The following is a 72,089-nucleotide window of genomic DNA, read 5'->3' as shown; positions in this document are numbered from 1 at the left end:
TGGCTAATGCAGGAAAAGAGTAGAAGACAACTTGCATGTTTAGCATGCATGTGAAACTCAGCATGACCTCTTGTATTTCAAAAATAACAAGTAAAAATGGGACCTCATTTTGGTTCTAGAGGTCCTCTGTGGTCCTCCGTGTGAGCCAGTTGAGTCGGTCAACATGAGGTTCCTGTCTTATAAGACAGCCCTGCTCTTAGCCCTGGGATGGGCTTAGTCAGGTCTAGGGTTACTCTGTGTCCAAAAACTGCATATATGCCCAAGGTCATCACGCTGACCTACGATTCTGTGACCATAGAGCTTTGGCTTTTCAATCATCCTCCTTTTGCCTCCCAAGAGCAGTGGAGGTTGCATCGTCTGTGCCTGGTTCGTGCTCTACAGGTTTTTGTGGACTCAGATTTTTCAACTGTCAGACCAGCGGTTTGTGTGTTTCGCCAAACCCTCCAGCTTTGTTTCCTTGTGTTACAGGTTAATGTCTCTCAGCAGGCTCAAAATGTCAGAGCGCACTCTACTAGAGGCTTTACTTCAAGGGTGCTGTTTTTAGGGTGCTTCATTTAATGACATTTGCTCAGTTGCTAGCTGGGCTGCACCCCACACTTTTGTGGGATTATACCATCTGGACTTCATGGCCCCTTCGGTGGCTCATGAAGTTTTTTCTCCTAGGTCTGAGTTGCCATCTTAGACAGCGTTGTCGGCCCAGGTTTGATAGCTGCTTATGGGGCGTTTTTATATGTCCCATAGTATCTTCGTTGCACCGAGTGAATCGACTAAATGGGGTTATGCATATAACTACTGTTCCATGAAGGAGAGGAAGGAGGTACAACGCAGGGCTGCCCCCTTTGATGCCTAGCTCGGTGAAGAACGGCTATCAAACTGAAAAATGCCAGTGACGCTGGGGGCTTGTAGGTGGAGGGCAGGGCCACCACCCAACATCATGCTCATTTGCCTTTACAGGCGTGATTAAATGTGTCTTCAGCCAGGCCACATGAGGGCGTGATGTCCCATAGTACCTTCGTCGAACCTCGTTCCTCTTCTTCAGGGAACAGTGGTTATATGCATAACCTAACGTTCCCATGTATGCTGATGATGTTAGAGTTTAATGCTTTGTCAGTGCCGTTTACAATGACTGGTGTGTTTCAGAGGTTGATAGTGAGAAGTTTCTATTTATACACTTTGTGTTGTGTTACCAAAGGCACCGCTTAAAGTCAGAGGGCTGTTAAAGCCTGGAAAATACGTTTTATAATCAGATCTCAGCTCAAATGACATTCTTAGACAAAGTTACAAACACTTATATGCGACGTAGTTTTACTGCTGACATTACCGTCCTGCTTCTGGTCTGAAATGCTAAAACCCACAATAAATTCATAACTGTCCTTCGTCCTTTATCTTTTAAAACTTCGATAAAAATAAAATTATTTCATAGAACAAAGTAACAACATGAAAACCTCACACTAATACTGACTTGTGTGATTCAGAGTTAAAGGTTGAATATAGCACACAGACACTCTGGTGACATATAGTGTTTAGAAGTGGTAGCAGCAACAACAGAAAACATTTAGGATGTTGGTTCACTGCTGACACATTAAGTGAACAGCCAGCACCATGTCCTGTGACAAATCGTACAGGATAAGGACTAATTTCTACTAATATGTTTATTTTACAACATTATTTACTGTTAGAACATCTTCTGGGCTCAGAATCAGCTGCTTGTCAAATCCGCCATTTTACACAGTCCAAGCCTTGCCTTGCCGAGCGGACTTTTTTTTTTAAGCAAAACTGTGCCCTCTAGTGGCTATTAGATGTAATCATAAAGCCAGTGTCGCGCCCAACGAATAACAGAATGTTATTTAAAATTTTTTTTTAAATATAGCTCTTAACCCTCTTGAGGCAGACATTGCAGAGTTGCAACGTTAAAACCTACCTACCTGGTTACTCCACATACGTATTTCAGGAGCATTTTTTTACTCAGAAGTACCCCTGAAGGACTTAGTTGTTCGTCCTTTCATCAAAACTTATTTTGAACCTGAGGGAGTTAAAGGAAAAACTGTACATTCACTCTATACACCTCTAAACGCCCCGCGGAGATATTATTTTTTAAATATAGCTTTTTATTAACTCTGAACGAGCCCCTGCATCATGAGAACAAACATCACAGCTCCAAAGCCGATCTTCATCCACATACGTCACAGGTCACATGATCAGGAAGCAGAAAGACCATGTGGTAGGAGATCATATTGGGCGGCAGCTGGAAAAAAAGTGAGGCACGAACCACAAAATCTTCTGCCGATGACAATTGAACAACGGATTATGAAAGAAAGGATAATGTTCGAAACGCTCAAATTCTTCCTGATGTAAGAGGCGAGTCTACTCTTTGTTTTGTTAGTTTTGTCATTGACATCATCATAGAGCGCAACGTTCTGTGACTCTTAAAATAACTGTGAAAACGGTGAAACACGCTGGCAGCAAAGGGATTTTCTGATCAGGAAACGGCTGGCAGTGAATGAGTTAAAATGTTCCATATTCCACCTTTAAATACCAAAATCAGTGATACTTTTGATGTAAAAGCAGGAAACATTACAGCTGAAAAAGTTAGCAAAACATCTTTAGGAAAAGCACAAACATAAGAGAGGTTTGTTGGTGTGCAGACATAAAAAAAATACTAAAAGATGAGTTAAGAGGAAATAAAAAAAATAATTCTTAAGGTGTGATGGTGTTTACCTCCTCCTGTAGAGATTTGTGAACAAAGCAGCTCCTAGCCCCAGTAGCAGGAGCACCATGATGATGAGGCCGACCTGTAACCCCAGAGCAGAGGCTGCAGGGGGAAAAAAAACACCACCATTAACATCCTCAAGGTTAGAAAAACAACAACAACAGAGGTCTCTATGTTATTTATAAAATGTAAGAGCAAAGATTGTTTGACAGGGAAAAAAATGCTTTTTGAGGACCACTTTTTAGCAATCGTGATTTCATGCCATGTTCCCTTATCTTTATCATAACTTATCAAAGTGAGTCATTGCATCAGCAACAAAGAACCTGCAGATACACTTTAGGCCCAGCAATCCCAAAATGGGTGGCAACAACTGTCCGTGAGATAAATGTCGAGTCACGTGATCAGGACTCAAGAAGACCAGTGTCGAGACGCATGGTTAAAGTGAACTGTATATGAAATGGTTAGATAAAAGACGATCATACTCATAAAAACATGGGAGAAAACTGTAGAGACAAAAAATCCACAATATTATTTGCTCTTTATTCTTTATATAATTGTTTTCCTTACTTGGTTTTCAAAAAGAATAAAAAGAAAGTGTTAATTATTAAGTTAAATAAGCCCAAACTGGGACAGCAAACTAATTTCCCGCAAAACTTCAATGTGAAAGTCAGAAATGTCAAATTTTGAATATTTTTAAATCCAACCTGCAGAAAAAAAAGAATTTATTGCAGCTTTGATTATGATTTAGTAGCTAGACAAAGCCAAAAGCAACAATGACGATAAGCATAAAAACTGTTCGTTTAAGTTAGATTCTGCTGTCATTTTATGTCTGAACTTCTGCGACTTCAGATACTTTAAAACAACACTTTTACTCAAAGTGCTGCATTCTGAACTTCACTCATAATCATTAGTTACCCTACTTGCTATGAATAGAAAGGAGAACTTTTTCCTGCATAATAATCACAGATCAAGTAGTACTTCAGCAAACACGGGTGGAAAATGTGTTTCCATTTCCAAAGCAACACCTAAAACTGTTAAAACTGTGAATCTAAAAACGCTTTATTTATTTAAAGGCTGAGCATTCCTAACAAGCATTTACATGTATAAACACCACCTTTCATGCAAGACACTTCAACTCAATGACAACTGAGACAAAAATCCAGGCTCTGGGGTAGACACGGATAAAATGTTTTACTGACGTTGACCAGCAATGCGCTGCTACAGTGGTAAGCAGTAAGCAATCACAGCATAGCAAATGGGAAAAAAATAAAATAAAACATAAAAAGGAACATTAATGGTATATTTTTTTACAGTAAGATGCCCACATTTTTATTTGAGACTCGCTGAACGGCATTTAATTCACAGATAAAAAAAAGATGTGGGTTCAACTTTCATTTTGGGACAATTTTTCAAGAGCATGCAGGAGGACTGACCCATCTTAAACCTTTGTCGGCTGTGCTGAAGAGAAAGGTACAGAACCAAATTATTTAATTATCTGCGCGTTCTCCTGTCCTCTGTCCTCCGGGCCACACACACACACACACACACACACACACAGGACTGTCTCAGCTGTTATTTTCCTTAAGGAGTGTGCACGTACAGCATGCGCATCTCGTGCACGAGCCTACTATTGAAGCTGCCGTTACGCTTTTGGACTGAGGGGGCAATCGCAAGCATAAAAATTCAAAACTCCGTAAAGTCCCTTTAAACGTTGCAAACTAAGATACTTTAAAACCAGTAAATATTCAAACTTTCACTGAATCCAATATAAACATGTATGTTATTTTTAAACCCAAACACTAAGAAAAATTCATAGCAAATCCATTTTTTCTTCAAATGTCCCACTGTTATCCACTTAAAGCTGAACAACCATGAACAAAGGCTTCCTAGAGCCTGCTGTGGGCTTTCAAGTGATTTAAAGGAAGAAAAGTCACTAACGTCTTTCACACAATGGAACACACTGATCTGATTAGTGTCAGTTTCATTTTAGGAAGGATAATAAACAAGCAGTGATGCTGCATCTTAATCAGAAACCTGGTCCACGGGGCTCAGCGGCTACTGAATATTACCTGTGCCTGAGTAACGTCCAGTGGTTGGAAAAGAGCAGGCCTCTGTCTCTGATGGACGCATGTTGGACATCTGGATGATGAGGGCCTTCTGACGGTCCGACAACGCCTGGATGTTCCCCCGAACCCGCAGCCATCCGGAGTAACAAGAGAAGTTTGCTCCTTGGACAGAAGCAGACAGACAGAAGATTGGAGACAGGTTTGGAGCTGCTTTGGCTCGTAGGTGAGAAATAAAATATGTGATAGTGAAAGGAAGAAGTCCACATGGCATGTGGTCTTTTGGCAGCTAGAGTATTATTGTCCTGGCTGAAACAGAGCTTTCATCATATTTTTATACACATAATTAGGTCTGTAGTTGTTTAAGAAGCTAGAGTCATTGAAGTGCCTCACCTTGTAGATACAACGCAGAGAGGCCACATTTACATGTCTGCTCCAAGTAGCCCGCCACCTCCGCTACCTTCTTTCCATGCAGTGGTCGAGTTAGACTACTGCACTCTGGGCAAAATAGAGAAAATATTCTTACTGCGTTAAAAAAATACAAAAAGCAAAGGCCTGATTAAAGGACAACTGAACTAAATGAAACACATTACAGTTAGTATTCAGCCTCTTTGTGTTGAAGACACAAATGTTAGAGAATGAAAAAGAAGAAATGGCAACAAAAAAATCCATAGATTTGTAAGGCTTTACTGAAACACATTTACAGAATTTAAATGTTTCCTGGATTAATAAAAAAAGAAAAAAATGTCTAAATCATCTATTTTTGTTACTTTTCTAAATTTAAATATGATTTAAAAAATTGGTAGTCTTCTTTATTTTACTAGATATCTAACAGCAGGTAAAATGTGTGTCCATAAAAAGTGTCCAAAAAAGGCTTTAAAAATGAAAAACTACTGGAGTTTTTTGGCACTTGCAGCACCACTCAGATAAGTTCTTGGAAAAAATTTCTAAAAAAAAAAACGTTAAATTTTTGAGAAAAATGTTCAAGAAATGAAAGTAAAATGTTCTCAGAGGCCAGAAACTAACATGTGCTGTAGAGTTTTCTGCTTTTTAAGCATTTTGGAGTTCAAAGATGCAAGGACTTGCTAAGTTAATTATTTAAAAAAATATTCTGGGACAAAAAAATGAGATGTTGTTAAAAAGTTGTTCAAAAATGAATAGTTTCAAATTTCTGCTCTACTTGTCCACTTTATTTAACTTGTAGATCATTATAAACGGGGGTACGGAAAGTATTCAGACCCCCGTCGATTTTTCACTTTTTGTTATAATGCAGCCACTTGCTAAAATCAATTAAATTATTTTTTTACTCAGCACTTACACACACATATACACAACAGTTATTGACAGAAAAAAACACAGAATTTTAGAAATGTATGCAGATTTATTAAAAATGACAAACTGACATATCACATGGACCCAAGTATTCAGACCCTTTGCTGTGACACTTATATTTAACTCAGGTGCTTTCCATTTATTCTGATCATCCTTGAGATGGTCCTATGCCTTCATTGGAGTCCAGCTGTGTTTGATTCTACTGATTGGGCTTGATTAGGAAAGCCACACACCTGTCTATATGACCTTACAGCTCACCATGCATGTCAGAGCAAATGAGAATCATGAGGTCAAAGGAACTGTCTGAAGAGCTCAGACAGATTCGAGGCACAGATCTGGCCACGGTCACAAAACAATCTCTGCTACACTTAAGGTTCCTAAGAGCGCAGTGGCCTCCATAATCCTTAAATGGAAGACGTTTGGGGTGACCAGAACCCTTCCTAGAGCAGGCTGTCCTACTTAGGCTGTCCTAAGGATGAATGTGAACCAAGTACAGAGATATCCTGGACAAGAACCTTCTCCATAGTGCTCAGGACATCAGACTGGGCTGAAGGTTTACCTTCCAACATGACAATGACACTAAGCACACAGCTAAAATAACAAAGAGTAGCTTTGCAACTCTGTGACTGTTCCTGAATGGCCCAGCCAGAGCCCTGACTCAAATCCAATTGAGCATCTCTGGAGAGACCTAAACATGGCTATCCACCAACATTCACCATCCAACCTGAATGAACTGGAGAGGATCTGCAAGGAGGAATGACACAAGATCCTCTAACCCAGGTGTAAGAAACTTATTGCATCTTTACCAAGAAGACTCACGGCTGTATTAGCTCAAAAGAGTGCTTCTACTAAATACTGACCAAAGGGTCTGAATACTTAAGACCATGTGATATTTAAGTTTTTCTTTTTTAATAAATTTGCATATTTCTATGATGTTGATGATACCTTTATGGCCTTAGACCAGGGTGCAGCCGTGGCGTTGTTGTTATTGTATTTAACAGCTGCATTTGACACGACTGATCATGAAATCCTCCTCGATTGTTTGGAGTACTGGGTGGGATCATTGGGCTGGCTCTGTAATGGCAAAGACCTTATCTTCAGGGAAGGAAGTTTTATGTGATGGTAGGTGAGGCCTTGTCTCACTGTGAGGACCAGTGTTAGGGGTACTGCAGGGTTCAGTCCTGGGGCCACTTCTTTTTGCCCTTTATTTACTCCCTTTGGGGGCTGTCTTCCACAGCCATGGTGTTATGTTTTATATATGCGGATGACTACCAAATTTACTTTCCATTATGTCAGAGAATGGGAGGTTCTATTGCAGCTTTCTTGACATGTTTAGATGAGGTCAAGTCCTGGCTTGCCACAAATTATCTCCACGTAAATGATGAGAAGCCTGAGCTCATCACCTTCTACCCGACCATCAAGAGAGGTGGGGGTCCTGCTATGAATTTGGATGTTGTCACAATATCACAACTCGGTGGTCACCAGTTTGGGGGTGAGACCAGATTCAGATCTTAAATTCGAGACCCATATGGTGGTGAGTTTCTGTTTCTTTCACTTATGATGGCAAGCCAAAATCAAGCCCATGTTGTCAAGACCTCATTTTGAGTCAGTGCTACATGCATTTATATTGTCAAGGCTGGACTATTGTAACGCACTGTACGCTGGTTTGAGTGAGGCAGCATTGCAGAGGAGATCGGGCCTTTTCAATAATTTCCCCTACTCTGGAATGACTTGCCGCATGCTGTGAAACAATCGCCATCACTGGAGGTTTTTAAAAGTCTCCTGAAGACGCACTTGTCATTCGGCTTTTATGTAGTTTTATTCTGTTTTAACCATTTTTAACCTATTTTTATTGTCCTGTTATTTGTCTATTCTTTTATTTTTATGGTATGTTATGTCGAGTGCCTTGGGCTCCCGCAAAGGCAGTAGAAGGTGCTACATGAGTAAAATTTGATTGACTGATTCTAAAATAATGTTTTTCTGTCAATATGGGGTACTGTGTGTACATTAATGAGGAGAAAGGAAGAAATTGATTTTAGCAAATGGCTGCAATATAACAAAGAGTGAAAAATTTACGGGGGTCTGAATACTTTCCGTACCCACTATAACTTGTTCTTGATGTAGTACCTTCTAGCTCCCCCTGCTGGTCTTCAGATGGCAGCCTGACACACAGATCGATCTGGCTGGAGAAGGCGGAGCTTGGACACAGGTTGGTGCTGTGAGGAGTTGGAGATGAGCTCGTCCATGCGGACAGACTCCTGACCTCACAGCACAAACACCGGCTGAGTGAGAGCGCTCCATCCTGCACCAACCTGCACATAGAGGACCTTACGTGACTGTAGAATTCTAAAAATAGTACAAGCTACTAGGGATGTCCCGATACAACTTCTTCACTTCCGATATGATACCGATAATGCAGCCTTCAGTACTGGCCGATACCGATATCATCAGTTGTGACTACTTCTTGGGAAATTCAATAAGATCCATGTAGCGGTTTATGGGATGATATGCTGACAGACAACCAGAAACACACACAGATAATTAAATGAGTCCCACACACACACAGCTCAGTCTGACATCATTACAACAGCTCTCGACTTGTCGTCTGGATTAAACTGGTTTTATCCCACAGATGTTCAATCACATGTAGATGAGGGGAAATAAGAAGACAAGTAAACAACTTGGATCTTTAACATCTTTCAGCAGTGCGACACGCTGAGTCATCAACCTGCCTTCTGGGAACATCAGAAGGGTGTGTTTGTGGTTTGAAACAATATCAGTGATTAACCTCCTGAGACCCGAAGTTGTATTTGGTGTGATGTAAAATAAAATTAAAAAATATCGACAGATTTCCTAGAAACAAAAGAAATAAAATATACTTTAACTTTAATTCAATATCAAATCAATCAATCAATCAATCAATCAAATTTTATTTCTAAAGCGCTTTTCAAACAAAGTGTTATTCAAAGTGCTTTACAAAATGACCCCAGATTCCCATAACAGGTTAAAAACATTAACAAACATATGCAATCACACGCACACGCACACGCACACACACAGACTCACACACACACACACACACACAAGTAAAAATTATATTAGGCTGAGTCCAGATGAGCCAAGTATGGTAACGCAAGGAAACGCCATCAGAGGAGCCGTCTGTCCCGGCAGCATCAGGTCTTCCACACTAAGTCAGGGCGCTCAGTGGAGGGGGAGCATAGACCCCCACCTATAGAGCGCCCAGGAAGCTACAGTCGACCACCGCTCCTGGGGCAGAGGGCCCCACAGAGGAAACACTGGATTAAAATGAGTAAAAATGTAATAAAAATGCTTCAAAAGATTAATAAAAAAGATTTAAGTTGAAGAGAATAAAATATTCTAGTGCAAGAAGCCAATGTTCGTATGTGGACGCCGGATCTCAGGAGGTTAATGTTGAAGTAGCATCCACATCTCCAAGAAAAGGTGACTCAGAGCCTCATAGAAAAACCTAAATTATAGTTCCTGATAGTTTAACATCTGGAGTAAAACAGCGCCTCGGTACTCTGGGCTCCTCTGTCCCACTGAGCCTCAGATCTCTGGAGCTTCACACTCATCTGGATGCAGATGTTCCAGATCGGTGGTCTCCAGGTTGTGGGATGCCTCGCCTCCATCTTTGTTTCCTTGACGTTGTTTATTCTTTTAAAAACTGCTAAAGATGCATTCATTTAGTCTGGCTTTTAACTACATTTGGGCTGTCTGACTTTATGTTTTCATCCATTTAGTTTACCATTTATGTTGACTTTATCTCTCGTGTTTTTATTTAAATTTGTTTTATGTTTTTTGTGAAGCATTTTGTGTTCCTGTGACGATTGCTGTACAAATAAAGTTTACTTTACAATCTGTAAAGTTTTATTTAAACATACAGACATTCACACATGACTAACTCAGCAACAACGTGTTGAGCCACAGCTCGTCCATTAGATCAAAGCCCACTCACGTGCAACATTTCAACCTCAGTGCATTTCCTGTATGATGAACACAGCTTAGATTCTAATTTGACTCATCTCTGAAGGGCTCCAATAAAAATCGAAAAATATGCCAGTGTCTCTTACCTGAGAGATGGCATCACTTGTCTCCCCCTGGTGGTGGACAGAGAGGAAAGCAGCCGCTGGTTTTCACTGAACACCAGCACATCTCTGAGGCTGGAGTTGGTCAGAGCAGTACCGGCTCTGCAGACGCTGAACAGGTCGTAGCACAGGACCACTGCTCCTCTAGCCGGCACCGTGGAGCCTTCAGGGAAGGCCTGGTCTAAGCAGGAGAGAGATGAGGAGAGAGGGAGTTAATGCCGGACAGAAGGAGAAGAGAGAAGTAAGCCGGCGTATGTTCCACTCCCCTCACCTGCTCCTGTGACATTTCCAACCATGTAAAACCCATCCTGATTGACATAACCCTTTAGTGGGAGAGCTACGACAGTCCCACCACGCTCCTGGTCAAACACAGAAAGTACCAGGCCCCGGAGGTCAGTCATGGGCGGGCCCTGTAACTCCACAAACGCTCTCTGCTGGCTGTGGTTGGTCCAGTAGCCACTAGCCACCTCACTGATGACAACCCCTTCAGGTGCTGGAGGAGGACGGGGACAGCTGTTTTCCCGCAGAGGGGTAGGTGGAGCTACCTACAATGATTGATGCAAGTTTTATGTATATAATGGATATCATTTAATCTGAAATGTAATTTAGGTATGTCTGCTTTCTCTACATACTCACAGAAAAAGCAGACAGGTCGTAGGGGTACAGGCCCCTACAGCGGCTCAGGGTCTCATCTCCAGGCAGAACATCCGGATCTTCCAGCAGTGGCAGCTGTCCTGGAGTCAGAGCTTTACTCAGCTCCTGCGCCTCGCGGTCCGACCCCCTCTGTCGGTACACCACAGCATCTAGCAGGCCTTTAGTGGGAATTCCCCGCTGCGTAGCCGACGGCTGTCCGAAGGGGCTGCGGTAGAGCGCCACAGCATCCGGTCCATTCTGGATGGTGTTGGGAGGCAGGCGGAGTGACGGGGCCGGTACCAACCTGTCACTCCCCAGTAGGAAATAACCTTTAGCGGTGGTGAAGTGCCCGCTCAGGCTGATCTCTCGATAAGGCTTGTTGTTGTGTGCACTGAAAAGGAGGATCCAGATGCCCTGCAAGGAGACTCTGCGCCCCGATGGGTGCCAAAGCTCAATGTACTCCCCGTCCTCAGCTGCTCCGGGCGTGTCCGTGTTCAGCTCATTGATCAGGAAGTCACTGTTACCCCAGGGAGGGAGGTGAAGTGGAGAATCGGTACCTCCTGGAATCACTGGGAGAGAAAGGTGGGAAGTGACTAAGCCAGGAAGAGCCTGATTCTCCAGCTGAAGAAAAACTCATTATTATTATTATTATAAAGGAAATCAGCCAGTAAAAAGGAAGTGAGAAAAAGGCTGTCACATGATCAAAACATCCGTATCAACTTCTCCATACCGTCTATAGAAAAACCCTCACATGCACACACACGGCAGTGTAGGAACAGAACAGATTGCCAGAGGCCCGTATCAGTCAGATCCTGGCCCGTTTTCCGTGTTTCCATCGTTCCTGCAGCCTGAGGATCGACATGGAGCGAGGCTCAGGACGAGCTCCATCCCACAGGCTGTCCGGGTGCTCAATGAGAACACTGCTCGGGGCGGCCCTCTGCTCTATCCACCAGATCCGCCAAAGGCAAATTGTTAAATCAACTCACTGTTTCTTTCTCTAACGATGAAAACTAAATGGCCTAAACATGACTTCTGTCGATCCAAATCTCAACCATAAACCAAGTTTTAATCCTTAAAAACACAAATATGTGACAAATAAAAGCCAGAGGAATCCTTGTCAGAGGTTAACCTAATTATCAACAACTTCTCATAAGTCACAAAGGTTTACGTTACCAGTTTCTTATGAAAACCTCCCTCTTCACTTAGGTCTCAGTTCATGGATCAGTTCCTAATTTGCAAGGCCTTCAGTCAGATCTTTTCAAAGACTTCATGTTTTCAAGAAGAATCTTATTTTGCTCCAATAAATAGTTTGTAAACAGTCTGAAACCTTCTGTATGACTTTAAACATTTAATTAAGTGAAAATCAAGCATGAAGCTGCGGTTTTGTTAATGAAACAGACTACATTATTAAATGAACAAAAGAAACCAATACTCTGCGGCGTTCCTAACAAAACTCGGTTCGCTGAGTTCAGTGACAATATTACCTATTTTACTTTCCTCATAAAAGAAGAAATCTAGACCAACCAAAGCAGAAGCAAAAGGATTTTACTCTGCAGGTCGGTCTAGCCACGCTCCATCGTAGCCTCAGCAGGTCTACTATTGGCTTGAGCAGTTTTAAGTCGAGCCAATCCTAGCGCTCTATGCTTGCTAAGAGATGCTGTGCGTGCTCAATGCTGCAGCTGCAATAGAGAAAAACTACAAAGATGGCATCAGTTCAGAAACAGCGCACATTTGAAACAGCTTTGGCATCAACTTAGGACGAATTAGACTTGGGCTTTTCTTTGAGACATAAACAGATAAAGGTAAATCATTTATTTAGAAATAGAATGTATTTGCTTCTTTGACGATGTAAGGCAGACTGCCCTGTTGACTGGTTTCCATAGCCATGAATGAGTCATGTTGGCTATTGCTCTGATTAATCCGAGCCCAGTAGATTCTGCCCCATGACTAAGCTCTGTCTATGGGTCATGGCCAGACTACATATTTACACATGTAGGATGGCTTACCAGACTAGTAATCTGTACCTTTTGGAGTCAAATTGTATCAATTTTATATTTAGCTTTTTGTGAATGTTTGTTTGACACACACACACACACACACACACACACACACACACACACACACACACACACACACACACACACACACACACACACACGCGCACACACACACACACACAAGAATGAAATCAGCTGCTTTTGTACAGATCTGGTTCCTTATTTCCTTTGATGGTTTTGGGTTCAATTATACATCACATTTACAACAACTTGAAATTTTTTACTTTAATATCCTCACCGATGATAGCAATAAGTAGAGACCAACCAATATATCGGCCAACCAATATATACAATTTTTTCTATATCAGCCATTGGCCAAAATTAATTTTTATGTTTTGAGTTTAGCTTATATTTGAAGTTCAATAAATATTAACCCTTACATGACCTTAGTGCATTTTTTGAGCTCAAAGGACATTAACGTTAGAAAATTAAAGGGTTATATAAGGGTTAAGAGATTTATTGACTTATTTCATTTATATTGCACACAGTGAGTGTTAAGTTGTCTTCCACAATCAATGTGCTGCTAAAACGTATATATCAGCCTTAATAATCTGCAATCGGCAACTAAATTAGTTAAAAATCAGTATCGGCCTTAAAAAAACAACAACATATCGGTCGGCCTCCAGCGATAAGATTGTGAAATGGCATTGGACAACCAAAAATGTATTAAATTTCACCTGAATGAACAGTCAATAGGTCAGCACATAATAACAGAGTCATGTGGGAGGAAAGATGATGTGAAACCTTTTATATGAGAAGTCAGGTGTTTTTTTCCACGTTTTTTCACTATATAGTTGTTGTTGTTAAGCAATAGCTGAGATCCTTTTTAATAAAGTTATGTCAAAATGTTGTGAACAATACATATCTTACCTGATGTAGATAGCTCTTTGAAAACTGTTTGAAATATCTCTAAATGTTTCATGCGCTCTATGCTTCAGCCATTAGGGGCCGTCAAAGTAAAGTTAAACCTCTTTAATGTACTTGTATTACACTAAAATGCACAGATTTTCAACGGGCTTGTATTCAGTTAAACTAGGTAGTCAGTTGTAACCCACATTTTCCGCATTACCATTTTAATTTAAGATTGTAGTCACTAAGGCCTTTTGGGGAGGTGTAGTAGTGCTGTGGTGCTTTTGACCTAAATGGCATTTGTTTTTCTTTTTAAAAGTGCAATAAGTACGAATAAAATAAGAACGACATCCTGTGGTCAGATTTGGTAACAGCAGTCCATGTTTCTAAGCAAAAAATAAATGATCTTTTTCTCACTGCTGTTCTGTGAGTTACATGGATGTTGCCAGTTGTGAATCTGCACCAGAAGATTCTAAATGACAAGATGAGTCACACGCAGTAAGTTGATACATAGATAAACACGTAGTCATTTCTGGTGTTAGCAGTCTTGGGTGTTTTACGGTAGGGACACTTACTATGGTAATATTTCTCCGGCATAAGTGTGGTGTTTTTTTTGCCTCGCTGTTCTAGTTCTGAATGAATAGTTACACAACGTAAAACACCATGACTGACTCATTTACTTCACACACACATTTCACTGTGATACGGAGTTGTTGGTCATTGAAAAAGTAGTTATTTTTAGAGCCGATTATTTGCTTTTAAAAATTCAATCAAATCACCTTTATTTGTATATCACATTTAAATGCAACAATGTTGCCCAAAGTGCTGAACAGAGACATATAAAAACATAAAAAAAATACAAGGAGTCAAGTAAAAACACAATAAAACATAAAAAAAAATCAGACAAAGAAATGAAAAAATAAAAACCAGGACTACTAAAGCCTGATTCATGCTTCTCCGTCAGCGTCGGTGCGGAGACACGCAACGTCCTTGCGGACCTGCCGGAGAGCTCCGCAAGGACGGACGGAGTTGAGCTCTCTTTTCTAAACATCTGTCAGTTGAGACGGACAACGCAAGCTCGTGATTGGTCAGGACGCCGCTGTCGTCCACACCGCCGCCATTGCGTCCTCAAAAACATAAAGAGAGCCGAGGATAACTAGCGGCAGACACGGAGCTGCTTAAAGAATACCTCGCGAAAATACTCTAAAAACATGAACGTTTAGTTCCCCCGTGACTGGAGGAGTGAAAAGATACACAGCAAACGATTTATTTGTGGACGGAAATGACAGGAAACGTGGGTTTAGAGGTGGTGAGCGCATGAAGAGGTGGAGGAGAATGAGAGACAAATTTGTCTGTGTTAAAAAGTCTCTTATATACAAAAACACAATATAAACACACTATCTTGGACCGGATACATGACAGGATACCACAGAACAGCGCTACGCCCTCTGTTGTCCTGTCGGGCAATTGCTTTGCAACACTCCCCAGGAGACGGAGAAGTAAAAGAGCAAAACGCTTCCGTCAATCCGTGCGTGTCTGTCCCTTGCGGAGCTGACAGAGAAGCATGAATCAGGGTTCAAGGAATAACTTCTAGGTCACTCCTGTTTACTGGCTTCGTTTCATTATACAACTCTGGAACTTTAGCCTACCGGTGTCGAATTACAAATGCTAGCACTGCTGCGTTAGCTTGCTAAAGATATGGCAACCTCACAAATCCACAGATTTTAAACCGTAACCAAGTTTCTCTTTGGTTTTGTTTAGTTTTTAAATAGGAGAAAAACTGACAACCCTCCAGCCGACTGACAAGCAAATCTGTTTCAATGTAACCGTCCTTCCAACGGGATTTTGACATTAAACTGTTTGTGATTATTTTCCTGTAAAATCCTTACATGTTGCATCTTTAAGTAGTTTTTAAACCAGTACTTTATTAATTTTACTTGAGTAAAAAGCTTGAATTGATTCTTCAACAGAAATATTGTTAAGCCCTGCCATCTATACTTCTATCCGAGTGATGCAGGTGAATACTTCTGACACCTCAGCCCAGGATACACCAACACAGCCACAGCTAGCTGCTGCTTTATAAATAACCATGAAACCAATCGTGGTCAGAAGCTCTATAAAATAGCGTGGGCTGATGTTAAAACTATGGAGTTTAGAGATGTTTGAAGAAGGTTGTATTCAGTCAATCCTGCTAGAATGAGGTTATTTGAAGGCGGGTTGGATATACATGATGTCACAACGTTCATGACCTTGTTTTAGAGTTTCAGCCAGATGAATCCTGGCTTTGAATTTTACAAAAATGTGAGTTCTTTCCTCTCAAAGATGACGGTTCATCTCCATCCTTTCTTGTTTTCGTGATTAAAGTTTTAGTTTTTTTGAATGTCGGTCTAATTTTTGGCACTTCTGATACAATGAAACTGCAACTTGTTATTATTTTATTGGTATTTATAATGTGAATTTTTAACATGTTTGCTTGAGCAACAAGAAGCCAATCTCTGCATCAGTTATTGTATTCCACACAAGGTGAACATCTAAAATGGTTACAACTTCATGTGAAAATCTGCATATTTTATTCTGAGGGACATTTCCTTTAACCCCTATCCATCATGCTAAAAGTAGATGGAAACGCTTACCAGCGCTGTGTGGACAGATCTTTGGCCAGGGGCACTGATTGGGCAGCCCAGGAGTTTGTGGGGCCTCCCAGAAGATCCCAGGATCTCTGGTCCAGGTGGCCACACCACAGCGACTGAGATAGAAGCCGCCCTCTCGCAAACTGAAATGAACAACAAATAAATGACCATGACATGACACTAACAGTGAAAGGGCTTTATTAACCCTTGTTTGAGTGGAAATTACCCTCTCCAAAGACTCAAACGCTGCAGAAAAACAAAACAGCAAGTATGGAGACGTGTTTAACATTAATAAAACCACTCAATACTAAAAACACTTTTGTGTTCAAATATTGTTTTATTTATTAATTATGACTAATTGAGGAAAAATAAGGAATAATGTCTCATCATGGGTATTTCTGGTTCCATTTACAGCACTGGAAAGTTTTACACACACACACACACACACACACACACACACACACACACACACACACACCTTCAGGGTGATATGCCACCTCACAGAGGAGTGTGTAAAATTATTTTAGGTGTTAATAGCTTGTTTGAGAAGCTGACCACAGCTAAACTGTGATGACATTCTTTGCAAAAGAGGAACTGAGTCAAACCACTGTGTGTGTTACAAACTTTGGCCACACAAATAACCATGAAGTCTTCCCAAAAGTCAGTAAAATCCCAGTAAGCAAAGATGGACTCATTCTTTTAAATGAAACTGAGTTATGTTGAGGATAGTAAAAGGGACTTGCTTGTTGCTTAGCTGGTACGGCTGCCTGCCGGGGATGAGCATCTCTGTGAGGTTGGCGCTTGGCTTATTTCCAGGTCCAGCAAACACAAATGCATCCAGAGGCTGGAGCTGGCTCAGCGGACTTCCCACCGGGAAGTCTGTAGCTCTGCCGCTGTAAACAGCCACTGCACCAGACTCGTCTCCTGAGAGGAAACACCAACAGACACGATCACCACAAAACTAAATGTTTTAAATCTAAATATATGAAGCAGCACTGACCTTTCATGTATTTCTTCTCTATGATCACATAGTTTAGGCCATTTCTGGAGGGGTCCACTTCAACTCTGACACTGACTCGGTCTGTTTTTCCATCCAGAACCACCAACACCAATGGACCCGCGGCTGGAGCCTCTGTCAGCTCAACAAAGCCATCCACCTGTCCTCCACCCAGCTTAAGTTCAGTGATGAAAGGAATGCTAGATGGGGCGGCAGGTGGGGTGCAGTTGTTCCTCTGACCTGGGGAGGGCGAGGACACCTGAAAGCCCCACTGATCTTCAGAGAGCAAACACCTCTCAATTGACTCGTCCCCCTCGAGCGCCGCTTCGTCTTCAACAAAGGCCTGCTCCCCGGGGGTAAGGATCTCAGCCAGGAACTCTGCTCCTCCGGTTCTGCGAGTCATGTAGACGACTGCATCCACCAACCCAATAGACGTGACGTTCATTTTCTCACTGTAACGGGCAGCGGATGTGTGGTAGAGGACAATGGCATCCGGTCCATTCTGGACTGTGTTTGGAGGCAGGGGGATGGCGGGTTTGGGCAGCATGTCCATAGAGCCCACCAGGAAGAAGCCCCTGTCATCTGTACTGTGGCCCTTCAGGTCCAGAACCTTGTAGGCGATATTCCCATTGCCATTATAGAAGACGAGCGTGTAGCCGTCTAAAGAGGCTCGCTGTCCACTGGTGTGGTAGAGCTCCACAAACTCAGTCATGTCCAGTTTTGGATTGTCAGCGTTGATCTCGCTGATGATGAGGCAGGGGTCACCATGAACCACCACCAGTAAGCAGAGATGAAAGACCAGAGTGATGAGCATCATGGTGATTCTGCAAAAAAAAAAAAAAAAAAGGGAACAAAACTTTGTCCATTAAAAAACACTGTTTAGATGAAAGGAGAACATGAAAATGTGGTTAAATCCATATGAAAACCTTTGTTGACCACTTCCAGTACAGAGACCTTAAAACGTGATGAATGAGTCTTTCTGTGTCTTTTTGGCGTTCATGGGGACAGTGGGAATGCACGCTTTCTGCATGAGTCACAAATGTTGCGAAACACCCTGGCAGCAGATGGAAACTTGCATCAAATGCAGAAAAGCTTGAGAAGATTCGGTGGGTAAATGGAAAGTCAGTCTGAAACTGGACTGCGTGCTTGTTGATATTCATGATGCAAGCCAGTTTCAAACGACGCTTCTTCTCCGTTCACCGATTTAAACTGAACATCGGCTTATGTGTTTTTGCGGGTTTATGCAACTGGAAGTCCAAACTCAGTCCAGGAATTATCCTGGACACTTATTCCAGTCACGGTTAGCCTGCCATGCATCTCTCCGTTGGAAAAAAAACGAGAACGGCTGTCAATCTGCTCTAACACCACACACCAAAGGCGTCGCGACTTACCGAGTTTCCCCGCTTCCGGTCCCTTCGCCACCGACAGTAGAGCTGTCCGAACTTTTCAGCTGAGACTAAAAACGTCTCAGGTTGAGATTATCATTCGGTAAAGTTAGTTTCCTGTCGTCCGCCGCTCCCGTCATTCACAAAGCAGCACTTTCTCCCCCTTTCTCCCCCTTGGAGCTGTGGGCGGTCACAGGGGGATGATGCCTGCGGAGTCTCTTCTTCTTTTTTTTTCTTCTTCTTCTTCTTGTTCTCAAATTCTCACTAACAGAAATGAGACATTGTGAAAATAAGATGTAAAAAAGTAAAATTGTAATGTTCCATCCCCAAGTGGATCTCTATCCTGCTTCCAGAACGTGAAAGGGACCCCATCCCCGCATCACTTAAAGCTGCTTCAGTGTCAGTTTAAGCCCCGCCCCCCAGCAGGCCATCAACACCTAACGCGGGGGTCAGCATCCCGCGGCTCTGGAGCCGCATGCGGCTCTTCCATCCATCTGATGCGGCTCTCTGTGCTTGTAAAATAATGAATGGATATTTAAATAAAATGCTTTATATTTTACTGCATTAATTTTACACCTGTATGCCAATTCTAAATGTAAAGATTGTCTGCGTAAACCTGAACAGGTCCAACCCGGTCTTACTGTGAGACCGGGTTGACGCGTCACGCTTGTGCGTAATCATATGCGCTTTCTGAGCTGAAGAGGATGTGAGATTCTGGGACTCTCCTCAGGCAGGCTCCTGGATGTGACGCCACATTGGAGACAGGAACAAGCGCTATTCAGCCAAAGTTTCATAATCAGGGAACATTTTCTAAGTGACAAGTCTCGCTTCAGTCGGAGGAATCTTCCTGCATGTGCTCTGGTTCTGCGAAGTGCTCCAAGCCCCTCTCCACATCTTCAGCTTGCTGTGGACCGTACGTACGCGCCGACAGTGAGCTGCGCTGAGCAGTGTCCAGCTCAGATGTTCAGATGGGAATCTTTTCTTGAGTGATTTAGCTACATCTGCGATGTGCGAAACGAATAAAGTATCAGTTCGTCTGCATACGTCGGGGTAATTCTTTCTATTCTTTCTCCGTCAAAATAAACGGTCAAATACGGGAACTATCCGTTCAACACAAGTCCTGCTTTTAACTGTTCTGTTTTCTTGTGAAAATTGTTGCAAAGAGATATAATTTAACTTGATTACCACCAGAGCCAGGCGCACTGCGCCATTATCTCCGTCACTGTAAATGAGGGGAAAACAAATTGATTGGATCCTTTTCTGACCTTCCCCACCTACAAAGTTTAATTACAACAATCAAACGTGACAGAGCCTGGATTTGTATTCTGAACTGTCTAAACATGTTTTAAAAAGAAACGTATGACAAAAGTGGCACCTGCTCAGTAAAACCACCAACAGGGTGAAAAAATATCAAAATATTGTAGGCAGAGACGGGCTACAACTTCTGGATCCATTTTATATAAATCGTTTTATTGATTATCGTCTTATGAAAGAACTTTCACGTACACGAGCGACCGGTACTGGCTGCTGTCACCTGTTGTGATTGGTTAAAGTGGCTCTCTGCTGTCTGAGGGTAGGCCCCGCCCACAACGCCGTGGCTGCTGTGGCTCCCAGTGTTTTCTTTACTGTGGGAAACGGCTAATAACGGCTCTTTGATGGGAACAGGTTGCCGACCCCTGCCCTAATGAGACAGTTACACCACCTCCGTTTATGAGCCTTTAAACATTAAAGCGTTACACCAGAAACTATCTGCTGCATGGCCTGGCCAGGCCACTAAGAAAGGTGTTTTGATTCCAAAGTGTGCTATATCTAGTTAAATGTAAGTTGTAATAAATGAAATAAATACGATCAAAAACTCTTTCTGTTTTATTCTGCTTTCAGGATTACCCAGAAAGGTCTGGGTTCAAATCCTTGTCCGTTTGCATGTTCTCTCTGCACTCCACCCTCCTCCCACCATCCAAAGACATGAATGGCAGGTTGATTGGTCTCTTGTCCTCATGTGTGAGTGTGTGAGTGCTTGGTAGTTTTGTCCTGTGTCTCTGTGTTGCCTTGCGATGGACTGGCAACCTGTCCAGGGTTTACCCCGCCTGATTGTCCGAGGACTGCTGGAGATGGGCACCAGCCTCCTGCGACCCTGCGTGGATCAGTGACTATGGAAAATGCATGGATGGATTGATGGACCTTATCCAAAACTCACCTTTTGCATCCCTAGTGTTGCTATGTATCTCTACTGCCTCTATGCACACTCTAAACATTTTTTAAAAAATCTATCCATTTTCTATCAGTGTTCAATTATAGGTACCAAAATGGAGAAATTTGAAAAAGTGCCTGTCTGACGTCAAAAATGGGAGATTTGTATAGAACGCCAAAAGAGCAAGGAGAAGAAGAAGAAATTGGTCATGACCAATTGTTCTACAGTCAGTGGTGTAGGAAAAATGTTTTTGAATATGTATGCACACAATAAATGTACAAGGGAGCTCACAAATTCATTAAAATTAATCAAATAATGATTACATGATGTGTCCTCCCTCAACAAAGCATCATAATAGATATCACCCTTGCACGAACAAGTGCTTCACCTGGGCCACCCCATTTTTTTCTACCAGAGTCACTCACACGTACCCACAAGCAAGGCTGCCAACTCTCATGCACTGAGCATGAGACACATGCATTTGACACTTTTGAAAGACATTTGAAAGTGTATTGTCAATTGTTTCAAAGTTTAGAAAATATGCTTCTTTTAGAAATTGTTAATGATGCCTCCAGCATGTTAAGGGGCGTGTCCTCAACAATGTTGGTGGGTGGGAACTCAACAGGTGAGGGGGTTCCAAGCAAATGTTCCTGTTTGTGACGACACAAATGGAGGATTTTTGAAATGGCTCCATTTAGACATATAATTCTTTAAACAAAATACTGACAGAAAATGGATGGACTGGTTTTGTAACGTTTTGTGTATCTATGGTGGCCATAGAGGTCCACATTGCATCACAAAAAGATGCATTAAGTCAGATTTGTATAATAGGTCCCCTTTAAAACACTGGTATGTAACAATAATTCACCATTTCCCCTTTGAAAAATGCTGAGACCCAGCCTAATAGTCATTACACAGAAGAAAAGTCCAGCCTATCAAGGGATGAGTGGGCGTGGCCAGCTCCAGCTTGTTATCTTAAAATGACAGAGCCCTGAAACAGCTTATTCTGGAAGGTACTAAAAGTGTCAAGAATAAAACAGCAGAGATTGTTTTATGTGAGTGATTTTGTGCAAAGAACTTTATAAATATGTATAGCACAAACTGTTATATATCTAAACAAAATGTTGATAATATGTCTCATTTAAGACAAAAAAGGCATTCATGATTTGTTTATTTGTATAACTAGTTTGTTAAGACTCTTTTCCAGATGCAGGCTGAAACCACCAACTTGAAAGCACTTCTGAACTTCAAACAACTGATGATTTTCATGAAAAAAAGCTAAAGGCAAAACATGTTTTCATTCAAAACAATAAATAAAACATGCCATGTCTGAGCAAAGTTAGGAAAGTCTTAGTATTATTTTGTAAATTAAAGAGGTGGAAATCTTAGATGTGAGATATAAGAAGATTTTAGAAGATATTAGAAGATTTGAAAGGCACTTTACAAGTGCGGGTCATTTATCATTTATCAATGTAGGTATACCAAGTGAGTTTATCTGTTAGTTGGCCTCTGAGGTTTTCTACTCATTCCACTGTAGCATCATCATTGGAGAAAGGGGAGTAGGAGCACTGCAGTTTCCTCCCAAAGTCCACCACCATCTTTATTGGTTTTGCTGACGTTCAGCAGGAGGTTGCAAATTTGACACCATCTCTCCAGTCTCTTCACTTCATCTCTGTGGGCTGACTGATCATTATTGGGGCTCAAAATAATCCCTGTGGAACACCAGAACTGAGTGTTGTTGTGATGGACACACAGCTGCCCAGCCTAATTACTTGGGGCCTGTCGGTCCAGCACCCATCTACAAAGCTATGGGATGCCATTTGTAATGTCATAATTTAACAGTGGTATTTTGGATTATTTAACCTATAATTTCAAAAGTGGGAGTTTATTTTTCTAAGTCATCTTTTCATCATGTTATTCACATGTATATAAATGTCAAAGTTCATAAGTAAATATTTACTTAGCAAGCTAAAGATTGAAGTCGCACCTAAATATTTTGTTTGTAAAATGAATATTTAACTCTAAATATTTTGCTTTCTAACTAAATATTTTGTTGGGGTCTTTTAAATTTTTACTTGTATAAATAACATGGGGAAAATATGACAGAAAAATTACTCCCATTTTTTTCTTTTATGATAAGCTAAAAAACCCAAAATATTGATGCTAAGTTATGACTGTTTGACTTTACAAATGGCACCCTATACGCAGCTGGAAGTTGAGTCCTAGGTCTATTATTTTGTTGGCCAGACTGGTTGAGATCACAGTGGTAAAAGCGGAGATATAGTCAATGCACAGCAATCAGACATAGTTTCCATTTTTACCGTCTATGTGGGTGAGGGTGGTGTGCAGGATGGTGTCATCAGGCAATCTGTTTGAACCAATTACGTCAATTGCTTTTATTTAGCATTATTTCAGGTCATCCACTTGAATAGAAGCTCTAACTTTAAAATGTCAATGTGAAATAAGACTGAACACACTTCTCGCTCAGGAATTTAAAACCCTTATTTATCTGTAAATAGCGCCGTGTTCAGAAGAATGCTTTGATGTGCTGCGACACATCAGTACAACAAGGTCAAAAAACGTTGTTTTCATCTCTTTATTATAACTTGATCCACTTTTATGCTGAATTCTTGATGATAATGAGTTACTCTTGAGTTCCATTCCAATAGTTTAACCTCATATTGAGTGCATCAAGTAATTTCACACTTACTGTTACTGTACTGTTTCATGTTGAGCCCAAAAGTGTAGTTTCTGCTCAAAATGGCACAGTTTTAAAAGTGCATTATTTTAAAATGCATAAGGTATTGAATTGTTGATTAATATGTTGATCAAACTACTGGTTTGTATTTCATTTAAATGCCTTAAATATATTTTTTGCTCTGCTCAACTTTTAAAAATACTTGTTCGTCATTGCAAAAAAATAAATCAGGAAACAATTCTATTCTAAATCCTAATGTAATATAAGTAGATTATATTAAAAATCACAACAGTGAGGTAAGTATTGTTAATGGCACCTATTTAAATGATTTTTGTGTCATCTTTTGTTCAGCTGGAGTTTAGCAAGTTTTGATGTCTTTTTTCACCACTAGATGGCGCTCCTAGCACAATATTTCACTTGTTTTGCTGTTTTCTTCTCTGGAAAAAGGTTGTAACACAGTAAAAAGTATCCTTGGAACACCACAGGCCACCTGAAGGGAAGCTGTTATAGATCACTTTTATTCCACTCTGGTATTTTATGTGAGCTGTTTGCTTGTGTGTGTGTGTGTGTGTGTGTGTGTGTGTGTGTGTGTGTGTGTGTGTGTGTGTGTGTGTGTGTGTGTGTGTGTGTGTGTGTTTGACAGGATTTTGTTTTGACACATGAAAAAGGTCAGGTGAAATGTTAACGATGAGCATATTATTGTGCTGCTGCAAAATAAACTTTGGTTCTGCAGGTTTTTCAGAGTCAGTAAGCTTCATCTCATTCTCTGGCTGAGATTTGTTTTGATGACTCACCTCTTGATGAGCTGATTCATTACTGCTCGCTGCTGGGGTGGAAAATTCTCTTCATGTGACAAGACATTTCATCTGTCCAGAATATGTCAGCAGGACCTTACCGTCACCATTAAACAACAACATAACAACCCCTCAGCTCATCCTGAGAAGCTGTTTCTGGAGCCAGAGACACAGAAGACATAAAGTTTTATTTGTAAAAGTCATATTTCTAAGCCAGGTGTGTGAAAGCGGATCCAGATCAGCAGAGGACAGCAGGATCTGATCTCACGTCACCTTTTTGGAGTGCAACAATGACTGAATGTGAGTGTTGAGTCACCCTGTGTGAAGACAGGGCATCATTCCTGACTCAGCCATCGGATGAGTCTCTGGAGCTTGGGATAACATTTTCACCCAGGATGGTGGGCCAACTTCTACAAACAAGTCTAAAACAAGAGTGTCAAGTTCAGCTAACTGATTCCCTTAGAGAAAATCTTTATTTATCTGCGTATCATATAAAAATACATGGGTGTCCTCTTGAGAAAGGGTTACTGGTGTGCTTTTCTAAAGAAAATGTTCTGAAGCACACTTGTTGAATCCAGAATATTTCTTTGGACAATTTAAAAGCTCAGAATCAGTGTAGCAGGTGATGCTTTTCTTCAACAAGACTTGACAAAAAAAGAACAAAGTTGACATTTTGTTCATGACTACTGTTTTAGAAACAGAGCAAACGTATTCTCAGCTTTATAAAACAGATTCAAGAGACACGAGTTCACATTCTCATTGTTATGGAACTGAAGCTGATAACACTGCTTTAAGTTTCTATGAGCATTCAGTATGGGATTAGATTTGTGCCAGTAGGACCAAGAAAAACACTTTAGAGATCAAACAAATAGTAACCCTTTGATGCATAATGGCCACTACAGTGGACAGGTCCTCAAAATTGTTATTTATTTCTTTTTGATATTAAGCACAGCTGTTGAAGACTTAATTGCATTTTAGCCCCTCCATTTGGAATTCAGTAAGTCAACCCAACATATTTCATGTTCAGAATGCACGCTGTCCACTGAGGTGGGCACGTAATTAATTATTAGTAAATGATTAAATGTTACAAAAATTTTTTGTTGAAATTTGTTCCATTCACACCTAAAGATGAATGAAAAAAATAGTTAAAAAATCATGGTTGAAGATTTCCTAATTCATGCATCAAATGGTTAAGACGTTGAGAGAGAGAAAACATGTTTCAAAAGTAAAACTTACAATCTGAATCAACTTCTTAAAATGAGTAATAAAGTATGTTTCCTTTTTCTGTTTGCCTCTATGTGTTTTTGTTATCAATTTTCTTTGTTTCATTCTTGCTGCTGAGAGCATTGCTCTCACTACCAGATTAGCACTTACACTACCTGCTTTCTCCTTTGCAATCCCTGAGTTTTTGGTTACAATCCTGACACAACCCTTTCGGGTGGGTGGGAATTCTGAGAAGTCCTCTCCCATAGGACAAGGACAGCGGTTTCTCTTGAGTGACAGTTCAGTGACCTGATGTAGCCTCCAAGACATATTTTTTCCCACCTCGGTCAACAACATGAATTTTGAGCCCCAAACATGTTATTTCTGCTGTCTGTAGTGTCTACTGAGGATCTAAATGCAGTATTGATAATATATTTTATCTTTTCTTAGGCACTCTTAGTTAATCTGTAAGTTAAGCCACTTTTTAAGTTGGTTTTAACCAGACGTTAGCTCACTAGCTAGCTGCTAAGCTAGCCTCCTGAACAATGCTTGATTGCTGCAGAGAGGCATGTTAAAGTCTCATCTTAACACATTCATTACTGGCTTCATGGAATTACCTATTATTATAATCAGTTTCCCTCTGGGATTAATAAAGTATTTTTGAATTGAATTTGAATTGAATTGAATTGCAGTTTATGTTAATAAGTTTGCTAATTTTCAGGAATCTGTGGTACATCAGAGACTTTGCGGCTACTGGAGCAAACCTGTGTACAGCTAACTTGCTACAGAGGAAGCAGCAGAAAGCAGAGCTAACAGGCTGTCAAGTGGCGCTGTTTGCAGGTAAATACTCTTTTAGTGGAACAGCAGGATTTTTATGGTCTAACTCAGACAGAATCAACATGAGCTATTGTGGGACGACATTTAAACTACATTTACGTACAGATAAATGTATTCTTTGTTCCATGTTACGCGGGCTAAAGTTCATACTTCTGCCTGCTTCTTTTTAAGTCAAACAAATGGTTTATATGATGTAACTCTGACTGAATAATTATCTGAGTGAGTATGTTTGAAAATAAATTTCTTACCAGTATACAGATCTGACATTTGTTTGTCAGAACAGGACAAATCAGATAATTCCAGATCAGATTCAATGTGCTTTCTGTCACATGTATTCTGTATTCTCCATCAAAGGAATGTTATCCAGGACAGATAATCAATAATTAATTAAATACATGCTTTTAAATATTAACATAAAATGTATATTTAGTCTAAAAGCTATTTCTTTTGTTTTTTAGTATTTCTTTTTCTTTTTAGATTGAAAACTACCGCATTTCATTACAATGGAAGTGCAACACGGCCACATGCATCAACTGCAGCTGGTGAGCTAAGACACACCATAGTGTACCCAAAGTACACTGCAGACTAGGGATGTAAGAAAATATCAAGATGGCAATATATCGTGATATTTATTCCTGAGACATTACATCCATTTTCAAAAGCGGTGTGTCTAATTTTTGGAAGAATTTATATGTTGAAGGGAACTGAAGTCTGCAAAAAGCCCAGATTTTGAACCAGAATAAAGAAAATTTGTATTTTGGTGAATGGCGTGAAATCATGGAATTGCCTGGACAGAGAAGTGAAAGAGTCAAGAACTCTAAAAATGTTTGGGGAATATATTAGATCAAGTGTGTTGGGTGGATATGAATGTGAATAATGTCTGTGGCTATAATTGAAATATGGACAAGGAATGTGACAGAATGAACTTCGAGGGAATGCATAAATATAGTTTTGTTATTTTTGTTTAAAAAAAGGGCAGAAATTATAATTTTTTTTCTTCCATCTGCTCCCTTTCATTCAAGTTGTATTGTGTTTATATGCATATTGTTTATTAATTTGTCGTATTTTTTTATTTTGTTCAACAAAATAAATATGAGGAAAAAAAGCCGTAGTATTAGCTATCTTAACCTCTAGGGTCACGCTGGTCCACAGGAACCACCACGGAGAAGGCTCTAGCAGCCTTCGTTTTTTTTTCCTGTCTGAAAATATTTTTAGTAACTGTGTTGACTTAATAAGCATTACAGGTTGCATCATTGTGTCATTAATTACAAGTCAGCAGATTGATAATTATTCCTTCTTGTGTACATTACACACAGAGCATCTCCAGGTGACAGGGAGGGGGTGTTGACTCAACGCTCATGGCTCCTATGTTTGTTCTCACAATCACTGATAGACTCGTTCAGCCACCGCTCCGTGTGTCCTCCCCCCCCCGCTGGGTGGACTGACAACAGCTGATTACTGGCACATGTGTTTGTGTACATACAGCACACATGTAGGTCACCACAGTCGCACAGTTGCCATGGAAACTGGGTCTCAAATACAACCGCAACCTCCCTGAGAAATCTACTTCTGGCCAAGCTCCTGACTCAGGCACCTTTTGGCACTGATCTCCTCTTAGATTATCTGACAAATTAGATCAGAGAAATTAATATAAAATGGAATTGTACATGTGACGGTTAGCAGAGATGAGATGAAGCACCACTTTAGAGCAATAATCCAGCACACATCTGTTCACGGTTGCTTTTGCTGCTGTTAACTCAAATGAACTGGGAATACAAAAAAACAATCCTAATCTTACTCTTTGACCTAGAATATGCAGCTGGATGCTCACACATTACTTTCCAGGGCCATCCCAGCCCGTCTTTCATCATCTCACACAGACTCCATCCACTTGTAAACAAATTTGCTCTCTGCTCTGTATGGTGATTGGTTGCAGTGAGCTGGAGATGCATGTTGAATTCTGATGAGGTCATTTGCGTAGTTTTTGGCAAAAATGGCAGAAGCTGTATAGAAAGCTTCCTCTGTGCCTCAAAGACTGAAAGGAAGGAGCGAAAAAACGGCAGAGAAAAAGCAGACTTCCTCATATTATTAGTCAGTGTCAGACCCATACTTGTTAGTGTGTGTGCAGTCACATAGGTGGAAATGTTTTTTCATGCCTTCACATGATTCCCCATGATTAATTTTTTTCCCTTTTTTACTGTGTCACTAGTTTTCTTCATGGCTCTGAAAACTGTACAGCACCACCAGCCCTGGTTGCCTTCATCACATCATCCCTTTTAGCCTTTTCTTACCAGGGAGACACACACTCACAAGCTTCCTTTGTCCTCACGCTGTTCCAGTTTTCACGTCTGTCTGAGCTAATGAGGTGAAAATATAGCTGGAGGCCTAAACAGGGAAGCTTTTAGGGTCAGCAGCATGCAAAACTATTCAGGAGAGAGACAGATGCAGAAAAGATGTGAAGGAGTAAAATTTTAAGTTGCTCTTAAAATATCGTGTCTCCGGGTTGCTTTTGGTCTTCCTGTCCCTTTAGCTTTTGTTATCTGTCATTCAGTTTTTTTTTCTAATCTGTGTTTTATTTCTTAAATGTCCTGCTTGGTCTAAAGTCATCAATAATGACCTGTTCATTTCACCCCTGTGGATGGTATCCATCATAATGCCAAGAGCAACTAAGCAGCTCAACCACATCTGAAAAAAAAGTTTTCATTTGTCTTTTCTGTTGCATTAATCTTGCAGAAGGCAGTTTTTAAGACAAAGGCTACATAAGATTCTAAGCAAAAAATGAAAGAGCAACTCAGGATGGTGGGGCATTGGGAGTTTGGCGGCAGGAGGTGTGTATGGGATTAGATTTGTGACAATAGGACCAAGAAAAACACTTTCAAAAACAAAAATTAAGAAATTGACAGAACAAATATATTGAATAAAGGAAAAAACAGTTGTTTCAAAAGTAAAACTTACAATCTGAATCAACTTCTTAAAATGAGTAACAAAGTATGTTTCCTTTTTCTGTTTGCCTCTATGTGTTTTTGTTATCAGTTTCCTTAGTTTCGTTCTCGCTGCACAAAGCTGTGCTCTCACTACCAGATTTGCACTTACACTGTCTGGCTTTCTCCTTTGCAATCCCTGAGTTTTTGGTTGCAATTCTGACAGAATCCTTTCGGGTGGGTGGGACTTCTGAGAAGTCCTCTCCCATAGGACCGTGGTTTCTCTTGAGTGACAGTTCAGTGACCCAGAAGTGATGTAGCCTCCAAGACTTTTTTTCCCCCCAACTCAGTCAACAAGATGATTTTTGAGCCCCAAACATGTTATTTCTGCTGTCTGTAGTGTCTACTGAGGATCTAAAGGCAGTATTGCCTCGTGATTTTTATCTTGAGAGGTGCTATAGAAATGCTATTTTCTTCTTCTTCTTCTATTGATAATATATTTATCTTTTCTTGGGCACCCTTAGTTAATCTGTAAGTTAAGCCACTTTTTAAGTTGGTTTTGACCAGACGTTACCTCACTAGCTAGCTGCTAAGCTAGCCATTGTGCTAGCCTCAGGATAATGTTCTATTGCTGCAAAGAGGCGTGTTAAAGTCTCATCTTATCACATTCATTGCTGGTTTCATGGAATTACATATTATTGCAGTTTATGGTAATAAGTATGCTAATTTTTCAGGAATCTGTGGAACATCAGAGACTTTGCAGCTACTGGAGCTAACCTGTGTACAGCAAACTTGCTACAGAGGAAGCAGCAGAAAGCAGAGCTAACAGGCTGTAAAGGGCGCTGTTTGCAGGTAAATACTCTTTTAGTGGAACTGCAGGATTTTTAGGGTCTAACTCAGACAGAATCAACATGAGCTATTGTGGGAAGACATTTAAACTACATTTACATACAGATAAATGTATTTTTTATTTCCTGTTACTTGGACGGGCTAAACAATACATATATCTATCTATCTATCTCTCTCTCTCTCTCTCTCTCTCTCTCTCTCTCTCTATATATATATATATATATATATATATATGTGTGTGTGTGTGTGTGTATATTTTAATTTAATATATATATGTGTATTTAATATTTGTGGCTTCATAACACATAACCATAAAAATCAGGTCTAAAATACCAATGGAGCGGGTCTAAGTTTCTGGGCAACGCCATGTTAGCTGCCATGTTTCCTTCTACGGGAGCCTGTGAGGACAAAATATTTACTGACTTGTAACAAACGGTTACAAAACTTTCATCATTCTTAAATGTTGTTGTTTTACAGATTTACCTCTTCACTTGTTACCAGTGATGAAAGGGTGTCTGATGTACTTGTTGTTTTGCTAAAGTTTGTACTGCCCTGGGTTTTTTGACCCTAATGGGCATCCCTTGGTAAGGTCTGAGTCCAACACAAAAATACTGCTTTCTTGCAACAATTTAGGTATCTACTGCCCCCATTGATAGGAAAAATACACACCGTCATTTTAAAGCAGGCTGAAAACGCACTTGTATGCCTTGGCATTTCATTGATAATCAACAGGCTGCAGGCTTTTCTTCCTCTTTTCATCTTTTCATATGTGATCCTTTATTTCTGTTTTATTCTTTTGCATTTTGTCTTATCTGCCTGTGATTTAATGTTTATGTATTTAGCAGACACTTTTGTCCAAAGCAACCTACAAGGGATAATGAAGTCGGCAGGTTGCCCTTGAGACTAACAACAAACATTAATCAGTTAATCCTAGGTGGCAGTGAAGCAGCATAATGAATCATAAAGGGATGTGAACAAGGAGTGGACAGTAGAGTGGGGGATGGGTGCAGTGAGAGTCCTAGTTTAGAAGATGCTCTCTGAAGAGCTGGGTCTTCAGGAGTTTCTTGAAAATCGACAAGGAAGCCCCTGTTCTGGTAGTGCTTGGTAGGTCATTCCACATCTGTGGAACGGCACATGAAAAGTGTCTGGAATGATTTTATTCTCTTGTAACGCTTTAGTCAGATTTTTTTATTATTTTGATTGATTTAATTTTTACTGCCCATGTGCAGCACTATGGGGCAACAGATGTGCTATAAAAATTTTTGTTTGACTTGGCTTGACCAACTTTTGGACCAAATTTAATCCACTTAAACCAAACCAGGTGGTTTATTCGTTCAGTTACAATCAGTGGGGAAGGTTTGATGTATATAGGACCCAATTCAAAATTCAGTTCACAGATTTTAAAATTAATGAGTTCAGCTCAGAGTTCACTATTTAGTGTGTTGCAGTGGGCTATAGGGAGCCTAAGTCACGCCCATCTACTTACGGACCACGGGTCCCCAGGAGAACGATAAAATGAATGCAAGTCAATGGGGCTAAAAATGCTATTTTCTAATTCTGCTTGTTTTGAGCCATGGATTTCACATATGATGTCCGTGAATTTTAAAGATGTATTTTGATACCATGAATGTGCTAATTTTCATACAGGGAGAAACGTTATTTTAGGTTTTGTGTGAAAACAAGTTCAGAACTACAAATGCTCTTCATGAACACGGAAAAAGACAGTGGGGAAAAGGGCTGTAAGTTTAGCTAACTTGAAATCCTTCCTTCAAGAGGAAAAAAGCACCATAAATATGGCCACTTAATAAGTAGCAGCTATGCTAGGAGAGAAGAGATTCTGTGATGATGCCATATGCGATGTGTCAATGTCTGATTTGTAGTCATGCTAATTACGAACTTTTACAAGCTGATAAATCTCTAAATATGTGACTGGTGTGGTCGAAACACATCATTACTTTTCATTTAAATAGAAGTACAACAAATGTGCGATCCAGTGTCTAAGGCAAAGCGGTTTAGAAAATAGCTCTTTTAGTCTCGTTGACTTAAATTCATTTATTCGTTCTTCCAAGGACCCATGAGCCGACCGGAAAGGGAGGAGACTTAGGCTCCCTATTGCCCTATATTGCTCTATATTGCCGTATATACAGGAAGGAGATCCAACATGTATTTTGGCCCCATGTCACTGAGAGATTTATAGACTAGTAGAAGCACTTTAAAGTTGATTCTGTAGTTTACTGGTAACCAGTGTAGAGCATTTAGAACAGGGGTGGTGTGCCTTGTTCTTTTGGTTCTTGTTAAGACTCTAGCAGCAGCATTTTGAATAAGCTGCATTTATTTTACAGATGTTTTGAGAAGACCAGTTAGAAGACCATAGTCATGCCTGCTGGAGTTGAACACATGAATTAGTTTCTCTAGGTCTTGTTTTGACACAAGACCTCCAAGTCTTGCTAATTGACGGAGAAGCTGAAACACTGATTTAGTTTTAGCCTTAATGTGACCAGTGATGCTCAGGTGTAAACCAATGGTAACACCAAGATTTCTAACCTGAGTCTTTGTCCTTATTTGTTTGGAACTAAGTTGAGAAATAACTTCCATCCTATCCTTCTTATTTCCAAAGACAATTTCAGTCTTGTCTCTGTTAACTGAAGGAAACTTGATTGCATCCAGTCATTAACTTGCTGTAAGCACTGACAGAGTGAGTCTAGGAGACCAGATTCTTTGGGCGAATAGAGCTGGATAGATCTGGGTGTAATCTGCATAACTGTGGTAGGTGATGTTGTTATTGTTTATGACCTGGCCCAGTGGGAGCATGTAGAGATTGAAAAGAAGTGGTCCAAGTATCAAGCCTTGGGGGACAGCACAAGTCAGGGCGATTTGCTTTGATTTGTGTTCACCAATGGAAACAACATAACTCCTGTCTGTAGGGTATGATTGGAACCAACTTTGCACTGTGCCTGAAAGTCTCACCCAGCTCATTAATCTATCAAAAAGGATGTTGTGGCCCACAGTATCAAAAGCTGCACTGAAATTGAGCACCACTAAAACAGGGCTAAAACATCTGAATGATGTTGAAGAATGGCGGGTTTGTAAAGAGTGTGTGAATGTTTTAATAGCATACTAATTATTCCTCCCTTGGTGTATTCTGCTGTACCTAAATGAATAGTTTCACTCTATCTTAATTCTACATACATTTTAATAGGTTGATGACAAAACAATGGCATCACTTCTCAGTATAAAGCACTGATTTCCCATTTTCTGTGTCCGTTCTGTTCATACATGCATTATTCTGTCATTTCATGCAACTTTAGATGAATGTGTTTTATTTCTGTTCTTTTTCGATTCATCACCCACCGCTCCAGTTTCCTGATAGATCATCAATAAAGAATAAATGAGAGCGTTTGAGAGCGAGGCATGGTGGTAGACAGGTGTGGGACCTAAATGATGGGATGGATGAAACTGAATATTTGATTATTACATCCTGATGTGAAGATGTGTTGATGGTCAGCACTTTGATTATTTATTTGTTAAAATATGCAAATTACCTTCTCGTATTCTCTATCTGTCAGGAAAAAAAGGTTTTATATGTATTCTCTGAATTAAACCGTCCCCTCGCGACCCTACATGGACAAGCGGGTTCAGACAATGGATGGATGGATGGATGAATTAAACTGTGATGTTTGGAGAGGAAAAAAAAAAGATTGATTTAGCATCAGTATTAAACCATGTTCCAAACAGTAGAAATTGTTACAGCTACTAAAACAAGCCAGTCCCTAAAAGTCTTTTTGCTGTTCAGTGTGAGCGGAGCTGCTCAGAAATGAGGTGCCTTTTTATAACTAAACCCAATCTGTGCTGTAAAACAGCAGGAGAAATGTACAACCTGGTTGTTTCTCAGCAGTCCTGTGCGTGTATCTGAGAAAAACACAAACCAGAACAAAGGAAAAGATAAATGTATGCAGGAAATATAACCCAGACACACACGCATGCATGCGTATTGGCCTGCTTACCTACACAATGCAAATTTCCAGCTATTTGCATCAACTTCATAAGATTTTAATTTGAAAGACAGGAAGTCAGACTGATTCCATTCCACCAGCAGCAAGGGTTTTCAGAAAGAGCAGATTCAGTGGGAGTATCTATGCTGAAAGCGGCTGCCAGCAGTGGCATTAGGTGACTGTTAGATGTGAAGATGAGGAAACAAAATGATAAAGATGTTGGGAAGCAACTAAACCCACAGGAAAATGTGTTTCTATGTTCCTAGAAAGCAAATTAAAAAATGGGCGTTTAACACATAATTCCTTATTTGGGCTGAGCTGTGTATTTATAACTTAATATCACATTTTCCCCAAGTATTTTATGTTCGAACACTAACAAAGCTCTTATCTTTATCAAATCATTTCCCCAACCACAGGCAGGTATTTCACCTCCCATCAATCATTTAAAACCATAACAAGGTAGCGCTGGGGCATAATTAACACAGAAGGAACGTTAAAAGGCAACAGACAACAGCGTTTTGATGATCATGTCGACATACCGCTTCAGCCACATCAGAATACCGCCTCTGAAGAGAAACATCATCAAAGCAGTAAGTAAACAAAACAGGTGTGGCAAAAAAGGAGTCATATGAAAGACACACTTCACATATAAGCAGGTTTAGCCATATGCACGTGTCATTCCTACTTTTTGGTGTCAAGAATTAGAAAGCAGCAGATTCTTTTGTCAACAGAACAAAAGCAAAGACCTGAAAAAAGCAGAGATGCTTTCCAACACACAAGTTGTTTTATACACACTTTCAGTTTATTAATGCATTTAAACATTCATTACAAAATTAAAATCTAATCTGGTGACTACCACTCATAACATTGTCATGCTAACTGGGGGTTCTGGAAACCAGCGTGGGTTGAACACGACACAATTTGTCAATATTGATCTGTTTGTAATTAAAATTAGTTAATAGGAATCAATGAGACTGAAAATTAAAGCAGCAATCTGCAGCTTTCCCCCTTTCAGGACTTATGTATGATTTATTAGAAACCAATAATAGTGATAATCTGACATTGTACTGTGATGTAATGTAGGTCATAAGTCTAGCTTTTATTTTGCTAAGCCTGCCCCGTCCCATAGAGCCCAATGCAATTTGAGATAGCAATAGCATTAGACATCCACTTTTATACAGATGTCAATCATAGAGCGTGCTGGAGCATTTGTGGCGTTACTTACACTGCAACGGCTCCCCCAAGGGCCACCTCTAGAAAATTGCCCCCCCAGCAAAAGCCAGTGTTAATAAATAATTTTAATGCTCACTCAACCCATAAGTTGATCTTCTAATAAAAATAAAGACATAATTGTAAATCTAAATAAAAATAATACAATTAATGAGCAAATAAATGATCAGAATAAAAATAATACACATATGTTTCTGCTGCTCACCATTTAAAAAATGAATGAAACTAAAAATAAATATTACATTAAAAATGTTTTATAACATTTTAAATAACTGAAATGTATTTTACTGAAATGTTTGTGTTCATAAAATTTAAGTTAAAGAGCAAGTCACTCCCAAATCAAATTTTTTTCACGATAAACTATATAAATGTGTGTCTAATCATGCTGCAGACACGTGTAGTCAGTAGTTTAGCACTTTAATGCATTTTAGTTAACATTTGAATTTTCTGCCTAAAACTGTCAGTGTTGTGCTGTTGTCAGGTAAAAACTCTGCACTGCATTTTAATTTAAATCGGCCATCGCTATTGGCTAAGAAGTACCCTTGAACGTTAGCTGGAACCATATGATGTCACAATGTTGTTTTGAGCCTATGTGTGTGTGTATTTGTTAGCGACTCCGCCTTCTCGGTCTGCTATTCAACAGCATTTGTTGCATTTTTCAAACAGGAAGTGGGAGTTGAGTAAGAATCTGGTAGGAGTGACTTGCTCTTTAAATTCCATTTTTAGTTCATTTTTATAACATAGAACAGGTTATTTATTTATTTTTTACCTTGTGCCACCCCATAAATTTCTTTGGGCCTGTCTGGCCACACCTATCAAACATTTCTGGAGGCACCCCTGTTACACTGATCCAGAGTTGGTGACTTTGAAAAGTCTTAAAAATATTTATGTATGAATAAACAACATAGCATGAGAATAATAACTGTAAAACGTGTTTTGCAGATAGAAGTGCGCGTTCAGGACCGAGAGGAGTAGCCTCCAGTCATATTCGCAGAAGTAGGGAGAGGGGATTAACGTGCGATTAATTTTTCTGCCTTTAGATGGTGCCCTTGGACAAAAATGCCAGATTTCCACTTTATTACTTTAATCTTCTGTTGTGTCCAAATCATCTGATTTCTGTCTATTTCCTCTTCTAAATTAAATGTTCTGCAAGTCAACACACATACCATGAAACACCTTGGAGATTAGCCCGGTCCCTGTCTCCATACATGACCTATTAGAACATGGCTGACAAATCTGGAAACATCTTTTATGTGAAGGCCATCATAATAACCTTAAGATGTATTTTCCTGCTATTCACTGCATCCAGAGAAGCTTTCCTTCATTTTCTCCTTATTCACACACATGATGATGGTATGTTTGTAACGATCTCACAATGTCCCAGCCTATGACCATAAGACACACGACAGGGATACACAACCACAAGCATGCTCTTCTAGAGCCCAACCATGACCCCTGACACTGCCTCACCACTTTTTAATGCATAGATATGACCTATCACACTTCATCATTAGATTATCCAGGCTCTGGACGATTCTTTTTACATCATGAGAAGGTCTTTTTCTGCATAAAATGTTATTTCACCAATCTCCATCTTTTGTTGTAATTTCATGTACCCTTCTGATAGAATAATTATTCATATTATTCAGAACTCTGAAACTCACCTGCACCTTCTTGATTATACTTCTTCCTCCTTCTTTACATTTACTTTGAAAGACATTCTCACTGGTCTCTCTAGGGCGCTCCGCAATCCAAAATAGCTGGAACCTCACCTCTTCATCTTGCTGCTCTCACTTCTCTTCATCGATTCTGCCTAGACAGTGCATGGGACAGTGTTCCCCTGTGGGGCAGTCTGGGTAATAAATCTCATTCCTGTCTCCATGTAGAGAGGCTCATGGGAAGATCACAGCCTACTTTTCATCCAGACCAAAATATCCACAGAATGAAAGAAAGTGGGGCAAAAATGTAGCATAGAGGTGCGAGTGAATTAATGAATTATCTCAAATCTGGTCAGGTCCTGGAACTGAACAAAGGCTTTACCACCAGCTGAAACTTTTTGACTGTTCTGGTTAACCCTCTCAGGCTCAACATAAGTTTTGATTAAAGGACGAACAACTAAGTCCTTCAGGGGTACTTCTGAGTTAAAAAATGCTCATGAAATACGTATGTGGAGTAACCAGGTAGGTAGGTTTTAACGTTGCAAATCTGCAACGTCTGCCTCAAGAGGGTTAAAGACCCAAGGAACATCTCCTCATAGGGTCATCTTGCTGTTTTTACCAGCTACCAGCTTTATTCATATAGCACTTAAAACACTCACAGGACCAAATGAAAACATACATCAAATGACAATCAAAAGTAAAAATCAACTAACAGTTCAGCCCTGTATAAAAAAATTGTAAAATGTACATAAAATAATGAAATGAAAGCTAAGAGAACCTTAAAATCAACCTCAGATGGAGTCAAAAGCCTGGGAGAATAAAAGGATTTTCAGGAGGGATTTAAAGTCAGACAAGGAAGAAGCCTGTCTGATGTCCAGAGGAAGGCCGTTCCATAATTTAGGAGCTACCGTAAGAAACGCATGGTCTCCTCTGAGCTTACACTTTATCTTTGGCACACTGAGGAGTAGCTGCAGCAGCTCAGACTGATGGTGAGGGGCCAGGCCATTTAAGGCCTTAAAAGCAAATTAAAGAATTTTAAAATCAATCCTAAAATGAACAACCGTTGCAGGGAGGTTTCTATCTAAATTACTGCGTTTTCATGCTAACTATTGGTAGCGACATTGATATCAATGCTCTTGTTGCCAGTGATTGAAGTGGAAAACATAGGTGCCGTACTCCCCTGAGAAGCATCACCAAGTGACTGTAGGGTCATTTAGGTCGAACTGCCTCTTTCAGCAGTGGAAGAAGCCTTTTGCAGATGCACAAATCTCATTTTTGTGGATGCAAAGTCATCAATGACATCATCATATGCTGCGTTACTTCTGAGCTGAGTTTATGATAGTCTGACCACTCAGGTGTTCTTGTGCCACATACGGGGTAGATGAGCCTCAGATTAGAGAGGCTTCACTCAGCAGAAGCAACAGTAACAGGGAGAGGCAGGGTCAACTTCCAACTTCAGCATCGAATGGTCAGAAGTTGCTCTGATCTAAGTGAGAAATTACACGTATACACTATGATGACTAATTACATGATTATAATAAAATATATAATGGAAAACATCTCTCTCTCTCTCTCTCTCTCTCTCTCTCTCTCTCTCTCTCTCTCTCTCTCTCTCTCTCTCCATAAACAGACTGACTTAGGACAATGAATGTTTTCCTACATGTCATTTATACACACACACACACACACACACACACACACACACACACACACACACACACAAACACACACACACACACACACACACACACACACACACTAATATTAATAGCATGAATTGAAAAGCTATGAACCAAAGAAAATATCAGACAGAGGTGAAGATTATGCATTTAACGAGACAAATGGCAATGAGGGCTGCTGTCAAAGGTCAACTCCACATCCAGACATAATTATTCTTTCTTGTGCAGGGACATGCAAAGACCTTTGAAGGGGCGGGTGCTCAAAGTTAAAAAAGGGAAACATATACTGTAAGATTTTAAAACAGATTCACGATCCAACAAGTTTCTGAAAATTCAGATAAAATGAGTCCCTTGGGTTCAAACAAAATAATATAAACTAGGAAAATATTTCCTTCTGTCTCATTAATTGAAGGTAATGTTATTTCATTAGTGGTTCTTTTAATTTTAAATGCTGACTTATTTCTAGGGATGCTACAGCAAGATTTTTTGCCCCTGATCTGAGTTCAAGTTATTTGATTTTGATTATCTTCCAATCCCGAGTCCTGTTCTGATGCGAGATAATGCAACACTGTAAAAACAGAAGAAAAACAGAAACAACGGAGAACAAATCCAATTTGCCATTTTGTTAATTCATCCTTAGAAAGTCACTCATCATTACTTACTTTTTCATTCTTTCTTGGTCACTGATCCTTGGTGATCTGACTGGTTTTACAGTTTTTTGATTGCTTACACACTAAAATTAAAAGTAGTAAACTCTTAGCAAAATCTTCCACTCAAGAAGCAAAACATCAGCCCACATTAGCACAACTATAAGCACATTGACAACCTCACACTTGTTGCAAAACTCTACACACAGTGATTTGCAAAACACTAAACACACTTAAAATAAACCACACACAAAAATCTATCATGAAGTCACTTCCTTGCAATACCAAAGCACTGACTGTCAAATTACCGCACCGTCCAATCAGTTGGTTCAACACAGTCATCAGGTGTGCAAATACTTGTTTGCTTGATTGTAGACACACCAATCAGGTGTGTAAGCACTATAAAAAGCAGCAGGTAAGTTAATCGGTCTTCAAGCACAATGGAAAGAGTCAGAGAAAGAGTAAGATGACAACGAGGAGGAGGACGAGAAGGCGGAGGAGGAAGGGGAGGAAGAGGAATCAACAGAGGAAGAGGAAGAGATGGATTCCATGCTGGAGGTAGAAGAAGAGGAAGACAAAGACAAGAAGGTGCTCAAAGAGGACCGAATCTGACAAATGAGATCCGCGCAACACTGGTTGACCACATTGAAGAAGAAGAAGAAAATATAATTTCTATAGTGCCTCTCAAGATAAAAATCACGAGGCGCTTCACAAAAACAAAAATGTAAAAATATAAAAAAGAATTTAGAAAAAAGTAAAAAATATATTTGCAGTTTTTCTCAATTGTTTACACACATTTTCTGGTACTTGAGACACAATTACCACAACATGTAACCAAGTAACCAACCCCCCTAACCAATTATGCGAAACTACAAGCACAATTCCTGCTTTGCACTCAAATAGCAAATCTAAAACACACTTTTTTCAAAACACTACACACAATTCTCTGCTGTTGGCACAATTTTCATACAGGAACTATCTTGTTCTCGCAAGGAACACACAGCTATTCAAATGTGCACACTGACTCATCACAAGGGCAAACACCCGTCACACAGTTTTACAATCAGCAAACAGAACTTTAGCATAAAAGGGCAACAGGTGAGCTCTTCTGTGTTGGAGCAATGGATGCCAACTTTGGAAACAGAGGCAGAGCCAGAGGAGTGAGAGTAAGAGGAGGAGGACGGGGAGGATGATGATGAGGAAGAGGAAGACCAAGGACCGTAATCTCTGATGAGATCTGAGCCACAGGTCAACAGGGTGCAATTTGAAGGAAACTCAGAAAGAGTCAAAGAATTGCGATATAACTATGTGCAAGTGAGTCCCACAATTAATGCATACACTCAACACTGTGTACAGTAAATTATACATATTTCAATATTGTAATCATAATGACTGTGCTTCACACTAGTGACCACTCCATGTTTATTTCTGATATTGTCACATGTGTTTCAGAGAGTCCTTGAGCTTGAGACAGCTGCAGTGGAGCACCAGTTCATCTTCATTGATGAGGTTGGATTCAATCTCACAAAAAGACGAAAGAGGGGAAGGAATATCATTGGCCAGCGTGCCATTGTTGAAGTCCCTGGCCAGCGCGGAGGGAACATCACAATGTGTGCAGCGCTTGGCTACCATGGCATCATCCATCACCATTGGCCCCTACAACTCCGCCCATCTGATCACATTCCTGGACACCCTACATAACACACTCATTCCACCAGATCAGGTAGATGGTCCAGAACAGCCCAGGTACTTTGCCATTTGGGACAACGTAAGTTTCCACCGGGCTGCTGTGGTTTGTAACTGGTTCACTGGCCACCCATGCTTTTTAGTTGTTTATCTCCCTCCATATTCTCCATTCCTCAATCCCATTGAGGAATTGTTTTCTGCATGGAGATGGAAGGTGTGTGACCGACAGCCACAAACCCGTATACCTCTTCTCCAAGCTATGGAGGACGCATGTGGAGATATAGCAGCTGATTCTTTTCTTGGCTGGAATCGCCATGCTAGGAGATATTTCCCCCGCTGCTTGGCCAGGGACAACACTGCTTGTGATGTGGATGAGGCGCTGTGGCCAGACCGCAACAGAAGAGAGGATGCAGCATAGTTTTATTGTTTTACTGTAACTGTATACAGTAAATTTCTGTTGTATGTAGTTTATGTGTGCAACTTTGTGTTGGTTGGGAATGGGATAAACATTGTTACAATGTTTTGTGGGAAAAATAAAATCATTTCTACCATGTATTTGTGTGTTCAGAGTGTAAAAACAATATTCTGAAATAACAACACATGCATGTATATACTGTCTGTAGCAGGTGTAACACTGAACCAAAAGGGCTTTAGTCATTATGATGAATGGAGAAGACGTGTTTTCCGTTCATCATAGTGTTTAACATTGAGCACGAGTGTTCTGCTGGTTCTTATAAATGTCTATTCATATGATGGTTTGTGTGTGTCATTTGACAACAAAATCACATTTTGAGGTGAAAGTACATTGTTTTGAATGTGAAGTTTAATTTTGCAGGTTAAGTGAGGGGTTTTGCCCATTGTGTGTGTATTTTCTGGATTTGTGTGTAGAGTTCTGAAAATATGGGGCATGCTTTCAGAAAATGTGTGTAAACAATTGAGAAAAACTGTAACACTACTTGTGACCAATAAGTGGTGATACTCTATTTAAATAGAATATCACCTGCTTGGTCTTATTGTTTTAGTCAGAAGATTCTAGGATTCTTTTATTCATTAAGGGATCGTACACACTACGTTGTATTCAAGAAACAGTCAGGTTTATAAAATTAAAGACTTTATTTTACAAACAATTAAGACTTGACAAATTGGTTAAACTATTATACTGTGAGTGGATGGAACTAAGGATGGTGTCTGGAACTTATGTGTGAATATGATGTATTCAGAGTCTCCGTATCTCAGAAATCGGAGTTCTGGATGGAAAGAATTTGGTTTGAAAATAAGCTAGAAAGTTGTTATTATCAAAACCACATGCAGACGCTATCTCGCTGCGCTCTACCTCACCCGTTTGGAGACCCTGTTTGGATCCGAGACGTCCAGGAGCCGACTACCCCACTGCACCTGGTTCATAGAGGAACCTCGATGCGACCAAATCAGTCCTCAGATGTCTCCGGGTCACAACGATAGATGACACCGAGCGTCTTAAAAATAACTCTGAAGGAGTTTTGAGTCAGCTTTGTTCTGCAGGAAACTATCTTGTTGTTTCAGCTTCTCAGGTGCGAAAAAGGTTTAAGGTTTTGACAACGTGTCAAAATCCTTCTGGTTAAAGAGGCTTTCACTCAGATGGCCGGTCTGAAGCTTTTCTCTAGAACCCTCAAACTGTTGAACTGTTTGAACTGAGGGAAAAACCAGAGCTGGCTAGTTTTAATGGATTGATGTTATAATGGACTAGCCAACCACAGGTTGACAAGTTTGAAGATATTACCAAGCATCTCAGAACACAGCCTCTTCGATCTGGACACTCTGAATCTGGGCAAAAGGTTAACTATGTGTCATGCGTTAACTTAACCTTACATATTATTGTTTATGTTTTATTATCTCTCAGAGCTGCAGTCCAGCTGATGTAAGAAAGAATGCTCTGATTAAAGGACTACGTGCAGACTCCCAGACTCCTGTGAGGGGAATGGATTGTAGGTTGTCATAGCCAGGGGTAAGTTGACCTGGCTGTGAATTTGACCTGTGGGATCTCAAAATCAGGCCATTTCGTGACGTTTCAAGGGTTTGTTATTGGGAGCGTTCAGCATCACTCTTGGTTCATTTGTCTTTTAAAAGATGAAACAGCAATGCAAGCTCTGAAATACTTTACAAATGCATTTTATTTCAGACTAAACGATTATGGTTGTTAATCTGTACAATTAACATTTACAACTCCCAAAAATCAGATTTAAGCTAATATCAAATATGTGTCATTTTATTCTAGAATAAATATTCAAAATAAGAAATGATTTAAACAAGAAATTAAAGTGTATGCCAGAAATGTCAGAAATTACGTTTTCCAACACATTTTCATTGATATTATTTATTTTCTTGGATAAACAGGAATAAAACATGAGCATAGAGAACTCCTGGAGAACTTGTATCTGACAGCAGAGCAAAATGTAAAAGCTAAGATGTTGTGAAAGGGAACATAAAAAAATACAAAAGTTCACTTTTATTTTTCTTCCAGATGAGTGATTCTCAGTCTGCGTTGTTGTGGCTTTGGGTCATGTTTATCCTTCCTCGCCATCTCTGTCATCTCTTCCAGGAACTGGATTCACATCTCGGCTGTGAGCAGCTGCAGGAATCTTTCCGCTTGAACATGTCATCATAATTATGGATGCAATTTTTAGTCTGGAATGCAGCCCTTTCTGAGGGTTCATTACGTTTTAATGGTTTCAGCAGTTGGAACGGTGGGGAAATTGCGTGAAATAAGACATCATGCTACAGATGTCACGTGACACTAGTGATGTTGCACCAATTTCCCTTCTGGATTCAACCAAACCATTTCACAGCACACTTCAGACATTTCAGGGGTTTTTTGCCACCTCTGAAAGCGATGATGTGAACATATTCTACTGTGTTTTCATTCATTACACTTCGTTCCCCCTCTGCTGTCCTCTGAGACTGTTTTTGCTGCAGCACAAAGACTACAGCGCGTGTGCTGATCCACTATGCAGAAAAACTACCACAATTAGCCGCCGAAACCTTTCGTTCTCCCTGAAGAGTTCTTTTTCATTTCCCCCTCATTGTTTCTTCTTGCCATTTCCAAGGTGAGTGAGCTGTTTTTCACTGCCTCACTAATGATGACTACATCAGGAAAAACAAACTAGGACAACCATCTTTGTCAGAAGTCTTTTGTGTGTGCTTTTACTCTGAAGCCGGTTGTGTGGACACTCCGATTCTTCACTGTAGAATGTCTCCTTCCATTTAGCAGCATCTCCTCCATGCTCTGTCTCATTGTCCCTCTCCACAGCTGTTATTGTTTTTATTCACAGAGATCTTGACAGCCGGCGTTGCACAGGAGCACAATGTGATCAATAGATACCTCTGGTTTGGAGGGCCGTTATGCTTGCCCAAACAGAGAAATGTGGCTACAAGTGTAATCCTGACCAGAATATAACCTCTGCATGCTAAATCTCCACTTGCAATGGAAAACTCCATCTGGACCACTTGCTTCTCCAACTCTAATCAGGCTTTGAGCATGAATGTGAAGTGCTTGTTTCACTGCTTATTCAAATCGTCAACAACCTAAGATTTTTGGTACTCGCTTCTCTTTCTTTCTTTTTTATTTTGGGGTGTGGTGGTGGTGAGGAGGGATGGTTGAGCAAATAAAATCCAAGAGGAAAATAACTGAGGTGAATATTTAGATGACTCTTAATGTTTGCCTCAGACAGAGCGATGGTTTAGATCATTTAAGGAGACAATTAATATTTTATCTGCTGCAGATATCTCTTTGAGATGAAATTGTGGCTGGATTGACAAGCTAACGACTAGTCACAGCTGGGCCAGTAACAAAAAGCATTATTAGTGTAATTGATTTATTAGATAAATACAACCATGCAATGAGAACATTACTTCCCTCCACACAAATACCGTATTTTCACGACCATAAGGCACACCTAAAAGTCTTAAATTTTCTCCAAAATGTACGCCGCGCCCTATGTTGTGGTGCGCCTATTGTGTTGTTGTGAGACGCGTAGTAGAAGACTAGGGGTGTGGCGAGAACGGCAAGGGGCATGGCGTGAACGTGTGGACGTGAGCGAAGACAGACCCCGAATAGTTCAAAAGGGCAGGTATGCGCGGTATGCTGAACGTTGTTCTGACAACCCTGAGAATGGCACCTGCTAAGAGACACGCCTATGAAGCACAGTTTAAACTGCAAGCGATCAGCTACGTGGAGAAACACGGGAATAGAGCAGCAGCGAGAGAATTCAGCATTAATGAGTCCATGGTTCGCAAGTGGAGGAAGTTGGAAAACGTACTATTTTCTTAGGCCTATTCATAACATACATATGATTTTGTTCATGTGGAAAGTTTATGTGGTTAAATCCACCAACTACCGGTAAACACATTCTGAACTTCAACATAGCGCATCAGCGCATAAGAAGAGCACGAGCCGTCAGCGCACGCAATAAGGAAGTGCACGTGCGCTCTAAACCAGGTCAGAACCAGGACTTGACCAGTAAAGTGAATCATGCTTTTGGCTGTTTATAATTTTCACAATGTCTGGTTTGCACTGATATGTTCCGAGTCCCGAGCCCGCACAGATGTTTTACCGGTACGTTTTACCGTGCCCGCGCCCTATAACCCGGTGTGCCCTATGGTCGTGAAAAAACAGTAATCAACCCGCTCTAGTAAAAGATTTTTAAAGATGGTGAAGATAAAAAGGTTAGATGTTAGTTTAAACTTAAATCTAAAAAAACTAGCTTACCGCTACCATGTCCATTCCTTTATGACCACAAAGACCCATCTTTTGATGACTGCTTCCAGGAGGACATTGCACCATGTCACAAAGCTCATATCATCTCTAACTGGTTTCCAGAACATGACCACGAGGACTTCAATGGACTCCAATGACCTCCACAGTAGGGGTGGGAATTGATATGTTTTTTATCAATATCAATGGATCAATCGATTGTGTCTGTGATCCAATTCCTTATCAATTCCCTTATTAATTCCAGAGTAGTTAAACAGGTGGCATAAAACTAACTGCACACGGCTCTTGCGCTGTAACTGCCAGTTTCTTTATGATAAATAATCAATTGAACCTGCAATGTTTGGAATTATTTTTCCAAGTGTTCTCCTTTATGCTCCCTGTGAAAGCAGAATCATCTTGTTCGGTGCAGTGTTGCTGTAGCTTTTGTAGAGTGGGAAAAATCTCACCACAGGTCAGACCTTTGACTCTGGAGTCTGCTAGTGTTGAGGTGTAAATATAAGGTAAATGACGCTAACATGATAAACAGCGTTAGCTGATTAGTTACCTGCAGTGTTACAGGAGAGGATGTGCGAGCGTCACCGCTGCTGCATCGATATTCACTAATGTGGAATGGATCAAAACACATCAATAACTCTAAGTTTTAGTGTATTTTGTGCATAAAGGCTTTTGTATATTCGGAATGCTTCCTCTCTTGATCTACTTTGTAATTATTGCAAGTTATCCTGTTGTAATTCATTTTTGTAAAATATAACCAAACTAGAGTGCATGTGCCGCTTCTACACCATGTTTCCTGCTTCCGTAAGCTATGTAATGTGCGCGGGGATGTCATTCGCCCCGACCAGATGAATAACAGATTAATTTAAGCCGCAAGAATGAGACTAAGCGTGATGTTTACAGTAATGACAAGCAACAAGTAAAAACTCACGCGCCTCCAACGGGGCGGCTGCATCGGTGATGACGTCATGATCACAAGCCCTATTCTATGTAAACAAAGCAGCAATGTGAAGCGTATGGCTGTTTTAAGGCTCATATAAACAAACAATTTTTTTACTGAAGCTGTTGTGAGAAAGTAGGAATCCCCTTCGCAACAGCCATCACTCAAATTAGCTGTTGTCTTTGGCTCTGTTTTGCCAAACTGATGTTGTAAAAGTGAAGACATCGATTGTTCATAACTTTCCCACAGAAGCACACTTCAATCCACTCAGCAGGTGGTGGGATCATCCAGCATTCATCACTCCCAACCACCAAAGATACGTTTTTCCAGCAAGGAAACCTGAATGTTACGCTGGTGTTCCTTTCTGCAGGAACTTGCCTCGGGCGTTGAGCTGTCAGCAGAGATCAACTGTTAAGTCCAGCTCTGCCGCTCTGATGACAGGAGTCCTGATTGGTCACCACTCTGGGAAATCGTTCCCAGCTGCAGCCGGGATTGGCCGCCGGCTGTTTCTGAAAATTATCACAGCGGGATTCAAAACTACTGGACGATGCTTTTTCCGTGCAGGGCGCTCTGATGTGCTGCCTGCCTGCAAGGTCACAGGCTCATAAATCTTACTGTTTGCATGTCTGCATATTCAATCACTGCCGCCTAATGAGTTGTACAAGTTTAATCATGTTGAAGGCTGCTTGGCGCGCCACCAGTTCCTCATTAGAGCACGCCGAAAAACACGAAACTCCAAGCTCCAAAAAATATGTGCAGATGCTTCCCAAACACTTCTGAGCGACTGCTATATTTATTGTTTAATCCACCGTGTCCGTCCTGTTCAGACAGTTAATGCAGCTGTTCATCTGCAGAAATACAGGGCTGTGTGTTTGTTTCACCTCCTACAACAAAAGCTGTCTTGTATTTTTATGCTGTTCATGTTTCATTAAAATCCTCTCCAAACCTTTTCACACATCTCGCTGCATGATGGTGCTGATTATTTATTAAAAGGTTGGCTAAAAAGGCACAGTTCCCAGCTGAGCACAGTCTGAGAGGAGCGGCCTGTTTTTGGAAGTGCTTAAATAGAAAGTAAAGAACACATTGTTTTGTTTGACAGTTACAAAGTTTAAAATGTCCAAACAACAATGATATGGACACTTTTAACACTTCCTGATGCTTTTGATTACAGTCCACAATGATTGGCTGTTTTTTTTCTGTTTTATTCCTCTCTTAAACTTCCTTCAGGTATGATTATTTAATACTGCTACACTTTTCATGCCCATACTGTATTTTTCTCCACTGCTGATCTGATATGGGGGTTGTTGTGGTAACAGGGAGGATAAAGTCACCCAGGTAACCTTAACCACAGCATCTCAAGAATCTTCCACGAGATCTTAAATGTTTCAAGGCTGAATGTGTAACTTCTTATTCTGAGAAATCCCTGAATAATCTAGGAGGTTCTTCACATAGAAAACAGAAAAAAGAGCAGAACATCAGAAAAAATGAGCAGTTCAATATTGGATAAAGGAACTATCAATGTAAAATGCAATTCAAAGGTGTAGAACGTTCAATTAATCAGTACAGTGGTGTCTGGCAGGAATGAATGCCTTGCAAGCAGTACTCGGGGTAAAAAAAAAAAAGCCCAGAAGCACCTGGATCAGATGGACAAGTCTGCTGCAGCAGAGAGTGGAATTACACGGCATGATTTGAAGTCTTATTGCTAATATTTTAGACATCTTGCGTCGGATTGGATAACAGCAATGTGACTCTTCTACTTACTCTGCTTGCTCTGCAACGTGGATGTTTTATCTCCACAAATAATACAAGGCTGGAGAAGTTCAGTTTGCTACTGCTAACGGTTAAATTTTGCTAGCCGATATGTTTCCTGTTGTTTAATGGATGCTAAACTGAATACAGCCCTCTCTAACGCAAGTCAACATGGGTAAGTCCATGCATGTTAAGTGACAGTGTGATCTGTCAGGCTTTTCAAATCCTAGAGTTTCACTGTTTTCAAATCAAAAGCTAATGCAGGAGATAGGGAAAATGCATGCATTTTAAGCTATAATGGAAAAATTCTGCAATATGCATTTATTTACCCAAATAAATGTGCTTGTGTCTTTAAGCTGCAGCCCAATCCTGCATGCAGAGTCGTTTTTGTAGATTATCTCTAAGCAGATCTGCACTGGCAGCTTAAAACACACACAAGTGAAATCAAATGCATCTTTTACGATTACGTTACGATCCACATTGTGATGTTTGCTTGTCGCTGTGCTGATGTCTTCTTGTTCCTTTGCAGGTGTATAATGCAAGCGCTGCTGGAGGCTGTGCAGTACCTGCACGCTCTGGACATTGTGCACCGGGACCTGAAACCTGAGAACATTCTCTTGGATGATCAAGGTCACATCAAACTGTCTGACTTTGGCTTCTCTGTGCAGCTACAGCCTGGAGAGAAGCTCAGAGGTGTGTAGATGTGTAGATCCTGCCAACAGTGATGTGAATAGTTGTATTTTTTATGGACAAGTTTAAAACGGCGCATCTTCTCTTTGGTAATGATCAGAGCTCTGTGGAACACCTGGTTATTTGGCCCCTGAGATCCTGAAATGCTCCATGGATGAAATGCATCCAGGCTATGGCAAAGAGGTTGATCTGTACGTCTTTGTTCCATTTCTTTTCCTCGTTTACGTTCAAGAACTCCAAATCGCTTTCCTGAGTATCATTCTCATTTCTTCATGTTTTATTTTACAAGATGGGCGTGTGGAGTCATCCTCTTTACGCTGCTGGCCGGCTCACCGCCATTCTGGCACCGCAAACAGATGCTAATGCTGAGGATGATCATGGAGGGCCGCTACCAGTTCAGCTCGCCGGAGTGGGACGACCGATCTGACACAGTAAAGGACCTGGTAGGCTGAGATTTTAGCTGGTAAACTGGAGGTTTTGGTAAAGTCTGACACCTGTATTCGGGAATAATCGTGTTTTCATGAGTTTTTGTTGTTGATGCTCAGATTTTCAGGTTGCTGGTGGTCGACCCAGCTGCTCGGCTCACTGCAGAGCAAGCCTTAGCTCATTCCTTTTTCAGAAAGTACCAGAGGGAGGACGTGCACCTCTTCAGTCCCAGGAAGACATTTAGGGTGATTAGCAGCTTCATATTTATTTAATTTTGTTTAACCTGCACATGAGCATGCATGTAACGGCTCCTTTTATGCCTCATTTCCTCCAGGTTTTGATCGTAAGTGTGCTAGCCTGTATCAGGATTTACAGCCGCTTCCGCAAGGTTCGGCCACTCACCCGAGAGGTGCTGGCCAGGGATCCCTACTCACTCCGTGGCATCCGCAAGCTCATCGATGGCTGCGCTTTCCGCATCTATGGCCACTGGGTGAAGAAAGGGGAGCAGCAGAACCGCGCGGCGCTCTTCCAGAACACCGCCAAAATTGTGCTGCTGGGCCTGGAGGAATTTGAGACATAGAAAAGGTCAAACTCATTCCCTATCCTCGTCGGTTTATTTTATTTAACTCTGTTTATGTTATTTTTGTCTCATCCAGATTCTGATTAATGTGCAATCTGTTGGGGTGGAGAAATGTGTGCAAGTTCAACATGCATGCGAGAGTTGATGATGTTTATCTGTGTTTTGATCCAAGATGGTAGCTGTTTGAAGCTCTTTTAGTTGGCATCATGTCTGCAGTGCACTTTAGCAAAGGACACCAGTCCGATAGAACCATCAGATATGTAGATGGTGTGTTCAGGATTTTACCTGCTAACTGTTTAATTAACACGTTCCCAAGTGAATTGGAAATGAGAGCTTTAGGATGAATAATTTTTAGATTTGTTATTTTAAAACTGTTTTACTGATGTTCCAGAGTTGCACATGAGTGCTGTAGAACGTGTGTGTGTGTGTGTGTGTGTGTGTGTGTGTGTGTGTGTGTGTGTGTGTGTGAGAGAGAGAGAGAGAGAACTATGTGAAACATAATTCTGTAATTGTCACGCCTGCCTTCCTCAAGTGGAGAACCGCTCGCTCTGACTATAAAATCTCTTCTTTTTCCCGTTCTGATAAAAAGTAACGCTTTTATTTTGAAACTTGCCTGGCTGCATGAGAAATGCACAAGCACAGGTATGAATCATTCTGTATGTGCACAAACATGTTTTATTAAAACAAATATTTGAATTGTCTTAACTTCATCCAGGAGTTCATTTGATGTCTTTGTGTCTTCTGTAATATTTTGAGGCGAGTTTCTGTGCAGCTTTGGTGAGACTCCAGCTTTCTGAAGTCCCGCCCATCCGTTCCTACAGCAGCTCCACGAAAAAGGCAAAACACCAAACTAGAGAGATTTTTTTTCTCGTTGTGAAAAGTCCTGATCTTCCTAATTAAACTCTGGTCTGTGAATTCTGATCATCCCCATTGGATTCCTCTTGCTCCGTGGGTACTTCCTGTTGTCCAGATGATATCATTGGTTCTGCCTCTGACTCCATATTGTTATTATCAGCTGAAGAACCTTTACAATGACATAAAAAAGAACACTTAATTGAACATTTTAAGCATTTCCTTGTTTCTTACTGAGCCCATTGTTCAGACTTTGAGAGAGAGAGAGGGAGAAAGAGAGAGAGAACCATGTAAAGCAACAGGTGAGACTCACCTGGCTTCTCAGAGGCTGTGCTTTCTTCCTTTTCCATCCCAGAATATGTCAGAGGCAGGTCAACTTGTACCTGCACAAAACGTAAGAAAATTCATTCAAAAGGAGCAAAGTTGCAGGTTTGTGGTTCAAACTGACAAATTTCCTTGTCTTTTCTGGTTGAAATGCACAAAACAAAGCTGATCCACTCTCGACCATTCACTGTTTCGTTAACTGAACTAAGAATTAAGCTTTTTCTTAAACTGATGTTTTTGTTTTGTTAGACATTTTTTACATGTTTTCTAATAGTTTAAACTTTATTTTTCACACTAAAACAAAGCGACAGTTCATTAACTAACTTTTATGTATTTTTGACTCTTCCCCAAATATCAGAGATTTTTTCAAGGTTTTGTTTTGATGCCTTATATATTAAAATATTGTTGAAATGTTTCAAATGTTATTCTGAAAACACGTTCATGTTTGCACTTTTCACACATTCAGTAATGATACTTTAATGGTTTTATGTGTTCATTATAAGTTTACCTCTGACAGATTTCTTTACTATAACTCTTCTAAAATCAGATTTTTAATTGTCAACAATTGTAAATTATTTTGTTTATATTTGTGTTCAGTCCTATTATCATGCAAAACAGCCAGCATGACTGTTTTCTAATTAAAAACAAAATAATTATCATCCTAAAGGCTTAGCCCTGACTAGTCAGGATAAATATCATAAAACAACATAGATTAGCTTTGGCAGTAAAAAAAAACGTCACCTTATCGTGGTGGAAGAGTTTGAGTGCCCTAATGATCCTAGGAGCTATGTTGTCTGGGGCACTTAGTGCCCCTGGTAGGGCCTCCCATGACAAACTGGTCTTAGGTGAAGGGTGAGACAAAGAACGGTTCGAAGGATCTTTCATGGCGGTTAAAACGAAGAGTCGGAGTACCCGGCCCGGAGGGTTACCGGGGTCCCACCCTGGAGCCAGGCCTGGGGTTGGGGCCCGTGAGCGAGCGCCTGGTGGCCGGGCTTTCGCCCATGGGGCCCGGCCGGGCCCAGCCCGAACCGGATACATGGGCTCGTCCAACTGTGGACCCACCACCCGCAGGAGGAACATGAAGGGCCCGGTGCAATGTGAATCGGGTGGCAGACCAAGGCGGGAGCCTTGGCGGTCCAATCCCCGGACAAGAAAACTAGTTTTTGGGACATGGAACGTCACCTCGCTGGCGGGGAAGGAGCCGGAGCTTGTGGCAGAGGTTGAGCGGTACCGGCTAGATATAGTCGGACTCACCTCGACACATTGCATTGGCTCTGGAACCCGAGACCTGGAGAGGGGTTGGACACTCTACTTTGCTGGAGTTGCTCCGGGTGAGAGGCGGAGGGCTGGGGTTGGCTTTTTGTTAGCCCCGAGACTCTCTGCCTGTGTGTTGGGGTTTACCCCGGGGGACAAGAGGGTAGCTTCCTTGCGCCTTCGGGTCGGGGAACGGGTCCTGACTGTTGTTTGTGCTTATGGGCCAAATATCAGTTCAGAGTACCCACCCTTTTTGGAGTCCCTGGGACGAGTGCTAGATAGTGCTCCATCAGGGGACTCCATTGTCCTGCTGGGGGACTTCAATGCTCACGTGGGCAATGACAGCTTGACCTGGAGGGGTGTGATTGGGAGGAACGGCCCACCTAATCTGAACTCGAGCGGTGTTTTGTTATTGGACTTCTGTGCAAGCCGCAGTTTGGCCATAACGAACACCATGTTCGAACATAAGGATGCCCACCGGTACACTTGGTACCAGGGCAGCCTAGGTCACAGGTCGATGATAGATTTTGTAGTCGTATCATCTGACCTGCGGCCGTATGTTTTGGACACCCGAGTGAAGAGAGGGGCGGAGCTGTCAACTGATCACCACCTGGTGGTGAGTTGGATCAGATGGCAAGGGAACATGCCGCGTAGACCTGGCAGACCCAAACGCATAGTGAGGGTCTGCTGGGAACGCCTGGCAGAAGAACCTGTCAAGACGGTCTTCAACTCCCACCTCCGGCAGAGCTTTGACCATGTCCCGAGAGCAGTGGGGGACATTGAGTCCGAGTGGGCCTTGTTCCACTCTGCGATTGTCGAGGCGGCTGTTGCTAGCTGTGGTCGTAAGGTGGCCGGTGCCAGTCGTGGTGGCAACCCCCGTACCCGCTGGTGGACACCAGAGGTTCGGGGAGCCGTCAGGCTGAAGAAGGAGGCCTACAGGGCGTGGCTGGTCTGTGGGTCTCCGGAGGCAGCAGACAGGTACCGGATAGCCAAGCGGGGTGCAGCAGTGGCAGTTGCCGAGGCAAAATCTCGGGCGTGGGAGGAGTTTGGTGAGGCCATGGAGAAAGACTATCGATCGGCTCCAAAGAGGTTCTGGCAAACTGTCCTTCGCCTCAGGAGAGGAAGGCAGCAACTCGCCCACACTGTTTACAGTGGGGATGGGGAGCTGCTGACGTCGACTGAGGCTATAGTCGGACGGTGGGAGGAATACTTTGAGGAGCTCCTCAATCCTACCAATGCGCATTCCGAGGAGGAACCAGAGCTGGGAGGCCTGGGGATGGACTGTCCGATCTCGGGGGCAGAAGTTGCTGAGGTAGTCAAACAACTACACAGCGGCGGAGCCCCGGGGGCGGATGAGGTTCGTCCTGGGTATCTCAAGGCTATGGATGTTGTAGGGCTGTCATGGTTGACACGTCTCTACAACATTGCGTGGTCATCGGGGGCAGTTCCTAGGGAGTGGCAGACCGGGGTGGTGGTCCCCATCTTTAAGAAGGGTGACCTGAGGGTGTGTTCCAACTATAGGGGGATCACACTCCTCAGCCTCCCTGGAAAGGTCTACTCCAAGGTACTGGAGAGGAGGGTCCGATCGATAGTTGAATCTCAGATAGAGGAGGAGCAATGTGGTTTTCGTCCTGGCCGTGGAACTGTGGACCAGCTCTATACCCTTGCAAGGGTGATGGAGGGGGCATGGGAGTTTGCCCAACCAATCCACATGTGTTTTGTGGATTTGGAGAAGGCTTATGACCGTGTCCCCAGGGGCACCCTGTGGGGGACGCTCCAGGAGTATGGGGTGGGTGGCTTTCTGTTAAGGGCCATTCAGTCCCTTTACCAGAGGAGCGTGAGTTTGGTCCGCATAGCCGGTAGTAAGTCGGACCTGTTCCCAGTGAGGGTTGGACTCCGCCAGGGCTGCCCTTTGTCACCGGTTCTGTTCATCACTTTTATGGACAGAATTTCTAGACGCAGCCGTGGTGTGGAGTGTGTCGAGTTTGGTGGCAGGAGAATCTCGTCTCTGCTTTTTGCGGATGATGTGGTCCTCCTAGCTTCATCCAGCTCTGACCTTCAGCTCTTGCTGGGTAGGTTCGCGGCCGAATGTGAAGCGGCTGGGATGAGGATCAGCACCTCCAAATCTGAGACCATGGTTCTCGACCGGAAAAGGGTGGCTTGCCACCTCCGGGTCGGGGGAGAGGTCCTACCTCAAGTGGAGGAGTTTAAGTATCTCGGGGTCTTGTTCACGAGTGAGGGTAGGAGGGATCGGGAGATCGACAGGCGGATTGGTTCGGCGTCTGCAGTGATGCGGACGCTGAGCCGATCTGTCGTGGGGAAGAGGGAGCTGAGCCAGAAAGCCAGGCTCTCAATTTACCGGTCGATCTACGTCCCAATCCTCACCTATGGTCATGAGCTTTGGGTAATGACCGAAAGAACGAGATCGCGGATACAAGTGGCCGAAATGAGTTTCCTCCGTAGGGTGGCCGGGCTCAGCCTTAGAGATAGGGTGAGGAGCTCGGACATTCAGGAGGGACTCGGAGTAGAACCGCTGCTCTTCCGAATCGAAATGAGTCAGTTGAAGTGGTTAGGGCATCTGGTCAGGATGCCTCCTGGACGCCTCCCTGGGGAGGTGTTTCGGGCATGTCCTGCTGGCAGGAGGCCCCCGGGTCGACCCAGGACACATTGGAGAGGTTACTTCTCCAATCTGGTCTGGGAACGCCTTGCAGTCCTGCAGGAGGAGCTGGTGGAGGTGGCCGGGGAGAGGACGGTCTGGAGTTCCCTAGTTGGGATGCTGCCCCCGCGACCCGAACCCAGATAAGCGGAGGAAGACGACGACGAGGAGCTGGGATTAAAGCCTTCCTGCATGCAGAGTAAGGAGATAAGGAAGATTTTATGAAGAAAATGCTAATGTGACCCAGTAGCTTTGGCATGCTTCCTGTCGGTCGTGTGGAGAAAAGAAATGAGTTCAAGAATACGCAGTTATGATAAATCAAATGGTTATTCAACAAGCTGATTTGTTGTGATCTTTAATTGTGATCTTCCCTGCTCGGTGATTACATAATAAAACTCAGGATTATTTCTGACTGGACCAGGAGAAGCAGCCATTAAAGGACAAATGTCGATAAAGCTCACATTGATGCTATCAGGATAATAGGCTGTGCTGTAATTATGATGAAAGTTCTGGCCCTGTGCTGTCGGCAGCAGCAACAGCAGTGCTCTCTGGGTTATTATCACAACAGAGAAGGGAATAAAAATGAACAGGACAGAAGGTCTCAGAGCAGACAATATGTCTGATTACCTTCATCATGTGTCTCTCCAAAACAGCCAAACCTGTTGAGGCACAGTAGAGGGCTTTTTCTGAGGACCAAAGGGGAAGATTATGGTGCATTTTGCTTGCTGCTGTAGGCAATCTTAACTCCTGATTGACGAGTGTGTGTGTGTGTGTGTGTGTGTGTGCGTGCGTGCGTGCGTGCGTGCGTGCGTGCGTGCGTACGTGCGTGCGTGCGTGTGTGTGTGTGTGTGTGTGTGTGTGTGTGTGTGTGTGTGTGTGTGTGCGTGCTCACCCCTTTGCTGTTCCATGCTGCTTAACATTCTCCCGACGGTCGGCTAAAACTCACCATCTGTCCGAGAGGTTTTCCAACAAGGAAGGATGTAAACGTTTGCAGTCTAACATGCTTTTAACTTCAGAGCTGCCCTCCCGCATCGCTCCGTCTACTCTGATGTGCACTCGCCGAGCCAAGGCTCAGTGAGTGCAGTCGAACTGGCTAAACTACTTTAAGGACAATTAAAATTTAAACTGGGCTGCAGCTTAAAACAAGCATGAAGCGGATCATCAGAAACTTTTGTTGTATCTAAGGAATCCAGAACAGACATAAAAGTGTGATAGGTTGTTTCATCCATAAAATGGTGCTGAAAACAAACAGCACGTGCTTTTTCTGGCTTCATAAGATCTGAAACATATTAACACAATGAAGCAGGAAAAGCTGCATCATGGTCAGAATCCACCGAGAAAGGTTCTTTAATACAGACTCAGATAACATTATTTCACTGTTTATGTAGTAAATGTGTCATAAGGTTGTGTTATGGCTTAGAAATACATTTGTAAAATAAAAAAAAACATGGAAAAGATAATTAGATGTGTAAAACAAGAATGTTGTATTCTCGTGGCTGGAACTGCCAATCAAATAAACTGAGGCACGATGAAGAAGAGGTCCTGTTGTGGACTGTTAGATTTTGAGATAAAAAGACATGACCAGCTGTGATTGGTTGCTACAGATTTGTTGTGTGCATAAGAGGCTGTAGATGTCCGAAACAAGGTGGTTTTAATCAAAGTTAATGACAGCATCAGTGTACAGAACTAGACAAAGTAGTATAGAGGTAAACTTAAAGCATGGAAAAAAAATGTGAGGAGAAATAAAATTGTTTTGAAAGTGAAGTTTCATTTTGCAGGTTAATTGAGGGGGGTTTCCCATTGTGTGTGTTTCTTTGGATTTGTGAGTAGAGTTCTGAGAATATGAGGCATGCTTTCAGAAAATGTGAGTAAACAATTGAGAAAAACTGTAAAGAAGGCCACTAGGGCCCTGATTGGCTGACCCCTAATTAAGGGAAGTGGCAGCAGGTGGAGCAACCCACTCTGCCACAACATGTAAAAAAAAAAAGGAAATACACTAAGTGTTTCTCAATGCCAAGGAACCTTGCCTTGATGTATTGGCCCTGCTCCTGTTGCCTAGGAGATACATCATCTGGAACCACCAAGACGTGTTCCAATGTCCATGTTCTACCGAGGTGTCTGTTCTCCGTTTGTTAGCCGTTTAGCTAGCTGAGCAAGGATCCACAGGAGGTGCCTTGTAGCCTAGCCTTGGTCAAAAATTTCCCAGAATACACCGCTGTATTTTCAAAAGGATGGCGGATCTGAAGCCTGCAGCTACTTCTGGGGAAAATTTCAAGTTTGAATGTAAGTCAACTAATTGTAGCTATTGGATTGATATCTGAAATGTTATCTATGGTTGGTTAGTTGCTTAGTAGTTGCAGCTTCGGTGGCTAGCGGGTAGAAACTCGCTTACATATTTAATTTAACCAATTTACACACAATTTAAAAAATGAAAGGCTCATTATATTATTTATATTGAGACTTATGTATATAAAATATAACGTTATCTCCCAAGGCACGTGACATGATGCAAGTCTGTTCCATTAAACTTTTTTCTTTGATCAAGGAAGGACAGTGTCCTCGTAAGCAAGGCGCCTTGACATTGAGAAACACCCAGAGAGTTCAAATTGTTGATTAGATATTAAAACGGTTTGCCATAGATCACCCCAGAGTCTCCTGTTCTTACAAACCACCACCAGCAGGCAAGGCAGGTTAAGTGCCTTGCCCAAGGACGCAACAGCAGCAATCTCTGCCAGGAGCCCAGATCAAACCTACAACTCCAAGATTTGGCATAATTATTTATCTACATTCAAAAAGTCCTTTACAGCTACTTAAAACTTCACAAAAATAATAATTTGGATATAAAAGTAAGTAATTTTATTTTCTTAAGAGGTTTGTTCACATTTTCTTGACCCTTTTGTTTTCTTTTTTTAATTAAAAACAAAGCTTTGCTCAGATGAAAGTAATTTTTCTCTAAGCTTGTCAGCGTGAGCTCAGTAATTAACTGTTGTTATTGTTTAGAGGTGTCGTTCCTTTGTTACAATTCAGAAAAAAGACCTTGTAGGCCAAAACTACACGTCATTTACAAATTGAGTTCAGGGAGTTGGGTTCGCATTAATGATGTGTTCAAACTGAAGAATTCATTGTTTCATAGACAACAGTTAAACAATGAGACGGTCTGTGCTTCTGTATTTCTGGTGATAAATACAATTAATGAGCAGCTTTGCCGTCTTTGTTTGATGTTCTGTCAGGAGTGAGCCGTCAACCCATTTCCTCTTTGGTTATAAATTTAAGCGTCCTGAGATTGGCACATCGAATCAAATGAAACATCCTCCGAGCTGCTGGTTTTAAAGAGCACCTTTTTTCATCGTGCATTATCTCTGACAGCAGTGGATGGCTCTCTCAGCAGGCCTCCTGCTCACTTCCTAAAAGCTTTTCTTTCCTCTGCTCATCTCAGCCGTTTTAATGCAAACAACACACACCCAGTCACATCCTGTCACCAACCCTGCTGATTAATTGAGATTACTGTGGCAACAGAGGCATGTGTGTGTTTATGGCAGATGCAAAGAAACCTCTCCAGCCTGCTAGAAACTTCTTTTAATCACTTCTTTAAAACTTTATCTTTGCTTCAAAGAATTAGAAGGGGAAATCAGGAAAATGTGTTTCACTCTTCCTCATTTCACTCCTGGTGATGAACAGGGTCACACAGGACTAAATATATGTGGGAAAAATTCACTTCATTTCTATTTTTAGCCACATTGGAAAAGTTAATCCTCCTCCATCTTGGTTCAGAGCAAGAAACACGAGACTTTACTGTCAGAGCCAATGCTAGCATCCGTCCATCTGCCCTTCCATCCGTTCATCCATCAATTTATCTGTTCTTCCATCCATCATTCATCTACCAGCTCATCTGTCCATGCGTCCATCCATCCGTTAATCCAACCATCAATTTATCCATCCATCCACCCAATCATCTGTTCATCTGTCTCTCCATCTATCCATGTATCCATCCATCCACCCACACCTGCCCAACCAACCATCCATCCATCCATCTACCTGCCCAGCTGTATGTCCGTCCATCCATCCAACCAACCATCCATCCATCTATCCATCTACCCACCCACCAAATCATCTGTCTATCTGTCTGTGTCTCCATCTATCCATCCACCCGCCAAACCAACCATCCATCCATTCATCATCCATCTACCTGCCCAGCTGTCTGTCCGTCCAACCAACCATCTAACCATCCATCAATAAATCCATCCACCCACCCACCTGTCCAAGCATCCATCTATTCGTCCATCCATCCATTCGTCCATTCATCCATTTTCCATCCACCCGCCCGTCATTCCGTCTGTCCGTCCAACTATCCATTCATCCATCCACCTGCTTGCCTGTCCATCTGTCCGTTTATCCATCCATCCATCCATAATACTGTTACAATGACAGTTAGTTAGGGCTTGTCAGGAATCTGGCAGCAGCATTCTGAAGAACCTGCAGCCTGTTTAAAGCCGAGACAGGTGTGCCAATCAAAAGTGCATTGGTGTAGTCTAAGTGAGAGGATATACCTAAGCAAAAGGACTTCCTTCAAAACTTTTCATCTTAGTGAATATTGTGCCATAATCTAGTTAAATTAGCTAAACGGGTCAAATAAACAAGATGACAACTCCAAGATTCATCAGGCTCAAAAAGTGAATGTCAGGATTTGATGTGGTAGGATGTTTTAGGACCCAAAAATGCAGAAAACCAGATGAACGAGGCAGGAGGTGGATGATGAAAATAAAATCCTTTATTAGGAGTAGTCCAAGAAGCAGGGAGCCCAAACCAAAAAAATCCAAAAAATCTAAACTGAGTAATCAAAAACTTCAGAGAACTAGAAACACTGGAAACCACTGGAATCACTAGAAGCTAGGAACAGGAACGAGACGAGGCTGACAAGAACAACAATGGACCGACAAGAACACAGAGACAGACAGGGCTTAAATACACTGGGAGGAGCAATCAGGGAAACAGGAAGCAGGTGTGTGGGGTGAGCTGCTGGAGGGAAGGCAGGTGACACTAATCAACTCAATGGGGAAAACAGAAACAGAGGATGGCAAATACCTTAACACAAAACTAAACAACAATTTCCTAAAGACAGAGGGAAGGACTAACACAAACTAGCTGGAGGAGGACATGGTACATACACACACACTGAGCTGGGGACAACGAGGCTGGAGCTGACCTGGGAGGAAACAGTAAAAGATAACATCAGACACTAGACTGACACACAAACTGACACACAGAAACTGACACAGAAAAAGGACACAAGAGGGCGCCAAAGGGCTACAACATAAGACATATAACAGGGATGCAGACAAGGACACATGAGGGTGCTAAGAGAGCACAAGGGGAGCTGGGGGAACAAAGGGACACAAGAGGGAATCTAGAGAGGGCTGGAGGACACCAGGAGGAACATAAAGGAAGGGGGCTGACGCAGACCATGACAGTACCCCCCCCCCCCCCAAAGGGCGGATCCCAGACGCCCACAGGAACCAGGAGCAGGGCGGGAGGAGGGGGACCCGGAGGGAGGGCCCAGAGGAACCGAGGGACCACAGGAGAGGCGACAGGGATCAGCAGAGTGAGGAGGCCTGCCCCTGCGGCAGATGAGGAGGCAACGGGCCCTGGGAAGCTGGCGCCTGGGGCAGATGAGGAGACGAGGATGGACCCTTGGGGGTCGGCGCCTGGGGCAGATGAGGAGACGAGGATGGACCCTTGGGGGTCGGCGCCTGGGGCAGATGAGGAGACGAGGATGGACCCTTGGAGGCCTGCGCCTGGGGCAGATGAGGAGGTGACGACAGTCCCTTGGAGGGCGGCGCCTGCAGTAGAGGCGCCCTGCAGGCTGGGCTGGGGACACAGGCTCGACCGGTGCGACCTTCAGAATCACCACTGGAACTAGAGACAGAAGAGACATCAGACCAGAGACGACGTCGTCAGACGAGCCGACATCAGGAGAGGCGACGTCGTCAGACGAGCCGTCGTCAGGAGAGGCGACGTCGTCAGGAGAGGCGGCGACGTCAGGGGAGGCGACGACGTCAGGGGAGGCGACGACGTCAGGGGAGGCGACGACGTCAGGGGAGGCGACGACGTCAGGGGAGGCGACGACGTCAGGGGAGACGTCATCAGAGGCGACGACTTTGGACATGTCGTCATCAGAGGCGACGACTTCGGAACAGGAAGGGGCGTCGACTTCGGAACAGGAAGGGGCGTCGACTTCGGAACAGGAAGGGGCGTCGACTTCGGAACAGGAAGGGGCGTCGACTTCGGAACAGGAAGGGGCGTCGACTTCGGAACAGGAAGGGCCGTTGACCACCATCGACTTCGGGTCCAGATGGATGGGCTGGACCGGAGCCTCTTGGACAGGCTGGGCCGGGACCGGGACCTCTTGGACCTCATCAGTCAAAGCAGGACGCGATGCGACCCTCGGGACCACCGCTGGAGCAGGACGCGATGCGACCCTCGGGACCACCGCTGGAGCAGGACGCGATGCGACCCTCGGGACCACCGCCGGAGCAGGAGGCGATGCGACCCTCGGGACCACCGCTGGAGCAGGAGGCGATGCGTCCACCGGGACCACCGCCGGAGCAGGAGGCGATGCGTCCACCAGGACCACCGCCGGAGCAGGAGGCGATGCGTCCACCGGGACCACCGCCGGAGCAGGAGGCGATGCGTCCACCGGGACCACCGCCGGAGCAGGAGGCGATGCGTCCACCGGGACCACCGCCGGAGCAGGAGGGTTGCGGCGTCGTCGGCGTGGTTTTTCTTGGCTCAGCTGAGGTATGGAGAGGACACTGGCAGGAATTGAGGAGGAATGACAGCCCACCGGAGAGTAAGTGGTGGCGCTGTCAGGACCTGGTGAGGGTGTGGCGGTGTAACCCATCTGAGATGCTGAGGTGGCATGAGCGACTAGTGGAGGAGGATCTCGGCCAAAAGTGCGGAGGAGCAATGCAGCAAAGTCCCAAAACGACACCGCCCTAAGATCCTCTATGTCAAAGTGGTCAGCAACCCACTGCAAGGCCTTACCCCTCAACCAAAGCACCATATACGACACCTTGTCGAACTCTGAGGATTTCAAGTCCAAACAACGGGCACAGTTCCGAATGAACTCCACACAAAGGTCTGGATCACCATCGTAATAGATCTCCTGTGTACCTGGAGTTCCCGCTGGGTCCTGTGTTGGTGGTCGGTCCATTCTGTCAGGATTTGATGTGGTAGGATGTTTTAGGACCCAAAAATGCAGAAAACCAGATGAACGAGGCAGGAGGTGGATGATGAAAATAAAATCCTTTATTAGGAGTAGTCCAAGAAGCAGGGAGCCCAAACCAAAAAAATCCAAAAAATCTAAACTGAGTAATCAAAAACTTCAGAGAACTAGAAACACTGGAAACCACTGGAATCACTAGAAGCTAGGAACAGGAACGAGACGAGGCTGACAAGAACAACAATGGACCGACAAGAACACAGAGACAGACAGGGCTTAAATACACTGGGAGGAGCAATCAGGGAAACAGGAAGCAGGTGTGTGGGGTGAGCTGCTGGAGGGAAGGCAGGTGACACTAATCAACTCAATGGGGAAAACAGAAACAGAGGATGGCAAATACCTTAACACAAAACTAAACAACAATTTCCTAAAGACAGAGGGAAGGACTAACACAAACTAGCTGGAGGAGGACATGGTACATACACACACACTGAGCTGGGGACAACGAGGCTGGAGCTGACCTGGGAGGAAACAGTAAAAGATAACATCAGACACTAGACTGACACACAAACTGACACACAGAAACTGACACAGAAAAAGGACACAAGAGGGCGCCAAAGGGCTACAACATAAGACACATAACAGGGATGCAGACAAGGACACATGAGGGCGCTAAGAGAGCACAAGGGGAGCTGGGGGAACAAAGGGACACAAGAGGGAATCTAGAGAGGGCTGGAGGACACCAGGAGGAACATAAAGGAAGGGGGCTGACGCAGACCATGACAGTGAAAGACTGGTTCAGGGAGCATGAGATACAAGTTTCATACATGGACTGGCCACCACAGAATCCAGACCTTAACCCCATTGAGAATCTTTGGGGTGCGCTGGAGAAGACTTTGTGCAGTGGTCAGACTCTACCATCATCAATGCAAGATCTTGGTGAATTATGAATGCAACACTAGATGGAGATAAATTTGGTAACATTGCACAAGCTTATTGAGCGAATGTGTGTCTTAGTCAAAGCTTAAGGTGGTCCAACAAAATATTAATTTTATTTTGGTGGCAACTTTTTATTTGGCCATGTAGTATGTAATTGGTCATACTATTGCAATTTTGATCTAATTACAGAGAAAAAAACTGGAATAATTGTCAGTTTATATGTTAGCTGAACCCATAATTTATCAAAGTTTTAAATCGTCAAACTTATCAGAACGATGTTGAACGGTTGTACTGATCACAAATTCAGAAAGTCTGAGATTATATTCACAATATAATATAATGTTTCTATGGAAAGAAACGGATGATGGTGCATTTATTTTCATAAATGAATGATGAAATAAGGCTGAAACCTTCCTCTTGACTCTAATTGTAGAGTGTGATTTTATTAAATTAAACAAGGTAAATGAACTGAGCTGTGATTGCAGTAAAACAGCAAAGCTGTCAGTAATTTGCATCATAAATTTGGTGAAATCACACAGAAAGAGGAAAAGACTCCATGTTTGTAAATGAGCTTTGCTTGTGAAGTCCAGTTTCTTTCACTGTCTTTGCACCTTAATTTGCAGCAACTTCAGACACGTACACAGAACATGTGAGCAATCCGTGAAGCAACTGGGTCCACAATCAAGAATATGGAAAATCAATTATTTCATTGAAGGCTTTTTAAAGTGGTCTGGATGGTTAAAATTGATTCCACAAGGTCACATGGATGGAAGATAGATGCTGTGGGGGTCAGGGATAATCCTATTCTCACATAATCACATTTTAATAACATAATAAAACTGTTTCACAATTTATTTTTGGGTTTCCTCTACAAGCCTTTTGTTTCCAGCAGTAGTTGAAGTATGGAAAACAATTATTCCATCAAACTGTGAATTTTATTTATAAATTGTGTTTTTCTTCTTTAGCCATGAATTTAACATGTTTATATAAATGCATGTTTCATGGACATTCTGCAATTGGCAGAGCAAATAATCAAACCAAAAATAATAGAAATCTAGCGATGATTACGTAGATGTTCTTTTCTCTGCTGAATCAGTTTCAATCAGTCTTTACATAATCTGTAACAAATGGGAACATGTGTCTCGTCTTAATGGGGAAAATGGGAATCCTACTTCACACAGATTAGGGCTGCCCTATCCCGACTTACTTCAAGTGAAAGCCCCATTATGGGCCATTCCCATCTGTACCGGGTCGGCCCGGGCCGGGTAGCGTAGGTTGTTTACATATCTGGGTGGCCTGGTATTTTTCCGGGCCAACCAAGGCTCATTCTCAGCCCTCTTCTCGAGGGGGTCTGCTTCAGGCCGACCAGGGCCAACACACCCACTGCTGACAGCAAATTCACACCTTCCATTAGAGCAAGCCTCTGATTGGTGGGTAGAATCAGCCCACATGGGCTTAAGACAAGGATGTGTGGAATCAACCGGGCCAGGCTGGGGCCGACTGGGGCTACCCGGCCCGGGCCGACCCGGTACAGATGGGAATGGCCCATTAGTCATCACACTCTGGTGAAATTCATCTCCGCATTTGACCCATCCCTATGGGGAGCAGTGAACTATTTGGTGGTTTATCCACCAATCCAACCCCTTAAAGCTGAGTGTCAAGCAGGGAAGCATTGGATCCCATTTTTAAAATCTTTGGTACGAACCAACCAGGTTTTGAACCCTGATCTTTCATTCCCAGGGTGAACATTTTACCACTAGACCACTGAAAAGATAACATTTTATTCGTTGGAACATACCACACAACCTAACTCGTAAATAAAGATCCTTAACTGTTATCAATCATGTGTTGAGTGCTTTCCAAAAGTACAACCCTAGATTGTCAATAATAAACATAAATTCTAAATGTTGTACTAGGTCCAATTATTCCATGAAAATCTCTATAAAATTATACGTCTGCATAATCTAGCCATCCTTCCATTTTGCTCTGATGATTCATAGTTGGGTTGTGTGGGTGGCAGGTTCGAGGTGGAAACCCAAAACCAGAGTTCCTAAGGCGTTCCAAGTTTTCCAGTGAGTTCTGTTAGTCTATTAATTCCCAGAAGAAAAATTTTCCAGGTGGGGGTGAAAATGAATCCTACCAAATCCATTCAAATCAGACCCCATCAGCTGACTCTTTTTAACGATTCAATTCTATTTAGTTTATTTATATAGCGCCAAATTACAGCAAGAGTCGTCTCGAGGCACTTCACAAAGTAAATGTTCCAATACACTTTAGTTATTTAGCCAATCATTAAAAAGTTTCCCATTTAAAGAACCCAGCAAATTGCATCGAGTCAATGTCTTTACAGCAATCTTTGATGATGAGGAGCAGCGGTTCTACTCCATGATCTCCCTGATAACAGACAATAGGAACTGGGGAGACCTGGCAATAAAAAAAATCATGGATAGGGATATGATATGTGGCCATGCCCATTTCACAAACAAATATTCCCCAGACCAGAAATGTGGCAAAAACTCTAGAGTTCAAACGTGACTTAGAAGCAAACAAACATGATGAAGGAGGAAGATTCAAATCACATCAAAGCTTTATTGTCATATGCACAAGTAAGGAATTGGACTATTACTATACTTTACAGTAATCATTCCTAAAGACTAAAAAGAAAAGATATGAACTATATGGTAATATGAAACTACAGTTGAAGCCTGTATACATAATCATGCAGCAGTGCACCTCGTTTGCTGATTCTCCTCGCTCCACGGTTTCTGGTTGGCTACACGTCACATCCAACAGGCAGCTCACTTGTTTGTCCTTTAAAGCTGTTATAGTGAATCTGCAGAACAAGGTTTTGAATGCAAACATGGTCACGGAACACAGTCCTCCCCTTGGGTATCTTCCCTAAGACGTTTCTACCGAAACCAGAAACCCTCAACGCCAGATGAAACAAGATAGTGCTAAACACCAGTCGCCATTTTCCACATCCAAATGTATTTTGTTGCCCGTGACTTCAATGGTGTATTTCGGTTTGGGATTCGGGTAGTTTGTCCTTAAGATAAAATGGTAGCAGCCGGCTGTTTCTTCTTCTCTGGTTTTATTGAGCGGAGAGCCTCTCACACTAGTGGTGCTCAGCTGTGATCACTGTGTAATGAATAGAGGACCCAAAAAAGTGCAGCGAGACCGACAATCGGATGGTCCAGTTGTTGCTTTTTGTCTGAAACATGTTACAGGAGAAGGTTTTTAGACAAATTCAAGAGTAAAGCTTTAATTATGTTTTCCATTTTTCTCTTTTCCACAATATATTTATAGCTATACCATGTTAGACCGTTGTTAGGAGGCTTGAAAACAATTTTTAAGCTCATTTGTTTTTCAAATTTGCCATCGCAGCTTTAAATAAATGGGCTGAATACTCTATACAAGAGCTGGTCATTTATAATTAGATGCGTCAGATTTTTACAAATTATCAGTATAAATAGTTTTACCTTAAAAAGGGCCTCACAGGTCAGTAGGTGTCTCAGTCATTTCTTTAATATAAATTTCATCCGTGGATGCAAAACAAAGCAAAACCAGCCCACACAGGTCTTACATGATCCCAAAATTTTGCCTGATACCGATTAGGCTATTCTGAAATGCTAATTAATTCAAACTGGTGTGAAATATTTAAAGTAAGCCAGTATAAACAGGGTTCACCCTGCTTTTGTCTCTTTCATGTATTTGTATTTTAATTACAGATTCCCTCCTGTTATTAACGATACTTCTACTTTCCGACAAAGGTTTCACCGTAATTCACCGTAATTGCTAGAAAACCCAATAATGTGTTTTAGAATGAAACTAATTTTCAGTTAATCATGTATATCATTGAGTCAAAGTAAAAAAAATATCACAAAAGACATGAAGGGCTGTAGCTCTACGCCCTAAACCCCTCAGTGAGTCGTGGAGGATGGCTGCTTATACTGAGCCGGGATTCTCTGGAGGTTTCTTCCTGTTAAAAGGGAGTTTTCCTCTCCACTGTCGCTTTATGCTTGCTACGAGTACGAGGATTACTGTATAGTCACTGACACTAGTCAGTGACTTGATGCAATTTGCTGGGTTCCTTATATAGGAAACATTATTTCTGATTGGCTTAATGAATCATAAGCAAAACCCTCGGAAATCCCCGGGCCCGGACGGTGTCTCCCCCGCAACCCTGAGACACTGCGCAGAGGTACTGTCTCCAATCTTCACGGACATCTTTACCATCTCCTTGGAGACCTGCCATGTTCCAGCCTGCTTTAAGCTGTCCACCATTGTTCCTGTGCCTAAGAAACCTCATGTCACTGGACTGAATGATTACAGGCCTGTGGCGCTGACGTCTGCAGTCATGAAGTCTTTTGAGTGCCTGGTCCTCCCTCATCTCAAGTCCTTCACCTCCCCCCTCCTGGACCCTCTGCAGTTCGCATACAGAGCTAATAGGTCTGTAGACGACGCCATCAACCTGGCCCTCCACTTCATCCTGCAGCACCTGGACTCCCCGGGAACCTACGCTAGGATCCTGTTTGTGGACTTCAGCTCTGTGTTCAACACCATCCTCCCTGCTCTGCTCCAGGACAAGCTCTCCATGCTCAACGTACCCAATTCAACCTGCAGGTGGATCACTGACTTCCTGACGGCCCGAAGGCAGTGCGTGCGGCTGGGGAAGAATGTCTCCACCATTCAGACAATTAGCACAGGATCCCCACAGGGCTGTGTACTTTCTCCTCTGCTCTTCTCCCTGTAAACAAACGGCTGCACCTCGAGCCATGACTCTGTTAAACTGATCAAGTTTGCGGACGACACCACCCTCGTTGGGCTCATCTCTGACAGTGATGAGTCCGCCTACAGGAGGGAGGTGGAACGGCTGGTGTACTGGTGCAGCAGCAACAATCTGGAGCTCAATGCTCAGAAGACAGTGGAGATGATTGTGGACTTCAGGAAAGTCACAGCCCCATCTCTCCCCCTCGTCCTGACGGACACCCCCGTCACCACTGTGGACTCCTTCCGCTTCCTCGGAACCACCATCACACATGACCTTAGGTGGGAGCCATCCATCAGCTCCCTGATCAAAAAGGCCCAGCAGAGGATGTACTTTCTGCGGCAGTTGAAAAAGGCCAAGCTGCCGGCCCAGATGATGGTGCAGTTTTACACGGCCATCATTGAGTCCATCCTCACCTCCTCCATCACTGTGTGGTACGCTGGAGCCACAGTGAGGGACAAAAATAGACTGCAGCGCATTGTGCGCTCCGCTGAGAAGGTGACTGGCTGCAGCCTTCCATCTCTCCAGGACCTGTAAGTCTCCAGAACTCGGGGGCGTGCAGGCCGGATAGCAGCTGACCCTTCTCACCCGGGACACAGACTTTTCGAGCCGCTTCCCTCAGGTAGGAGGTTACGGTCCATCCAGACCAGAACCTCCCGCCATAAGAACAGCTTCTTTCCATCTGCCGTTAGACTTGTCAACAGCTTATAAATACACAACCATGTTCGTCTGCTGTACTTGATATAACGTCACGTTACCGGCCATGTTACCATTACCTGCCTTTTTGATTGCTGAATGTTTTATGCTAGTTTTATTATATTTTATTCTACTTATTCTATTTCTGAAATTTATTATTCATGTTATATGTATCACATTAGTGCCAAAACAAGTTCCTAGTTTGTGAACTGCTTGTTCACTGACAATGGCAATAAACCTTTTCTGATTCTGATTCTGATTCTGAACTGACCTGAACTGGAATGTTTATTATGTGAAGTGCCTTGAGACGACTCTTGTCGTGATTTGGCGCTATATAAATAAACTTGAATTGAATTGAATTGAAAAAAGGTTTCACCGTAATTGCTAGAAAACCCAATAATGTGTTCTAGAATGAAACTAATTTTCATTTAATCATGTATATCATTGAGTCAAAGTAAAAAAAAAAATCACAAAAGACATGAAGGGCTGTAGCTCTACTCCCTAAACCCCTCACCACGTAGAAAAGAACTCCACTAAAAAGGTGGCCATCCTCTAATAGACTGCTTTCTCAATAATACAAAATCTATATGTCCCAGCAGGAGCCTTAGTACACCCTCACACTAATCAGAAACCTGACTGCAGGGTGCTCACTGAGCATGGCTGCAAATGGAAGCATCGATTAGGAGTGTTTCTACTCGTAAAGGTCAAGCTATTGGGAGGGGGGTGCTTTATGGGACTGGCTTCTCTCAAAGAAGGAAGTCTCGCCCACTTTTGTTTAAAAAGTTAAAGACGAATCTCTGCCTGCCTCAGCCAAACAAGGAAGCATTTAGGTAAAGTAGTCAGGATGGTGCAGGAAAGTCATCTCCCGCATCGAAGCTTCAGATGGAGCTCTGCCTTCTTGCTGTCAGGGAGCTCCGAGGAGCCACAAGCTCTTCAGCAGCAGCTTCTATTCCCCCGCTTGTTACAGAAACTCATTAGAGCCCAAATGAAAGTAACAACGCTGATTATGAGAAGTGCTTGATAGGCATCCCAGGGGTCTCTGCAGTTTACAAGCAGGAAATGACACTGGGATGATAATACACCACCATCCAACAGGGAGCCATGCTGCTTACTGGCAGCAGACACAAAAACAAGAATGAGTTTTAATTATTGTGTTTTGTTTCAACATGTTTGTCTTTACGCTCTCATGGTCTTGGGATTTTTTTATTTATTTATTTTTTTACCGTGTCCTGTCTGGCTGTGAAGCAAGCAGAATTGATGTCTGAATGCTGGTGACAAGCCTTACAGATTTATTCTCAGGTGGAGCATCAAAGCGTTTGCTTTTAATGTCACGCCTGATACTTAAAACTTTATTGTTATTGTTGTTGAATGCTTTGTAATTCCAACCAGACACGGAGACAGAGGTGAAAGAGAAAGGAAAAGAAAAGGTGGGGAGAGAGGAGGTGGGGGGGGGGGGTTCCACAAAAATAAACAATGAACAAGAGTCTGCTTCTAAACCTGCAGAAAAAGACAAAAAAAAAAAAAGGACACAAAAAAGGGACACAACAACAATACAACAAGATCTACCTATCACTGCGTCAACTTGATGAAAAAAAAACAAAAAAAAACTATATATATATATATATATATATATATATATATATATATATATATATATATAATCAACATTGCTTAACTGAAGAATCACGATAATAAATCACAATGCATTAAGTGCCCCCCATAGTCTTAAGACATGTGTTGAACGTGCCCAAGCCCATACTTTTGAGAGCACCATGTGAGCACCTGTGTGTGTACACGCGCTTGTTTATTTAAGGTTTCTCTATAGGAGCGTCCAACAGAGAGTGTGAGGGACCACAGATCCGCCCCCCAAAGATGCGCAGGAGACGGGGGGAGCTCCAAGTCCCAGAGATCCAGGCGTTGCCCCAGAATGCAGGAACCCCAAGGAGACTGCAACCAGAAAGGCCCCCGCCCCCCTCGATAGGCACAGAGGATCGCCCCGGGGGGCCACAACCAGCAGCCGGCAGAGTCCCTGGAGATATCAGCGGCAAGCCCACAGGCCCGCCCGCAGCCTCCCACCCCCTAGCCGGCAGAGCCCGGGACCCAGCGACCCGGGACCCAGGGGTGACCACCCCCGCCGGGGACCCAGCAGAGCCCAGGGACCCAGACCCCACCAGGCAGCCACTGGGATCTATCAGGCAGATGCCAAAATCTTAAACCCCCAGACCCGGTTGCCACGAACACTCAGGCAGACCATGGCACAAGCCCCCACACCAAGTGTGGCAGGGGGAGGGGGGACAAAGATCTATATCATCAAGAGAAGTTCCAGGAGAGGGGAGGACCCAAAGGCCCCACCTGACATATACAGTCATACACAAACACAGTCACACGCTCCCTCCCTCATGCTCACACATGCACATACAACCCAGGTCTTGGGATTTTTAATCATTCTGATTTTCATGAAAAGAAAGTTGATGGTTTAATTTTAGAAATATTGTTTTCAGAAGACAATTCAAGCTGGAGGCTTTTGAAATTTTTATTTAAGTGTGTGTTGAGAAAATACTCAAAGTGTGTAGTTTGTAGAGTTTATTCACCTGTCACCTGATGCTTCAGATGTTAATGGGAGAGGATCGAGAGAGTAAGATGGCGCTTGCGCACGGTCACGCTGCGAGCTGCTCGTCCTCTTTACGCACTGATACCTTGCTTTTTATTGGTTTTTATTGGCGTTTTGTTGGCTTTTATGCACTTTTCTTGTCGCTGATCCCTTTTTTGAATGGTGTGGATCCTCTGCTGACATATGATCGAGCTGCGCTGCTGAGGCTTCGTCTTTCCGTTGATGTAGCGGGCAGCGCGCGCTGGGAACCGGGCTGTGCGAGCCATGAACCTCACGGACGATGCTGCTGGTTGAACTGCCCGCGTGCTCTCTCCACCCAAGCCGTGATGTGTCGGCCCTCTGTCCCCCCCAGCTCGAGAGAAGACGAGGAAAGAGAGGTAGCCGGCGCGTGAGACGTCGGCCTGGATCCCTGAACAAGCGGCTGGCCCGATCCGGCCCAGCTTCTGACCCGATGGTTCCGAGATGTCTCCTGGATTACTTGGCGCCCTGCTCAG

General features: G+C 42.5%; 2 protein-coding genes and 1 long non-coding RNA gene across 4 annotated transcripts in view; 1 reads left to right on the top strand and 2 right to left on the bottom strand.

Annotated features, from left to right (window-relative positions):
- Positions 1–18,950, bottom strand: part of si:ch211-183d21.1 (uncharacterized) — a 22,816-nt gene extending 3,866 nt beyond the window's left edge. Inside the window, exons 1-11 of one of the 2 annotated variants that reach the window (XM_015963402.3) lie at positions 18,769–18,950; positions 17,381–18,201; positions 17,124–17,304; positions 16,384–16,523; positions 10,848–11,413; positions 10,483–10,756; positions 10,197–10,392; positions 8,233–8,417; positions 5,167–5,271; positions 4,780–4,938; positions 2,719–2,812 (exon numbers count right to left, since the gene is read on the bottom strand). In XM_015963402.3, coding sequence (XP_015818888.3) covers positions 2,719–2,812; positions 4,780–4,938; positions 5,167–5,271; positions 8,233–8,417; positions 10,197–10,392; positions 10,483–10,756; positions 10,848–11,413; positions 16,384–16,523; positions 17,124–17,304; positions 17,381–18,194 — 2,714 coding nt within the window. In that variant the 5' untranslated portion in view covers positions 18,195–18,201; positions 18,769–18,950. Of the gene's footprint in view, positions 1–2,718; positions 2,813–4,779; positions 4,939–5,166; positions 5,272–8,232; positions 8,418–10,196; positions 10,393–10,482; positions 10,757–10,847; positions 11,414–16,383; positions 16,524–17,123; positions 17,305–17,380; positions 18,202–18,331; positions 18,615–18,768 lie in introns of those variants that run through there. The other variant, XM_054749146.2, reaches the window with a different exon arrangement.
- A 24,898-nt stretch (positions 18,951–43,848) lies between these two features.
- Positions 43,849–50,986, top strand: LOC107388054 (phosphorylase b kinase gamma catalytic chain, skeletal muscle/heart isoform). Its single transcript, XM_015963404.3, has 6 exons — positions 43,849–44,230; positions 49,110–49,273; positions 49,371–49,461; positions 49,560–49,713; positions 49,816–49,941; positions 50,031–50,986. Exons 1-6 carry the CDS (start codon positions 43,899–43,901, stop codon positions 50,274–50,276), a joined length of 1,113 nt encoding a protein of 370 aa, XP_015818890.2. The 5' UTR covers positions 43,849–43,898; the 3' UTR covers positions 50,277–50,986.
- LOC139063488 (uncharacterized) lies at positions 50,929–51,912 on the bottom strand. Its single transcript, XR_011516845.1, has 2 exons — positions 51,442–51,912; positions 50,929–51,300 (listed from the first exon to the last, which is right to left on the bottom strand). It is a non-coding gene; the product is annotated as an uncharacterized lncRNA (long non-coding RNA).
- Between the last annotated feature and the right edge of the window lie 20,177 nt (positions 51,913–72,089).

This window comes from Nothobranchius furzeri, chromosome 16 (genome assembly GCF_043380555.1).
Source record: "Nothobranchius furzeri strain GRZ-AD chromosome 16, NfurGRZ-RIMD1, whole genome shotgun sequence".
Lineage (NCBI taxonomy): Eukaryota > Metazoa > Chordata > Actinopteri > Cyprinodontiformes > Nothobranchiidae > Nothobranchius > Nothobranchius furzeri.
This window is presented reverse-complemented; position numbering and strand designations above follow the sequence as displayed.

Bases quoted from the DNA above. Each gene is read 5' to 3' on its own strand.
- LOC107388054 (XM_015963404.3), top strand. From the start codon at position 43,899: ATGCTACAGATGTCACGTGACACTAGTGATGTTGCACCAATTTCCCTT. The intron at 49,462-49,559 runs GTACGTCTTTGT...TTATTTTACAAG, and splicing joins TATGGCAAAGAGGTTGATCT to ATGGGCGTGTGGAGTCATCC. The intron at 49,942-50,030 runs GTGATTAGCAGC...CATTTCCTCCAG, and splicing joins GTCCCAGGAAGACATTTAGG to GTTTTGATCGTAAGTGTGCT.